Here is a 54,505-nt window from a genome sequence, read left to right as displayed (position 1 = left end):
ACAAAACACATTAATTGCACCTAATTTATTTTTACCTAACATTGCCTAATTTTCCATACCTAACTTTGACATTGATTTTCAACATCTTTGACATTGATTTTCAACAGAGTCAAATTAAATTGAAGGGTTTTGAGTTGTTTCCCAGAAACATGTGGTACCGAAGAGGAAGAGGACTATTCTTTTTATAAAATTAAAAATGAAATAAAATAAAGTACAAGAAGATCTACAATAACTTCTAAATATATATATTTTTACCAAAAAAAACTTCTACATGTATATATATATATATATATATATACACACACACATACAGGCTCTTTAAGTGAAGAGATCCTCATTTGTTTTTAAAAAAAATAGAGACATCCTCTTGACCGTTAGATTTGGCTTTAATGAAATTCGGTGGTTGACATTAAATCATATGCCATAGAATCTCAATCATAGAATTTCATTAAAGCCAAATCTAACGGTCTAGAAGGTGTCCCTATTATTTTTTCGAAAAAAGAAGATGCCTTCCGGTTTCCTTTATATATAGCATTGATTAAGAACAACTGCACTAATTCAAGATTAATCATGAAAATGGCCAATTTTAACGAATGTACATATTATCCATGTTGTACGTGTTAGCTTTCTGATTATGTCTGTAATTACAATATTATTAAGAATTTGTTGAAGACAATGTCAAATGTCTTAAGTACCAAAACTATTCTCAGGGAATCCGAATATTTTTTTTTTTAGGAAGTTTTAACGAAAAGCTCGCGGTACTGTTCACTTTAACGAAAAACCACATTTTTACACTAAAAAGTCAATCTCAATACTATTCACTTTACTCTTTATTTTTGTCCTTATAATTAAAACTCAAAGTTTTCAAGCTCTTTTTATTAATTTTTTTTTTTTATGGCCCGATAAGGAATTTTAACAATCTCCTTCAATATTAAGTATTAACATTAGGAAAGATGCGTGAGTAACGCGGCTAACGCCTGTCGAAGAGTCATATACATAGCTTCAGCCTGCAATACAAGAATGAACAATTGAAAAGGAACCAACTATAAAATCAGATGATGAATATACTTTGGCTTTAGGTAGGGTAATTAACCCTTTTGATGCCAAGGGGAAAAGTACTTAACTATAATTTTTTTTTCAATAGTATTTTAAAAATATGTGAAAAATATTTACAGTTAATGATCTATGCATTTTTATTGGTTTAAAACTGTGCATGCATTTTCTCTCATTAATTCAATTATAAATAAATACAGAATTTGCTGGATTTGGAAGAAAAAAAAGGTACTAGGTTATTCAAGTTAATTTTGAATTGAAAAAAAATAACTATGTCAATGTGGTGGGTGGGTGGTGGGTGAAAGTTCACCTCTGCATATTAAATTAAGTCAGTGGAATTCAATCAACAAGGAGAAAGATGGATTAAGTCCTAATTAAAGTTTTGATTTTAATTAAAGGCCAATTTAGCAAGGAAACCAGGGACAGAGTGCCATATGCAAATCTCACACACACACACAGATATATATATATATATATATATATATATATATATATGGGGGTAAACAGTGTGAATGCATGGAATATTGTCTCTTAATTTTTCTTCGATTTGGTAATTTGGTTTAGTCTTTCTTTTGGTCGCACGTAGTGTGCGTGCATGGGTATGTCCACCCAAACAAATGAACAATCGATCGATCGAATAGTTCATAGAGTTAGAGGAGCATCTTTAATGGAAGTCCTTATTTGAGAACTCTCATCACTATTTTTAGGAACTTATTTAGGGACTTAAAGGTACTTCTTGTCCCTAAAAGAATATCGTCTCCAATGGGAGAGTCTTTATAGTAGAATAATCATTAAATTTGAAGTTTTTAAGATTTTATGTGATAATTCAATTAGGTGCAAATTTTTTTTTGTTAACTTTTTTTTAGGTAATTTTATTTAACATTAGGTTGTCATAACATATTTTTGTGAATATTTTGACAAAAAAAAAAAAAAAACTCAAATTCTAACACCAAAAAATACATTGCTACATAATTAAAATAAGGGTCATTTATTTCTGGTCCTTAGTCAACCTAGTTGTTAGAATAAAACCTTATTTGTTTAAAGAGTTTGATCAAAGTCCCTAGCATCATTTAAGAGATTTAACTCATGCAGTTATGCATTCAATGTCCCACAAATTATGAAATTTTAACAAATCTAAATAATATTTTTACAAATATAACAATTACTTAAAAATAAATAATAGAGTAATTTGTTCTTCACATAGTTGTAGCCAAACAAAAAAAGTACCCACATGATTATTAATATAGTGCAAGAAATAACTATTGATATATTTTAAAACATAAAATAAACATATATAATTAGCATGGGTACATTAATAAAAAAAAAATTGTTACAAATTAAATTAAAAATATGGGCACATATGAAAATCCAAAACTATGGGTACAAATTAAATTGAATATATGGGTACATATTAAAATTCAAAATTATGGGTACATATTAGAAATAAAAAGAGTATTAGTATAAATTAAAAAAAGGATACAAATTATAAATAGAAATATATGAAAAAGAAATACTAAAAACATTATATTTGAAAATGATTAATAATTTCATTTTTAAATTGACATATAATGACTTGTAAATAATTGAGAATTTATCGTTTATAGCCAAAATTTAGATCTTCAATTCATAAATGTTAATTTTTATAAAAACTTTCAAGTCTACCCAAAACCTTACATTAATATACCAAAATACCCTCCTATTAAAAAACCACATACCAAAGAGATGTGTAACATCCCACATTGCCCAGGAGAGTGATCCTTAAATGTATATTCTCATCCCTACCTAGCACAAGGCCTTTTGGGAGCTCACTGGCTTCGGGTTCCGTAGGAACTCCGAAGTTAAGCGAGAAGGGGGCTAGAGCAATCCCATGATGAGTGACCCACTGGGAAGTTGCTCATGAGTTCCCAAAAACAAATCCGAGAGGGAATGGTAAGCCCAAAGCGGACAATATCGTGCTACGGTGGTGGAGCAGGCCCGAGAAGTGATTCGTCCCGGGCTGGGATGTGACAATTTGGTATCAGAGCCTAACCCTGGCTGTGTGTGTGCCGACGAGGACGTCGAGCCCCTAAGGGGAGTGGATTGTAACATCCCACATCGCCCAAGGGAGTGATCCTTAAATGTATATTCTCATCCCTACCTAGCACGAGGCCTTTTGGGAGCTCACTGGCTTCGGGTTCCGTAGGAACTTCGAAGTTAAGCGAGAAGGGGGCTAGAGCAATCCCATGATGAGTGACCCATTGGGAAGTTGCTCATGAGTTCCCAAAAATAAATCCGTAAGGGAATGGTAAGCCCAAAACGGACAATATCGTGCTACGGTGGTGGAGCGGGCCTGGGAAGTGATCCGTCCCGGGCCGAGATGTGACAGATGTGTATTTTCTGTTTGTTCTTTTTTATTCCTTTTCAATTTAGGGTTCCATATTGTAATTCGAAAATATAGAAAGAAATATGGCATCTGCTATGATGGAATCGAGCCCATTGTATTTTCAAATTCAATTCATAATTGACAAACTTACAACCAAGACCATGAAGAAAATTACACAAAAATACAATTTATGCATGTTTTTGTGTAAGATTCAATTGGTATTTTGCATAAATTTTCATGGAAATTGCCATTACACGTTCTCATGGCATTCTGCATATTTGTTGGATCCCCCGAATCATATTAGCTATTTAATTAAGAGATGGATATTGAGCATGAAAGGCATGCCCAGTCCAGCAATTATAACACGTTTGGATTCTTTTGATTTAATGGTCGTTTCCATGGCTCCCATCTGTTCTAATAATATAATTTATTCTTTAAACTTTATATTTGTGGTAGAGTTCTTCAAATTTTATACTTAGGGTAGACAAGTAGAATGCATTTTCATCTTCGCAATGGTGCAACTGACATACATTTATGGTGTCTTTCTTGTTCAACCATGGTTGTAACTAATATACATCCGTGTCCAGTTTACCACTCCCAAAATCTCATCAACCATGACACAAGATTTGAAAGCGTTTTTGATGTAATTAGGTGTAAATTTTAAGGGCAATTGGGTCTATTCAAGTGGAGTTTTGGCTATAAGTGAAATATTTTATAAAAACTGATATTTTTTTAATTTGTATGTTAAATTTTAGCTATATACGATAAATTCTCTAAATAATTTAATATTCAAATAATGACGTGAAAAAAAGTCAAAGGACCTTGATCAAAACTGAAAAATGAATAAGGTTTTAATTAATAAGAACTGAAAATGAAGGATGAGAACCTAATTATCATTTCTTTAAAGTAGTAAGAAAATGTACAAAATGGACTAATCTTGGTTTAATCAGTTGCATGCAAATGTTGGTTTTACGAAATCTAGACAACATCAAGCTAATAGGAAGAATGATTTTTCAAACCCTTGCCTTGATCTTGGACTTGCCTTTGGAGTTTGGATGGCAATAAGTGAAAACCCAACCACCTCCGCATCTCTTTCTTTAAGGAATATAAAATCAAATTAAATATCCAGAAGTCTTAAATGGAACCCTGGCATTTTCATTTCGAAGGCCGGACATGGATTTGAACGCCTTTAGAACCTTACGTCATCTCAGGAGAAAATATTTGGTGAATTAACTTTCAATATATTCAGTAACAAGGCTGCCTTCTTATATACAAGTTATACAGCTTTTTTTTTAGTACATCAATATTTTACACCAAGGGAAATGAGAGTTCGGTTAAGTCACATAATGGGTAGCCTAATTTGGTATCGAATTTGCCATCTACTATATTCAAACCTAAGACCTCTCACTTCCAAGCGAATAGAAATATCACCAGACTGTAGTACTGAATGACACAAGTTATACAACTTAAATCCCAAACTAAAGCCTATAGTCAAGCTCTGATGTAAACCAGAAAATAACTAGGCTAATATACAATATTTACTATCCTATTTTGTATTGTTGACTTTAACACTCACTCTCAAGTTGGAGTATATGTTAAGGACACCCAACTTGCCAAGTAGAGCTTCAAATTGTGATGAACTCAATGCCTTAGTGAATAAATCTGCAGGCTAGCTATTGGTCTGTATGTGTGCTGTTTTAATCAGGCATCCTTGAATCTTTTCATGAAACAAGTGACAATCAATCTCGATATGCTTCGTTCGTTCATGATAGACAGGGTTTGAGGCAATGTGGAGAGCACCCTGGTTATCACAAAACAATATGACCAATTGTGAATGTTTGATTTTCAAGTCTTTCAATACAATCTTCAACCAAGTGATTTCACTACATGTAGTAACCATAGAACGATATTCTGCCTCAGCAGTTGATCGAGCCACCGTTGTCTGCTTCTTTGTTTTCCAGGAAATACGTGATTGTCCAAGAAAAACACAATATCTTGTCACTAATCTTCTTGTGTCCTTGCAGCGAGCCTAATTCGCATCACAAAATGCCTTTAATTGAAATGTGCTTATAGAAGATAAAAGAATACCTTGCCCTGGCGTTTGCTTCAAGTATGTGAGAACTATATATGCTGCCTCAAGATGTGGTACACGTGGTTTGCCCATAAACTAACTTAGAACATGGACATAATAGACCAAATCAGGCCTAGTAATAGTCAAATAGATTAATCTTCCCACAAGACGTTTGTATGATGAAGAACCATGTGGGAGTTCTCAATCAGATTGTGTAAGAGCCAAATTTTGTTCCATTGGAAACCTTGTTGGTTTAGCTCCCAAAAGTCCAGCGTCTTCCAGTATTTCCAGTGCATACTTTCTTTGGGAGAGAGATATACCCTTCGAGGACCTTGCCACTTCTATGCCCAAGAAGTATTTGAGTTGTCCAAGGTCCTTAAGCTTGAAACGGGTAGATAAAAACTGTTTTGCAACTTCAATATGTTGAAGATTATTGCCTATTAAAATCACATCATCAACATAAACAAGAATTGTCGTGAAGCTACCTTAGTGGGATCGGACAAATAGTGAATAATCCGCCTTTGATTGGCGAAAACCAGTGGTTTTGAAGGTTGGATAACTTCAAAAATCACTGCCTGGAAGCTTGTTTCAAACCACATAATGATTTGTTAAGTTTGCACACTCGAGTCTCCCCCTTTCGTCTGAATCCAAGTGATAGAGACGTGTAAACATTCACATCAAGGTGATTGTGAAACCCTAGTGCTTTTCTAAATTGGCATTCCCTTCAAAGTGGCATGTGTAGATTATAAGTAATTGGTAAGAATTCATAGGATTGCTAGGTGATGGTAAAACCCTAGTGCTTTTCTAAATTGGTGTTTAAAACTCTTTTCTTTCATCATATTATTTTTAATTAAAATTCGTTTTTAATGTTATCCAATTCCAAAATCTCTTTTCTCAATTTTTAATTTTAAGTAGTTAATTAGGAATTGTTTTTACATAAATTATTAAAATAGTCTTTGAGGAGAACGACCTTGCATGAGCATGTATATTACAACATCATTGTATTCTTGCAAGCATTTCAAGTGATTTTGACCCTATTTGCATAGACGGTAAAATCGATATCGCGTACCACTTGAATCGGCGAACAACCGAAACCTTGGGACCTTCAACCCCAGGATATGATGAGTCAACATCGAGGTGTCAAATATTAAGACTTACAAAATGAACGGTTCAGATTAGTAGAAAATTCATGTCATTTTTCTTGATCACATCTGATATGTTAATAAAAATATAAAACCCCCTTAGGCCTGTTTTTGAATAAATTCCACAATAAGTCAGGATTTAGTCTAAAATCGACTTAGAGTAACATTAAGTAAATTAATTAAATTTACGCCAAGACATAACACCACGACTTGACTTTTGCCAAACAGAGTTCACAAGATTGCAGAACGACAACAACTCCACAACTCATTGCACGCGCACGCGTTATAACTATTTTTTAAAGCTCAAATATATTATACATGTATTGATGTAATTTTTTTCGTTTAATATACATAATTACCGCATATTTTTCCATAGGGTATACATTTATAGACGTAGATTTTTAACATTTTATTAGAGACATACAAATGAAATAAATGTTAGGACTGAATTTCAACATACCATTTCAAGAAATTCGTTGAATATACAGGCATATATTTAGTGTATTATACATCCCATATTTTTCTATGCTAGCCAATAGCCATGCCTGGAAAAATAAATACTGATTAGCTGCGCTCCTGCAGCGGTGTTGGATTTATTGGAAAGATCCATTTCCTTTAATTCACCAAATCAGAGAATTTGTATTGTTAAAATTTGATCAAATAATTATAAATAGAGATTCATTTTAAAAGTTATAATAACAATTAAATCAAATTTCGACGACACAAATTATATAATTTAGTGGATTATAAGAAAGGAATCCGTCCGAATTTATTATACTAGTTCATCCTTTTATAATTTCTCAGAGTTTCTTGGCCCGATTCCCATGGCAATCTTCTTTCATCAATTGACGCCATCCTCTAACTTTTTTCCGCTGTATCGTATAAACGTTCACTCGAACCACATTTCCAATGGAGACAGAGAGATAGGAAATCAAAAGTTAACCTGTGCCTAGACGGAACTGTTTAAATAAGAAAAAACAAGAAACAAAATAAAAGAAAAGAAAAGGAATCCTACTCTATACTTTCTGGAGAATGATTTTCTCCTTTCTTTTTCTCCTTTTTCTTTTTTGTACTTCTATTTGAACGATCACAGTTAAATCAAGTCAACATCTTATATTAATTTTTTATAAAAAAAAAAAAGACAAAATAAAGAGTGTAAGAAGAGAAGATGGAAGAAGATGGAAGAAGGAGGGGAGATAGTCATAATTTATACTTTCTATCCTTTCCCACCACCTCTATGTACATTAAATAATTAGTAAAAATTAATTAAAATAAAGATGAAATGCCAAAGGCCTATGATTGGAAACTGGAAATTGACGTGATGCAGTCTAAAGGCAATCTAGTATACAATTTCAAAAGATGATGAAGAAAGCAGTGCAAGACTATATCATCTCGGTTTTGAAGAGTGTTTTGGCCACCTACTACAAAATACTCACCGGATTGTGGGAGAGGGGCTACTACGAAGAAATATAGGGCAAGTAGTGCACACCTAGTGTTTTGGAATTAACAACCCGGAGGATGGTCAGCTGGGGAATCATATTGCAACTAAACTTGAAGGAGTGACATTGGTGACCGATTTCACCGACAAAATGCTCAAGTTGTTATTGGACAATGACACCCAGATTGGCCCCGAACATCTCATGGAATGATCAAGATTGTCTTCCCTCCCACTTTCCATTCCCTTCCATCCCCTCCTATTTTATCAACCATTCATTCCATTCCAAGTTAATTTAGAATTCTCTCCCCTTCTCTTTCCATTCCCTTCCATCATCTCTTCTCACATTCTCTATTTTATATTTCTCTTTTTATAAAAAAAATTAATATAAAATGTTGACGTGGCTTAACCGTGACCGTTCAAATATGAGAGGAAGGAAGAAAAGAAATAAAAAGAGGGAAGATAATCTTACTCCATCAAACTATTGCTGTAGTCGACTGACAGACTCGCTCACTCAAGCCACACTAATTAATTATCTAGATTAGCTATAATCCATCCATCCATCTGTTATTGTGTTCTGTTCTACCATGTGTTTTATATTAATTTAATGACGATGTTGATGGATTCCTAGTCATGAGCCATTGCCAGTGTCTGGTGTTGAAGTTCAAATTAAGGCCTCTGCGACTATCGATATTTTCTTTAAAAACGATATTTAAACCCTTGGTTTAATGTAAGATTAGTGGTCGACGACATTTCCGTATGAAAAATAAATCCCCTTGAGGGTGGAGCTCATGTTCCGGGTACACCAAGAAGTTCCCCGATGCTTGTATATAGACATGTAGCCAGTGACGGAACCACTTGAGGACTAGAAGTAAAACGGGCCAGTCTTGAAATTTTCTCAAAATCTGTTCACATATATGCAACTAGATTGATGTGTGAATCATGCTTCCAGTTACTTGGTGGAATACATTCTTGCATTAAGGCTTTGCCTTTTCGTTTTAACGAACTTTATGTTTATGAAAAAAATATTAAGCTGAACAGTATATACATGGCGAGTTGTCTCCCTTCGTTACTGATATTGCTGTGTTTATGGTTGAAGAATGGGACTGGGATGAGAGGGAAGAAAGGATAGATTCAACACAACAACAATGGGAGGATGATTGGGATGATGATAATGTCAATGATCATTTCTCTCTGCAGCTGAAGACGGAGCCCGAGAGCAACGCTGAGAAGAGCTACGTTCATAAAACTAGTATACATGCCTGCGATTCAGTGGATAACCAAGCCCTTTCGTTTAGAAACTACAAAACTGTGGTATTTACTGTTCTTGCTTAAAAGAAACTGTGGTATTTCTTATTTGTAACATTAAAATGACTGATTTGGTCTGGTATCTGGATTCATGACAACGAGTATCACTTAAATATAATACTCTCATTTCTCGAGTCTCAATTATATCATGATTCATGACGATAAATAACATTTAACTATACTCTCTCGAGTCTCGATTATCATGGATGTGGCTTGTTACATCATATTTTTAAGTGAAAGTTTATACATTTCAAACGAATGTTCTATGACGAAATTCTTCCTTTTTTTTTTTTTTTCCATTTATAGAGCAACAGGATCCTCAAAAACTTGGAACTTGGGCAAAGGGGCCAACCCTTGGGCACACAGTGCCATATTCGTAGCCCATTTCAGTAGCACACAATTGTTATTGTAAGCAGTATGATTCTCTTTCTAGTCAAACCCTCCTTTCTTTTATTTGTCATCTTTCCATTAAAGAAATCAATGCAAAAATCAAAATCGTTGAAATTCAATGGAGGCAAATTTTGGTTTTTGACTAAAAGTTTCATTCTTGGTTTTGATATGTGGCCAAGCCTTTTACTCTGAAAGACCATGGCTTTACCACTGGATTTAAGGGTACTGAGGCTACGTGCTGTAGAGCGTCATGTCTTTGACATTCTTCACATCCTCTAGCATAAGCTTTACTTCAAGTAGGAAACCTTCTTTGACTAGGATTCTTCTTTTGATTAGGAATCCTTCTTTGATTAGGAATCCTAACATCTTTAGGTCATCAATTTTGTCCATTCCAAGTCTAATTTTGCTCCACGTCATCATGTAAAGGTTCAATACCTTTTTACCACTGTGGTAAAAGGCCACTTGCGACTTTGAGATGTTTTGATTTTGGTTTAGTTAACAACTATCGGAACCCCCGCTCCTAGATGGCAGATTTGGCTCCTCTCCTCACAAGGCTGTGGCACATCTCTATTTCTCTCTTTTTTTTCTTTCTTTTTTCCCCACTGAAAGTTGCGGTAATAAGGTTATGAAATTAATATTATCCACACCCAGAATCTCAGATGGAATTCACTCAACATTGTAGATCTTCAACTAGCTAGCTCAATAGCAAATTGTTAGGTTTATGGTGTTTTGACTTTTCTTTTTAAAATAAATCATATTAGGAAAAGAGTGCTAGGGGAGATGGATAAATAATTGTCCTCCGAAGTTGAATTAATCCCCTACTTAAGGTAAGCTTAAATAGGCTTTGGAGGCGATTTATTTCCCTTTCCTAGAAGAATCTGATTCTAAGTCGCAAATTAATCGTGAACAGCATTAATTAACTCACAGATTTTTCTAAGTTCATTGAATTGGACTCAGTAACGGAACCAAATTATTCTTCTCAAGTTCCCTATTCTTAGTTTTTCTCTCATTCCCTTTCTTCTTCTCTGAATCGGTTAAACTACGTCAATGTTTGGTGTTAATTTTTTAATAGTCAGAAAAATAAAAATAAAAATTTGTAAGAGAAGGAGAAATAGATGAGAATAGGAGGAAAAAAATCCTACTCTTGTTTGTAATCTATAAGGCACGTCGTCCTCTTTAAATTGGACCACTATATATTGTGTGATGGATTCAGATTTGTGGATTCAGATTTGTGATCCACTATATATTGGACCACTATAAATTTTGTAATTATATTGGGTGAGGATTTTTTGGTTGCAACCAATATATCAATGTCGTTACCTCCCTCATAATTATTTTTTACATGGGGAGAGAATAATAGTATATTAGTATTAGTATATGTAATATTTTAGAGTCTTTACCATCATAAGTGTGGTGTGGGATTTATGTATGACATTGCATCAGTAAGTGTTAACGAGTGAGTCTCTATCAGCATGAAAAATGAGAGTAAGAAAAACTGATATGCAGCATTTACGTGAATGAGATTTGTTTCCCACTCAAAATCATCTTGAACCCCACTATTTGAGTCCTTATATGGATTAGCTAGTTCGATCGGCGGACCTGAAAATTTCACTCTTACTATAGGGACTTCACCTCAGCCCTGTAGGAAGCCTTCTGGACTCTATATACACAATTGGACATTTGGAGATGCTTGTAGTCCCTGTAGAAGCATGCCTTAAAAGGTTGGTCAGAAAATGTCTAGTATGACGTCGACGTAAGGGATTGCGCCGGTGTCAAATCTGTAGTAAATTGACAACACTACGCTATATGTCCCTCTATTTCTCCGTTGGGTGAATCAGATGATGGAAGGTCCCCTAATTTTTGTGGTCGCTCTTTCTCTACAAATTTGAAAATATCTTTACCACGTCTGTGCAAGAGATAAGAGTAGGGGTGAAGTTTTTATCTATTGTTTCGATAGAGGCAAAGAAATAGGGAGGGTGAGGATTAAGCTACAATGAATAATACTATAATTTATAACTTATAATCATGTATTAAACTTGTGATTTAAGAAAGCTTAAAATGAAAACTCGAGATAAATGAAAAAAATATCATTAAATTATAGCACCGTCAACCATGGTTATTGAGAAGCGTGGTGGTGTTGTACTAGGTTGGAATTTGGAAAGGATGGGTGGTGTTTTTATTGTTTAGTTTGTCTTCAATATACCAATTAGCTCTTACTCGAATAGTATCTCTCTTACAAGTTTCATAGTTTAGCTCTTCTGGGTGCATTTGATAACTTAATTATGTTCAAATGGTAATCCAAGTTAGCAAAAAACTGTTAAGAAAAAAACCATTAGAATACAGAGTGAAATCACATGCAATTATATAATTGGATGAAAGGGCTTTTTTTTTTTTTTTTTTTTTTCAAGTATCCATATAATGACATGTGATGTTCCACCCTGTATTCTAAGCATAATGAAAAGGATCTTCGGTTATACCAAATGATAATTATTGAAAAAACCATACATAAGAGAATTTTTTTGTGTGTACACTAAATGTCATAATCCACAACTACTTGTATTATGACATTTGATATACGAACCGTTCCCAACACTAAAAAATCTCTCCATACAAACCTTAGCTATTTACCACTTCTCATTAGAATGAAAACGCTCGAAGCCTCCCGACTGATTGTTTAAATTCTTGTCGGCCAGCGTTGCCTCATCAATAAGCAACTGCAGCGTTGACCACGACGACCCACCTTCCTTCACAGCCTTATCTGCCATGTCAGCAAACTCCTTCACTCTCGACCTCACCTCCTCCCCCTTGTCTCCCACCATCAACTCTTTGACCGTCTTCTCCAAACCCTCTGCCTTCACAAACCCTTTCACTGAACCGTCACACGTCTCCACCCTCAGCCACACCTTGATCTCCTCCACCACGAACCTGGCATTGAGTGGCTGCTCCGCCATTATCGGCCACGCCAGAATGGGCACTCCGCTGCATATGCTCTCCAACACCGAGTTCCATCCGCAGTGGCTCACAAAACCATGCACGCTCCCATGCATTAAAATCCTCCTCTGGTCAACCCACTCATTAACCACCATTCCCCTCCCCTTCACTCTCTTTTCAAACCCCTTGATATCCCACGTGGCAGTCTCGTGATTTTTCATCAAAAGTGAACAGTATCGAGTATCGGGAGTGTTTCGTTAAAACTTCCTAAAAAAATTGAAAATGATATGAATAGGTATATTTAAGATTAAAAAATTAAGAATCTTTTTACAAAAAACTAATGAGTACAACCTTATTCTAATTTATTTATTTATTTATTTATTTTTGAAAATGTTTGAATTGAAAATTAATTAGGAGTTTAATAGAGGTGTGAGCCTAAATCAATTACAAAGTTATATTTTAAAAATATATGTAATAAATATGTAAATTTATTATCATATTAATGTTAGGGACTTCCAATCAAAATTTAAAAATTAATAAAGTCTTAGTTAATAAAGATTAGTAATTAGGGACCGCAAACTAATTTTTCTCTATTATATCTATGGACATAACCCTGCCTCTATAACTACTCAAAACTGGTTTTGTTTATTATCTCCAACAACAAAACAAACCAGAAAGAGTCGAACTACTTTCCGCGAAAACTATTAGAGAGAGAGTTATGGGTTCCAATTCGGAGCAGGAACACGATGACGGCCACGTAGTTTTATTTCCTTTCATGTCTAAAGGCCACACCATCCCACTCCTCCACCTTGCCCACCTCTTCCTCGCCCGCCGCCTCTGCGTCACCGTCTTCACCACCCCCGCCAACCGCTCGTTCATAGACCAATATCTCGCCGACACCTCAGCCACCGTGATCTCCCTCCCTTTCCCTCAAAACATCCCCGAAATTCCCGCTGGCATCGAAAGCACCGATAAGCTGCCTTCCATCGACCTCTTTTACCCTTTCGCCCTCGCCACAATCCACATGCAGTTCGACTTCGAGCGTGCCCTCACTACCCTTCCACGTGTCACCTTCATGGTCTCCGACGGGTTCTTCTGGTGGACACTCGACTCCGCCGCCAAGTTTGGGTTCCCCAGATTCGTCTTCTACGGCTTCGGAAACTACGCCTTGTCGGTGTCCAGCTTCGTCAGCCAGAACAGGCTCCTGCATGGACCCGAGTCCGACGACGAGTTGATCACCGTGACTCGGTTTCCTTGGATCAAAATTACAAAAAAGTACTTCGATGATGCCTTTAGAGGCGCCGATCATAACCGACAAGCGTCTCAAGCCTCCGAGTTCCACGTCATGTCTGTCGTGGCTGCGGCTCGCAGCCACGGCATGATAGTCAACAGTTTCTACGAACTTGAGCCTGCGTTCACTGACTATTGGAACACTGAGTGTGGGCCCAAGGCCTGGTGTGTGGGCCCTCTTTTCCACCTTGCGCAAGATGAACCGCACGATGTTCTAGGTGATAAGCCCACGTGGGTTGATTGGCTGGACAAAAAGCTGGAGGAAGGAAGTAAGGTCTTGTACGTTGCTTTTGGGTCACAAGCTGAGCTGTCAGCTGAACAGATCCAAGAGATAGCACTAGGGCTGGAAAACTCAATGGTCAACTTTTTGTGGGTTATGAGAAGTAAACAGTACTCATCAGACACTGCCACCATGGACATTAAAGGGTTTGAGGAGAGAGTGAAGAGGAGGGGAATGGTGGTCAAAGAGTGGGTTGACCAGAAATGGATTTTAATGCATGAGAGTGTGCAAGGTTTTGTAAGCCACTGCGGATGGAACTCGGTGATGGAGAGCATATGCGCCGGAGTGCCGATTCTGGCGTGGCCGATGATGGCGGATCAGCCGATCAATGCAAAGTTCGTGGTGGAGGAGGTCAATGTGGGGCTGAGGGTGGAGACATGCGATGGTTCGCCGAAGGGGTTTGTGAAGTCGGAGGGGTTGGAGAAGATGGTCAAAGAGTTGATGGAGGGAGAGAAGGGGGAGATGGCGAGGAGGGAGGCGAAGAAACTTGCTGAGGTGGCGAGGAAAGCTGTGAGTGAAGGCGGGTCGTCATGGTCAACGCTGCAGTTGCTTATAGATGAGACAACATGCAACAAGAACACTAGGTTCCAGACGATTAGTCGGGAGGGTTAAAGAAGTTGATAAACTGTGTAAGGCTCTTTAATTTAACGTTGAAAACAAACTTATAAAACCAAAATATGTAAGCGTTTATCTAACGTTAAATAAGGTCGTTGTCGTATTCATGTTTTGTGTGCTGAGACTTTGACGACAATTCATGCACAAAATCTAATTAACGTCGCTTGAACGACGGTCAGAACACGTCGGTGTGACGGCCGGCCACAACAAGACTGGTCAAAACGGGTCGTCGTGGTCAACGCTGCGGTTGCTTATAGATGAGTCGGGAGGGTTAAAGTAGTTGATAAAATGTGTAAGGCTCTTTAATTTAACGTTGAAAATAAGGTCGTTGTCGTATTCATGTATTATGTGCTGAGACTTGACGACAATTCATGCACAAAACCTAATTAGTTGCATGTAGGATGTGAGAAACAACCACCCTTGCTCCTTTTCTAAACTGAACCTTCCCGTCGCTTTAGGATTCCGTTGGACGGTCTTACTGCGGTGGGCTGAAGCATGCTAACGAGATCATTGGCAGCACCACAGAGGTGCTTGTCCTCAAGGCAAAACAAGGTGGTAATGCTCGATGTTGTCTTGAAAAGCTGGGCCTACTTCTATCCGATGTCTATACAAGAACGTTACTTGAAAGTGTGTGTAGTTTTGGTAGGTGATAATTCCGCTCTCGAACAGCCCTAGAAGGCTAGAAGGCTTCATCATCGTCACCTTCGATGGAAGGTTCAAGGCTATTATTTTTGGATTTTTTTTTCCCTTTTCTTCACGTACCGTTCGTTTAATTGTTAATATCTCTAATCGTTGGTGAGGTTTTTATTGTCAATTAAATACGTATTTAGAAGTCTGCATGTAACTCACTAGGGTAGACAATGTTGTAATCTCCAAGTGGCAGTTGGAATTCGGTTTCTGTAAATTTTCTTGTTACTCTTGTATCCTAAAATTGTAGTTGTCTTTCGCTTTGTTCGAGGATGAAATATTAGGTCTGACACATCCAGGCCGGAATGATAGATCTATGTTGCTGGTTTGTTAGCTCGTTGTACAAGTATCTTTGTTAGTATCACATTGGTTTTTTTTTTTTTTTTTTTTTAGCAAACTCAAAAATATGTTCATAACTATAACACCTGAAAAGTTGATAGAGGAGGATACTTCGGGCTTTTTAGCAGTTTGATATGTTCTTTTTGTTTTTTTTTTTTTTTTTATCATCAAAAATCTAACCGTGAAAAAGTATAAAGTGTCAAGATTGTCAAAATTGTCAAGATTTTCAACACAAAAAAAATCAAAAAATTTGAATGATTGAGAAAATTCGCCGTCTGCCCTTTGAATGCAACTCAACAACCATTAAGCCGGGAATTTATGCCATTCTTAATTTCTCCACTGCACATTCAATGAATTTTTTACTTCAAATTCAATAAATCAAATAAAAATTAAGAAATACGAATAACAAAAAGTACGCGAAATAGAGGAAAAAAAAAGTGCCGATATCATGTAGGGCTCACAGCACATGAGTCAGACCAAACCAAAGAAGAAACATGTAAGTTTCCAAAAAAAAACAAGAAGAAGAAGAAACATGTACCCATCAGGGTTAATTTTATATTGATGATTGTAGTATTATTACCTCTAAGACTAATTAGGGTACATGTAGAATTATCAGAGAGACGGAACAAAAACTCACTTCCAACAACATCGATATTGTCCCTAACTTGATAATTACCACCTACAAAATCTATCGTTTTATCACAAAAGGCCTCGGTATTAGTTGGAGCGGGGTTATGATATTTAAACTCTTCTTTCTTTCTTTCTATAGCCGGTGTGGGATTTCAACGTGCCCCCCCCCCACGTGAGATCCAATTAGTGAGTGTATGTACGGGCCCGCTCCCTGACTCTGATACAATAAGAGTGAACGATATAATTTATTAATGTATTTATTGAAAATAAATAAATATACATGTTATAATTTGAATGAAATAAAAACATTACAACTATGTGTTACAAGTGCACTAAAAATTACTTGTTTAGTCTAAAAGAAAAAAAAGGGTAACCGTCCAATTACCACATTTTTCGTATAACATTTATACCACCTCTCTAATAAATGTATAGGGCCCACTAAAACACCATCTCGATTAGAAATGTGGTCCAAATATGATATGAAAATTGTGATAAGAGTAAAATTTTTGTTTTCCATATAGACAAGTAGCATGTACATTAGTTTTCTGACGATAAGTAGCATGCGTTTACATGTACTTAATGGTAATTATCTCCACTTCATGACATGTATTTACATGTATCTAATGTAAATACAATTGAAAGGAAGAATTTGATGATTTTTCCCTTACTTGAATATTAACAATTTAACCTTCGGAATTGCATGACTAACAAGGTCAGCTGAAATTGATGCCTTTGCGACATGTTAAAAGTATAACCTAAACTTAATTTTTTTTCATTTTAATGGGAATTTGTTCGGGCTTGTGCTGGTATTCCGTGGCTTCAATGCGCGCAGGTCAAAGGTGATAATTGCTTATAGATTGCTTTTCTACTTTCATTTACCAGTTTCCTAATAATTGCAAGAATTATGATATGCATTCTTGACTAGTAGTGCTGAAGTCTTACTTGCGGACGGTTTATTAGGATCTGGATAGGTGGTGTAAGGAACTAATTAAAGAAGAGTTTCACTCCAATTGTATATTTAAGCAGTTATGATCAGTCTCGGTTGAAATAGAACTCTATTCTTCGGATCCTCCTTCTTCTTCATTTTTCTCTGCAGTTTTTCTTCTGCTTCCTCATCTCCTTCAATTCTTTCTTCTTCAATAATCCTTTCTTCTTCAATTCTGAATCTTCTTCTTCACTCTTTTTGTTTGTTTATAGGAAACCTTAGAACAGCGAATCGTCAGCACCTAGCTCCCGGGAGGCCACAAAGCCGACTCCAGGCCGACGCCGACTCTGGGGAAGCCATGACTTCGACTCGGCCCTTAAAGAAGATGGATCCGGTGGGATTGGGTCCGGAGATGATCCTTTCCCCAGACGAAATGATTATGTAAGTCCCCGAAAAGGAACAGTACGATGGTTGAGGCTTTTCATGACCCTTATTTGATTGCATTAGGAACTGTGAAAAGTTAGGCAATGATGAGGGATTGAAATCGAGTTTGTTTTCTCTAGTTGCATGTAGGATGTGAGAAACAGCCACCCTTGCTCCTGGAAGACCATTTTTTTTTTTTTTCTTTTCTGTTTCTAAATTGAACCTTCCCATGAATTTAGGATTCCTTTGGACAGTTTTACTGCGTTGGGCTGAAGCGTGCTAATGAGATCATTGGCAACAGCGTGCTAATGAGATCATTGGCAACACCACAAAGGGAGCTTGTCAACAAGGTGGTAACGCATGATGTTGTCTTCAAAAGTTGAGCCTGCTTCTATCCTATGTCTATACAGGAAAGTTACCTGAAAGTGTTTGTACCTTTGGCAGGTGATAATTCCGCTCTCGAAATGCCCTAGAAGGCTAGGTCATCGTCACCTTCGACTCAAGGTTCAAGATTATTTTCTAATCGTTGGTGACGTTTTTTATTGTCAATTACATACGTATTGTCTGCTTGTAACTCATTAGGGTAGACGATGTTGTAAATTTTGTTATTTCTCTTGTATCCAAAAATTGTAGTTGTCTTTCGCTTTGTTCGAGGATGAAGTATTAGGTCTTACTCACATTCATGCGAAAATGATGATGTTTTGTGATGAATTCGATTGTTAGTTGCAGGGTCGTCTCTGAGATTTCGGGGACCTTGTGTAAAATTTATAAAAGGCCCCTTCCTAAGATAGTTTTAGAAAAGTCGGACAATGTATTGATGTCAAAAAACAATCACTTAAATCAAAACAAACTTTAGTAGTCACTTATTGCAAGTTTACAAATGTCATTAATTATAAGTAAAAAGAGGTACAAATATAATATTCACTAAATGATCAAAAGCATTTCAATATTCAACAACCAAACATGAAAAAAAACTTCAAACCTCTAACTTTAAAGTTTCACTTGCATATATAACATTATTATATAATAAAATTGAAAAATATCCCTTTTTAGGAGGTTACTATTGATACCTAAAATATCTCATTGCACTACAAATTTTTACATTTAGAATAGAAAAAAAAAACACTTTTTTAAGCAATGCATATTGAGATTTTAAAGTACTAACAAAAATAATTTTTAAATATAAAACATTATTACATAATATTAGATGACAAAAATTTAGAAGCCCTTAAAATTTGAGGCCTTGTGCTACTTCACATTTTGCTCCACCTCAAAGCCCAGGTTAGCTGTGACTAGTTCGTTTTTGTTAATACAGCTTTGTTGCAGGTCTGTTAGCTTGTTGTCATAGACAGAGCCACCTTGGGCTCAGGGGGACCCCACTCAATTTTTTTTGTTAGAAAAGAATGTACATGCTTGTGACATTAGCAAAGGTGTTTCACTAATTTACGTTCTTGTGACATTTGCATTATCTTTCGCAATTGCCAACGTTAAAATGAGCATTTTAGGTCATAAAATTTCTGAACAATCAATTAAGAAATTGGACTGGAAATTAATAAATGATAACATGATTATTTTTTTATAGAAAGAGGTATTTGATTGTATTGATAATGAAGTTGTCTTGCAAAGTTTTTAAAACATGAAAATGCGTGGAGAGATGTTGTAATATGTTCTATGAAAAATCTTATGGATTAATATATAAATAATTTGTTTAGTACATTATCTTTTTAATATATGACTTTGATGTTTGAGAATGCCCCCATTTAGAGCATCTCCAAATGAGATGTCAAAATAATTTTAGGGAGTTACGGATCTCTTATTCCCAGTGCTTCGTGGGGAGGACGTTCGCAGGGGTTGCTATCAAATTTGGCAGCAGCTTCAAATATTTTTTAATTAGGGTAAATATCAGTTTACTACTCTCAAGTTTCGTGGTTTTCAACATTCAGTATATGAAGTTTTTTTTCATTCCAGAGTCATACCTAAAGTGTTAATTTTGGGACAGTTTCATACATCCGTTAGTTTGACTGTTAAATTTCCCGTTAACTGATGACATGACACCCATGTAAACAATAACTGAACGACACGTGTCATTAAAGGTCCACGTGAAAATTAAAAATTTAAAAAAAAAAAAAAAATTGGTTCCCCGACCTTCCCTTCCTCCCTTATCCCTCCATTCTCTCCTTTGAACCAACCCACCAAACCCTCTTCTCCTCTCCTCTTCAACTCATTCTTTCTGTCCTTTTGTTTTGCTTCACTCCCTACCGGTACACATCTCCTCGCTGGCCATCTGCAATCTCAAGTAGCTTATCTCATATATTTCTTCCCCATTTGATTTTCTTCTATATTTTTGGGATTTTAATCCCCAAATAAATGGTGCCGTAGCTTATCTTCCACAACCAGTAATCCCAATTTTTCCGCCCAAGAAACAAAATCTACTGATTACACGGGATTCAATTTCCTTCCTACTTCTCTCCGATCCCCGAATCAGATTCCGCAGCTGTGAAACCGCAGCTGAATCTTTCTCTGCGTTGGTCCGTCAGATTTGGTCAAAAATGCAGGTCGGTATCGGGACCCATTAAAGCTCTGATCCTTTCGCCGCCTATTTGTATCTCGTTGGTCTGTGCCCTTGTTAAAATCTCCACCTGGGTTCTTGATCTTGGTACTGAATCTACTGTTTTCTTTCTCATTTTTTTGTTCTGAATTTTGATAGTGTGATAATCTGGCTGCTTAAATTTGGCCGTTTGGAGAAGAAATGGGAGAAAAAGATCCTTGGGTTGCTTTTAATTTCGATTTATTTCCTTCATGTTAAATGGGTTTATGACGAAGAATCTAGGTTTTAATTTCTTTTGAGCTGAAAAGATTCGAAAGCCAAACCCTTTGAGTCTCTGAGGGAGCTTCTTTTGCAAGGATTCCAAAGCGAAAAGCAAAATCTGAAGAATTGCAACGGTTGAAACCTTCAAAGTCGCTTTATAGAAAACACATTCTCTTCTCTGAGCCCAAATCATTCTTTCCCTTTATCAAGTATCCTTTGCTTCTATTAATTGGAGCTATAATGGATTTACGAGCCAAAAGCCAGAGGTTTTGAAGCTTGAATTTGCAGAAATTATTGCACATTTTCAGTTACCATTCTTTGGATCCGAAGTGTTATAAATAGCAAGTCTTCTGGGTGCATATTGTCATCTGGGAATTGGGTTTCTACCATGTTGGTTTTGAGTGGCATTGTGCTGAGTTTCAAGATTTCAAAGCATCGATGGGGCTTCTTCTTCGAAGTTTCGCGGCTGCCTGATGTTTCTGAACAATCCTCAGGAGGCTCAGCATGCAGGCTTGATGCGCTTCTTCAGGATGGGTGGAGTCGAAGATGGAGGGGAAGGGTGGATGTACGAGGAGTCCAAGAGTAGAGGAGAGGAGAGGAGGGTTTGGTGGGTTGGTGTAGATGAGAGAATGAAAGGATAAGACTATCTCCAATAATGGCTTATAACCTAAAATTTCCCTTTTTTCCCCCTAAAACCCACTCCAACCATGTGCTAAATAAAACCTAAAACCCAAAACTTAAAAGAAGGCCAAATACCGGCCCGTTTTTAGGCCAAAAGTCATTATGGGCCCTACCTGTTGTGAGTGAAACACGGGCTGTGAAGCCCAGTTCCCTTTCCGCCACGCGCCGCACGCGCCAGGTATTTCAGCCCAGCCGACAGCCCCACGTGGGGGTGTTCCCTCATCAATCATTCCAAAAAGCAGCCCAATGGCTACTTTTATATCCAACGGTGACATTTAACTGGGCCGTTGGTTAATCCAACGGTCCAGGTTCAAATTTTTTTTTTTTAGTTTTATATTTATGTATTTATTGAATCCAACGACTTAGATTAAATATAATTAAATATAACGGTAAAAAAAAAGATCTAACGGTCTAAATTTAAATCCAACGGCTAGAATAATTTTAAAAAATTATTTAACTTAAAATTCAATCAAAAACTCTATAAATACCTATGTATGTGTTCAAACATCCACACAAAACTCACTTTTCTCCTACAATTCTTCCAATTTTTCTTTATACCATTTATTCTCATTTCCAGAATTTTCAAGTTGGCAAAAGAGCATGTTAGAGGTCGTAATTGGATCTTTGACGAAGATATTGCTTTATGTTTGACATGGATTTCGATTAGCGAAGATGGTGCCGTCGGCACCAATCAAAATAGAAAGGTTTTATGGGGTAAAATCGTTGATAAGTTCCATGAAAACTCCAACGTCGGTCGAAGGGAAGTTGGTGGTGTTTATGATCGGTGGAAGATTATCAACAAAGCGTGCACTTTGTGGAAAGGAAGCTTGGAGAGAGTCATGGTTGACATGCCTAGTGGAAGGGGCGCCTCAGAAATTGTGAGTTTATTTGTTGATATTTTAGTTGTCATGTACATAATAGTATTTTGCAACTAATTGTTTTTATGAATTTGTTGCATAGGGTGACAAAACAATGGCAATTTACAAGACAAGAACTGCACCAAAAAATCAAGCTTCTTGATTTTTAAGTTGCATCATGCTTAGAACATCCTCAAGGATTGTCCGAGGTGGAGAACCGATGCAAACCAACAATGTGGAAGATTATTTCATAATGAAGCCCCACCCCCAAATGATGCCAATGAAGGTGTGAATTTTGCCGACAATGAAGGTGTCGAACAAATGACCCCAACTTCTTCTTTTGCAAGGCCCCCGGGTAGAGATAAGCAAAAGGAAGCAAAGAGAAAAGGGAAGTCCCAATATCCGACACGTGCACAATTTGCTAGCGAAATGGCAATAATGAACGAAATCCAATGTCGTCGGCAAGAAGAATCGGTCCAAATGCTTTTGGCCATGAAGGAAGAAGGGGATAGGGAGCAAGAAAGGTACGAAACTAATTTGATAATGGAGGACCTCGACAAATACATTCCAGAGAGGAAGAGATACTTACGTGGTAAGCAAAAGGAAATTTTACGAAGGAATTTCAAGATGATGATTCATCTCAAGATTATCACCCAAGTCCATCACCAAGTCAAGATGATGAATATCATTATTAAGTTTATGTAGTCTATGAGTTTTCGATTGTATTAAGTTTATGTAGTTTATTAATTATTTTTTTTATTTTTTAAGTTTATGTGGTTTATTAATTGTCTTTTTTTATTTTTTAAGTTTATGTGGTTTATTAAATGTCATTGGTATTAAGTTTATGTGGTTTATCTTGATTTTCATGTATTGATTTAGTGATTTTTTAAAATTTATCAGAATTTAAATATTTTTAGGTTAAAATATTCATAAAATTAATTTAGGATATTCTACATAAATTTTTTTTTTAAAAAGTTAATTTAAAAAAAATAGCCTTAATTCATTCTTTGATAATCTGGGGCTAAAATTTTAAGCCAGAAGGATTGTAGTAGAAAAGCTGTTTCTGGGCTAAAACCTAAATTTTCTGGGGCTAAATATTTTTAGGTTTTAGATCACCATTGGAGATGGTCTAAGGGAGGAAGAAAAGGTCGGGGAAGGTAAAAGACGATAAAAAAATTTTTTGAATTTTGAATTTTCACATGTATGCTTTAACGACACGTGGCGTCAAATCATTATCTATATAAGTGTCACGTCATCGGTTAATAGAAGAATTAACAGTCAGACTAACAGATGTATGAGACAGTCTCAAAATTAACACTTTAGGTATGACACTGGATGAAAAAAAATTTCATGTACCAAATATTGAAAACTACGAAATTTAAGGGTAGTAAATTGAAATTTACCATTTTAATTAATTAGTAATTGTCTTTTATTAAATTTTTATTAGTTTAATTAATTATTATAATTAATGTTGATTGTTGAGCGGTGCAATTTGTTTATATCCTACACTTTTTTTTTAACCAACGAGGGTCTCTCCTTATCCTCGCCTTCCGTCCTTGTCCAGCTACTGGGTTTTTCTTTAGTTTGATTATATTTTCTTGGTTTCTTTATGCTGTTTTGGGATTTGGCGTCTTTTGTTGTGCTTTGGCCGGTTAGTGCGAAACCGAGTTCAAATTATCTCATCAAAATACAAATTCACATTTGAATAGAATAAGGGATGTGATATCCATACATCATTTTTTATTTCTCACACACCCTTTTAATTTTCGGTCGTCGAATCGGATGAATTGAAAAAGATCAACGGATAGAAATTAACAAAGGGTGTGTGAGAAACAAAATGGGATGTATGGATAGCACACCCCTAGAATAAAATACAAGAAATCAAGACACCAAGAGAATTATGAGGTTCGGAAAAATACTGTCTACGTCTCTGAAGAGATATTGTTATTCCTTATGAGAATAACTAGTACAGATACACTTAAGTTAAATCGACATAACCCAAACTCAAATCCATTGTATGTTCACTCACAGAATTTTCTCAATAACCTAACTCTACCCCAAGAGTTTCTCACTCTCACCTTCTATTTTCTCTCCTCTTTGTTCTCCTCCGGATACATGCACGATGCATGACCATTGCCTTCACTTATAGGCATGCACCAACAATTATGCCAAGAACTAAGATCAAGAAAATCTTAAGTTCACATGGCATATTCAACACCCTTCTTCTATACCTAGCCTATAGAGTAAAACATTTTCTCCATTTGCCTTTTAATGCATATATAGAAAATAAAACATGCATAATTGCATGCAAGCAAACACAAAGTCAAGACTTACTTGCTTCCAACTTTGCTTGTGGAACTCACCATGTCTTCCCTTGAAAGAAGGCTTCCATGCCACAACCGAAAGCAAAACACAAGTCACAAATGGCTGCTGCCATTTCCTTGAAACATTCACAAAGTTACACATGCAAAATTGTTGCCAACTCATAAGTATATGAGCGAAACACAACACCTTTCTCCCTTTATTTCTTTCTGGAGTTTCCCCTCCTGTTTAATGAAATTCTTCTTGGTTCAAACAAAAAAAATCAACGAAGGTGAACGGTGCCATTTAATAGTTATTTAAATGTCTTTTTTATTAATTTTTTATTTGTTTAATCAATTATTATATAATGTAATAAAATAATAATTTAATTTGACATATCGAGTGGAGATCAAAATATTATAAGATGTCAAAATACCACATAGGCTATCAAATTTAAATTTTATGTTCAAAATTTAATATCTCCTTTAGAGATGATCTCATATAGATCTCTGACTTCGTCCCTGATTGTTGTACAAATATCTTTTTTGGTATCATGCATATTGTTTGTCCAACACAAAAATATGTCCATAATTATTGTGATACACAAAAAGTTTATAGAGAACTGTTGTTGACACGTAAAGAAAATCAGAAAACAGTATCAATCTTGCACCTCTTTTCACAACTTTTGGACATCCGCTCTCCACTTTGAATGAAATTTCTGGAGTCTCCAGGAGTACAAGATATTTAAATATTTTCACCGTTAGATTTGAATGTTTTTGTTTTTCACCAAAAATTCAAATTTAATCGTTAATTTTTTTTGAAATATCTCATATCTGAAACACTAATTAAAATCCCACCATTTTGATTTTTTTTATTGTGGTAAGTAGTGAGAGTTGAATGCCAGTCAAATATCAAAATCCTTCTAGAACTAGATTGTTCAAGCAAGACAGCCATAGATTTGTCAACATAAACAAAACATAAAAATACAAAAGATTTGAATGATTGAGGCAATCTGCCCATCTTAAGCTACTCAGCCGACAGCTCCATGTACTAATTATTTTACTCAGCTCCATGTACGAAATAAATAAAAAAAGATGTGATATTTATACATTTCATTTTACATTTCACATATTTTTTTTATTTTTCAGTTATCAGATCGAATGAATTTAAAAAGATCAACAAACATAAATTAATAAGGAGTACATGAGAAGTAAAATAGGATGTGAGGGATTTGCAAACGTCAATGCCTAATTTTGTCTTTGTGGTACTCACCGCACACGAGTCAGACATAACAAAAGAGGAAACATGTACCCATCGGCCCGTCACCATAATTTTCCAATTGGTTTGATGGGATGAGAAATGCATAGGGACTCTCTTAACGTTGGACTTTCTATAAAAATTCTATTATCTTATAGTTTAATGTTAATTTTGCATCAATATTATAATCATTGTACAAAAAATATGAAATGTCAGGAGTTCCGCTTTTGAGAGGGTTTTCTTTGCACTTCCCTTAGTAGGAATTTGGATCCTCTAGACTTTACTATCGATACCCTGAGAACCTAGAAATCTGGGCTCTTTGTATGAAAGAGAGGTCGAAGCTCTTGGTTTGTATGAAGTGCACCAGCGGAATAAGTTAATGAGGACCATCCGGATTTAATTTTATAGGGCTAGATTGCCTGTTTCTTGAGTTTCGAACAAAAAAATCCGGAGAGAATCTTTGCCCTCTAGTGGAACATGTGAATTGACTAATCAGCTTTCTTATGATATTATTTTCTTGAGATTTTCTTTCACATCTTGGATATTAATTAGTTTAATTTTTTATTTTCCATATATTAATATTGATAATTGTCGTATTATTTCCTCCATGACGAATTAGAGTACATGTATTTATTTCGATGGTATTCATAATTCGATGGTATACATGCATTTAATTATTTCTTCTTTTTTGTACCACATTTTTACCACCTTAGGTGTATTTGATGTGAACATCCACATCATTTGAATGAATCAATTTTTAAATTTAATTCATTATTTAATAAATTAATAATAAAGAAAAACTAGTTAATTAAATAATAATTGTGGTATACGGACATAACCCTGCCTCTATATCTACTCAACACTAGTTTTGTTTATTATCTCCAACAACAAAACAAACCAGAAAGAGTCCAACTAAACTATACTTTCAGCGAAAACTATTAGAGAGAGAGTTATGGGTTACAGTTCGGAGCAGGAACACAATGACGGCCACGTAGTTTTATTTCCTTTCATGTCTAAAGGCCACACCATCCCACTCCTCCACCTTGCCCACCTCTTCCTGGCCCGCCGCCTCTGCGTCACCGTCTTCACCACCCCCGCCAACCGCTCGTTCATAGACCAATATCTCGCCGACACCTCAGCCACCGTGATCTCCCTCCCTTTCCCTCAAAACATCCCCGAAATTCCCGCTGGCATCGAAAGCACCGACAAGCTCCCTTCCATCGACCTCTTCTACCCTTTCGCCCTCGCCACAATCCACATGCAGTTCGACTTCGAGCGTTCCCTCACTACCCTTCCACGTGTCACCTTCATGGTCTCCGACGGGTTCTTCTGGTGGACACTCGACTCCGCCGCCAAGTTTGGTTTCCCCAGATTTGTCTTCTACGGCTTCGGAAACTACGCCTTGTCGGTGTCCAGCTTCGTCAGCCAGAACAGGCTCCTGCATGGAGCCGAGTCTGACGACGAGTTGATCACCGTGACTCGGTTTCCTTGGATCAAAATTACAAAAAAGTACTTCGATGATGCCTTTAGAGGCGCCGATCATAACCGACAAGCGTCTCAAGCCTCCGAGTTCCATGTCATGTCTGTGGTGGCTGCGGCTCGCAGCCACGGCATGATCGTCAACAGTTTCTACGAACTTGAGCCTATGTTCACTGACTATTGGAACACTGAGTGTGGGCCCAGGGCCTGGTGTGTGGGCCCTCTTTTCCACCTTGCGCAAGATGAACCGCACGATGATCTCGGTGATAAGCCCACGTGGGTTGATTGGCTGGACAAAAAACTGGAGGAAGGAAGTAAGGTCTTGTACGTTGCTTTTGGGTCACAAGCTGCGCTGTCAGCTGAACAGATCCAAGAGATAGCACTAGGGCTGGAAAACTCAATGGTCAACTTTTTGTGGGTCATAAGAAGTAAACAGTACTCATCAGACACTGCCACCTTGGACATTAAAGGGTTTGAGGAGAGAGTGAAGAGGAGGGGAATGGTGGTGAAAGAGTGGGTTGACCAAAAGTGGATTTTAATGCATGAGAGTGTGCAAGGTTTTGTAAGCCACTGCGGATGGAACTCGGTGATGGAGAGCATTTGCGCCGGAGTGCCGATTCTGGCGTGGCCGATGATGGCGGATCAGCCGATCAATGCAAAGTTTGTGGTGGAGGAGGTCAAGGTGGGGCTGAGGGTGGAGACATGCGATGGTTCGCCGAAAGGGTTTGTGAAGTCGGAGGGGTTGGAGAAGATGGTCAAAGAGTTGATGGAGGGAGAGAAGGGGGAGAAGGCGAGGAGGGAGGCGAAGAAGCTTGCTGAGGTGGCGAGGAAAGCTGTGAGCGAAGGCGGGTCGTCGTGGTCAACGCTGCAGTTGCTTATAGATGAGACAACATGCAACAAGAACACTAGGTTCCAGACGATTAGTCGGGAGGGTTAAAGTAGTTGATAAACTGTGTAAGGCTCTTTAATTTAACGTTGAAAACAAACTTATAAAACCAAGATATGTAAGCGTTTATCTAACGTTAAATAAGGTCGTTGTCGTATTCATGTTGTGTGTGCTGAGACTTTGACGACAATTCATGCACAAAATCTAATTAACGCCGCATGAATGACGGTCAAACCACGTCGATGTGACGGCCGGCCACAACAAAAATTCTCTATTAATTCTTGAATATCCTAAACTTTTCATTCTGATCTATACATTTCCTAGGATATTTCTAACACTTGTGCTAAAAGTTACTTCACTTGTTAACCATTTTTTCGCGGGTTCAAGAGATGTCGAAAACAGTTCAAATACACAATATAAAAAAAAATTATGTACATTTGACGTCTCTATTAAATCTGAAATTTTAAACTATACTCTTTATTTCAGACTATACTTAATACGAAAGGTTAACAGCGATTAAAATCATTTTAATCGTATTAAACATGGATAAAATAACTAGAAATATGCTTTGGGTTTGAGTCGACTTCCTTGTCTCCATCTTATGGTAATTGTTTCCACTTCGTGACATTTAAGACCCCGAAAAGGAATAGTAGGACGGTTAATTAAGGCTAATTTCGTGGCCGTTATTTGATTACATTAGCAATTGTAAAAAGTTAGGCAATGATGAGGGATTGAAACCATGGATTTTGTTCTCTTTAGTTGCATGTAGGATGTGAGAAACAGCCAGCCTTGCTCCTGGAAGGCCATTTCTTTTCTTTTTCTAACTTGAACCTGCCCATGAATTTAGTATTCCGTTGGACGGTTTTACAGCGTTGGGCTGAAGCGTGTTAAGAGATCATTGGCACCACCGCAGAGGAGTTTGTCCTCAAGGCAAAGTTATCTGAAAGTGTTAGTGGCTTTGGCAGGATATAATTCCGCTCTCGAACAGCCCTAGGAGGCTAGATCATCGACACTTTCGACGGAAGGTTCAAGACTATTCTTCTTGGATTTTTTTTTTCGTCCTTTTTTTTTTTGTCACGTACAGTTTGTTTAATTGTTAATATCTCTAATCGTTGGTGAGGTTTTTATTGTCATTTACATACTTATTTAGAAGTCTGCTTGTAACATTTGTGTAGTCGACGTTGTATCCAAGAGTTGTAGTTGTCTTTCCCTTTGCTCGAGAATGAAGTACTAGGTTTGACACATTTATGCGAGAATGATAGATATTTGTGATGATTTCGATAGCTAGTTGTGACTACTTCGTATTTTTTCTAATATAGCTTTGCTGAGGATCTGCTACCTCTTTGTAAGTATCTTCGTAGACTTTGTTAGTATCGTACCCTTTTTTGGCAAGCACAAAAGCATGCCTCTAATTGTTAGTGAGACCTGGAAAGTTAATAGAGAATTGTTGTTGACACTTTTAAAAAAAAAAAAAAAAAACAATAGCATTTTCACATCTCTTCTTACAACTTAGATCTTTTGCTTTCCACTTCGAATAAAATTTCTGAGGTCCGTCGGAATATGAATATTTCAGGTTTTTTAACAATTAGATTTTATTTTTTAAATTTTTTACCAAAGATCTAACCGTTAGAAAGTTTAAAACATCTGATATTCCGGAACACTTTGAATCGACTGCCTGTCAAATGTCAAAATCCTTCTAGAACTAGATTGTTAAGGAAAGGACGACAGCCAAGATTGTCAACATAAAAAAACTTGAAAAAACAGAAGATTTGAATGATTGAGGCCATTTGCCATTCGTAAGCTGATGAGGATTCTCATTGTGAAGATTTTGGGATCCTTCAATCATGTTTGTTTATCGTATATCATACGGTCAGTTTTCGTACAATAATTTTTAACCGCACGATGTACGATGAATTAATGTGATTAAAAGATCTCCAGAATCCTCACAAAGAGGATCCAGTGGATCCTCATTCTTCGTAAGCGACTAAGCTCCTAATTTTGTCTTCCTAATGGTCACTGCAAGCGAGTCAGACCAAACAAAAGAAGAAACATGTACCTATTCTCCAATTTTAAAGCGCGATATATATATATATATGCTTCCAGAGATATGCTTCCATTGGTTTGGTGGGAAGAGAAATGCTAAACGAATTCTTTGTAGGACTCCTCATGAACTCTCTGTCACTTTATAGTTTAAAGTCAATTTCTGTGCCGCCGTTATAAAGCATTGTGCAAAAACATGAGGTGTCAGAGAGTTCATTGATAGTCTCACTTTTGAGAAAGTCTCCTTAGCATTTCTCTTGGTGGGAATTTGAATCCTCTCTGGACCTTAGGAGTCTAAGGACCAGGAAATCGAGTATTGGTTTTTGTGAAAGGGAGATCAAAACTCTTGATTTGTGCAAGGTGGGTCAGCGGAATGAGCTAATGTAAGCTGCTTGATTCTTGGGTTCTAAACAATAAGATACAAAGAGGATCTCTATTCGTCTAGTAGAACGCATGATTGACTAATCAGTATTCTTATGATGTTATTTTCTTGAAATTTTCTTTCACACATCAGAACTTAATTAGTTTAATTTTATATTCCCTAAATTAATATTGACAATTGTAGTGTTATTTCCTCCAAGATGAATTAGGTTACATGTATTTACTTTCGATGGCATTTATTTCATTCTCTCCAGAAGGTTTAAGAAAATAGTTCATCTACTATTAGCGATTTTGTAGTTTCTTTTACTTTTTCTCTTACGTACGTTGGTAAACCAAACAGAAGATAATATATGGAAAACAAGTGCATAATCAGCTATTAGATAATCGGTTTTTGACAGCACCATATTTAAACTTCATGGACTGACCCTTGGACGCCACCGCGAGCTCTCTGTGTTACTATATGTTTTAATTTTTTTACATGACTTTGTATTATTAGCTACCTTTAGAAGCAGATGCTCTTCTTTTAAGAAATAGATTTAGATCCATGCTATTTTTTATGAAAACGCCAATACATCTTCCATGAAGTCTCCTGTGGTTTATATGACTGGATTGTATTGAATAATCGACTATATTCAAAGTTTATGACAAATAAAAGTGAGTACTTTTTTATTTTGAGATACTAAATAAAAATAGACATTAAAGAAACCTATGTCTTCTTGAAAGTTCTAGGATGGTATTAGTTTAATCTAAATAAAAATCGTCATTACAAGGCACATTTTCATAATTGATTTCTAATTAAAGCACGAACAAAACAACATGAAAAATATTATTTTCTCTTAAAAATACTTAGCTGTCAAAAACCAAAGCAGTACCGAAACCAATTTCTTCTGTCAAAATACGAAATCAACAAATTCAATAAGGATGCATGCTGACGGCTAAAGACTAATCAAAGATTACTTAAAGAACTAACATGTAAGATTTTTCAATCTGACAAAAAGCCAATACATCTTCCATGAAGTCTCCTGTGGTTTATATGACTGGATTGTATTGAATAATCGACTATATTCAAAGTTTATGACAAATAAAAGTGAATAATTTTTTATTTTGAGAAACTAAATAAAAATAGACATTAAAAAAACCTATGTCTTCTTGAAAGTTCTAGGATGGTACTAGTTAACCTAGAGAGAGAGTGAATATTTTTCAATTTAAAAATCCAATTCAATTTTCAATTCTCAAATTAAATCCACATCCACATCACATATCAAACTATCAAACTCATATGCAATTAAAACGATAAATAAAATGTGCACATAGGATGTAGAATTTACGAGGCAAAACTCACCACAGGAAAAATCTTTGGGCTCCCAAGTTAGGACAAGCACTAAGAGAAATGAATACAAAAAGACTTACAAAACTCATCAACTAGAAACTCAACTAGAAGGCAGTTTTGTCTTCGCGCTTTGCTACTCGACCTCTCTTCAACCTTCAAGTGAAAGTGGCATGACACTAACGCGGCAGTAAATCACCTTCTCGAACTTTGCATGATAAATGAAATAAAATGATTTTGAAAATCAATCGATTATGAAAATTACAAGGTATATTTTCATAATTGATTTCTAATTAAAGCACGAACAAAACAACATAAAAAGTATTATTTTCTCTTAAAAATACATGTTGTCAAGTAGAAGTGGCACGACACTAATGTAGCAGTAAATCACCTTCTCGAACTTTGTAGAATGAATGAAATAAAATGATTTTGAAAATCAATCGATTAAGAAAATTACAAGGTGTATTTTCATAATTGATTTCTATTTAAAGCACGAACAAAACAACATAAAAAGTATTATTTTCTCTTAAAAATACTTGCTGTCAAAAACCAAAGCAGTAGTACCGAAACCAATTTCTTCTGCCAAAATACGAAATCAACAAATTCAATATGGATACATGCTGACACCTAAAGACGAATCAAAGATTACTTAAAGAACTAAAATGCAAGATTTTTCAATCTGACAAAAAGCATGGCAGCAATTGATTTCAAAATGTGAAAAGCCTTTCTCTTATTAATTTTATTTTATTATTTTATTATTTTATTATTTTTTTAAAACCAAAACGCTGCAACCTTTTTCTTGTTTTTTCGAAAAACATGAAAGCGGCCAACCCCTTTATGATTTCTTAAAACGAAAAATGGCAGCCGCAAGGTAATCAATCTATATAAAGCATCCAGCTGAAGTAGGCTATCGTATATGACTTAAACAATGGTAGTGTGGCAGCAACTAAAACTCAAGAAAAACTAATCTGATATATGCAGCAGCCTAAAACTCAACTCATGCATATGCGGTGCCACTTTGAAACCTAACCTGATGGATCTATAAATATGTGTCTGTTAGATTAAGGATATCAATCAGGTGGCCAAAGAAACGGAAAGATCAGACCTGTCAACCTAATTGATTAAAACAACTAATCAAATAGAGTTTGAAGAGATAAAAACTAAAACCATTTGAATTTATCCTCATTTTAAATGCATACTATCTGACTCCAAATAAATCTTATATTAATATTGGGGCCTTTAATTAAGCTAAATGAACTCGTAGCAAAAGACAAGGATTGTCTACCCTACCATTTTCGGTGCCCTTTGTGTGGTCACGGTTAAGCCACGTCAACATTTTATATTATTATTTTTATAAAGATAATAGGACAAAAATAAATAGTAATATAAAATGTTTACGTGGTTTAACCGTGACCACACAAACAGAATGGCATGGGAGGGCATCGGAAGTGGGAGAGCAGACAATCATTGTCCAATTAATTAACATGTAAAGCCCATTTCTCAATTGTTAAAACTTAAAAGCTAAACGGCTCATTGAACATAAACCTATATCATGTGATGCCAAACTTACTTGAGTAGATGTCTTTGAAACGATTGTCAGTTTAGTGATCAAGAGTACGAGAGACAAACTTAAACTAAAATAATTACAACGGAAAATGTGTATTAATCCAAGACATTATAGACTCAAACGTTTTGTTTAGGAATAGCCAATTTTACCCTAACACTTCTAATCAATATCATTATGGGAGAAATGGAATTTGTTTCTTTTTTAAGAGTAACCATTCCTCCACTTTTAAATCGAACAATAAAATTTCAATTATTTCGTCAACATACCTCTGATATGATATGCTACATATTTTCATCTAGTCATGTATAATTTTTTTTTATTTTATTTTTTTCTTTTGTGATGCTAGAGCGACCCAAATTTTATAGGCAACATCATATGACCCTAATGGTTGAATTTCTTATTTAAATCATTAAAGAAAGATATAATTTAAAAAGTCATGTGTCCATGACCATGTGTGTGCCTTTCGTTCATGCATGGAGTACATGTGTATCGTTCATGCATGGAGTAAATCTGTAGTACAAGCATCAATGTGTATATATATGTGGACATAACCCTGCCTCTATAACTACTCACAACTAGTTTTGTTTATGGGTAATGGTCGGAAGATTAAATTTGAAGATAAAATTTTGAAAATTAAAGAACATGTAAGTTGATGATTGATTTATTACTTAATCATTGTAAACGTACTCACTCTTATTGATACCACATCATTAATTAGTTTTCAAATTTAATCTCATAACATTACCATCCAACAACAAAACAAACCAGAAGGACGCCGACTACTTTCAGGGAAAAATATTAGAGAGTTATGGGTTCAATTTCGGAGCAGGAACACTATGACGGCCACGTAATTTTATTTCCCTTTATGTCTAAAGGCAACACCATCCCACTCCTCCACCTTGCCCGCCGTCTCTGCGTTACCGTCTTCACAACCCCCGCCAACCGCTCGTTTATTGACCAATCCCTCGCCGACACCTCAGCCACCTTATCTCCCTCCCTTTCCCTCAAAACCTCCCCGAAATTCCCGCTGGCATCTAAAGCACTGACAAGCTTCCTTTCATCGACCTCTCTTGTACCCTTTCGCCATCGGCACAAGGGTGAAACTTCATTCTAATTCTTGGTAAAAATGACTTTTAGATTAAAATTATGAGTATATCAAAATCTAATTTTAAATCCTTATACATTAATAACCTTATTTATTAATTATTTTTTTTCTTCGTAATTTTAATGCATTACTTTATTTCATTATAATTTTCATTTTCATTTCATTTATCGTAATATATTTTGTTATAAATATTTAGATAAATTAATTTTTATTATACAATATATTTCGATATAATTTGTCTTCTTCATTTAGGTATATTAAATTTATTATAATACATTTCGGTGCATACATTTAGTTACACACATTTCGGTACATATATTTTGATACAAATATTTAGGTACATTAATTCAATATAATACATTTTGATGCATACATTTCTATACATACATTTACGTACATTAATTTAATATAATACATTTGGTGCCTATATTTCAGTACATATATTTCGATATTAACATTTAAATACATTAGTTCAATATAATACATTTCGTTACACATATTTCGGTACTAACATTTAGTTACATTAATTGAGTCTTTCAAGTTTGAATAATGTTAAATAAAATTAATAAATTAAAAAAAAAACTCTTTTTTGGTCAAAAATAAATTAAATTTTGTATATTAATAATTTAAATATTTAATGAGAGAGATTAAATAAAATGCATATTAATTTTTTCAAATAAGAACACATCAAGGGATTATAATTAATATGTAATCTAACACCAAATTTATTTTAAATTTCAATCTTTTCAAATAATTAAAGTTAAAAAATCCCCTCCACTTCAACATGCAGTTCGAGTTCAAGCGTGCCTTCACCACCCTTCCACATGTCACCTTCATGGTCTCCGACGGGTTCCTCTGGTGCACCGTCGATTTCGCTGCCAAGTTCGAGTTCCCTATATTCGTCTCCTACGGCTTCGGAAACCACGCCTTGTCGGTGTCCAGTTTCGTCGGCCAGAACCAGTCCTGCATGGAACCGAGTCTAATGACAAGTTGATCACCGTGACTCGGTTTCGTTGGATCAAAATTACCAAAAAAAAAAAAAAAAAAAAAAAAAAAAAGACTTCGATGATGCCTTTAGAGGCGCCGATCATAACCGACAAGCGTCTCAAGCGTTCGAGTTCCACGTCATGTCTGTCGTGGCTGAAGCTCGCAACTACGGCATGATAGTCAATGGTTTCTACGAACACGAGCCTGTGTTTGTTGACTATTGGAACTGAGCGCGGGCCGAAGGTTTGGTGTGTGGGCCCCCTTTTTCTCCTGCGCGCAAAATGAACCACACAATGATCACGGTGATAAACCCACATGGTTGAGTGGCTGGACAAAACACGGGAGGATGGAAGTCGGGTTTCGTACATTGCATTTGGGTCACAAGCTGAGCTGTCAGCCGAACAGATGCAAGAGATAGCACTAGGGTTGGAAAATTCAATGGTCAACTTTCTGTGGGTCATAAGAAGTAAAGAGTACTCATCAGAGACTGCCACGTGGGACATTAAAGGATTTGAGAAGGAGAGTAAATGGGAGGGGAATGATGGTCAAAGAGTGGTTGACCAGAAGTACGTGGATTTTAATGCTTGAGAGCGTGCAAGGTTTTGTAAGCCACTGCGGATGGAACTCGGTGATGGAAAGCATATGAGCCGGAGTGCCGATTCTGGCATGGCCGATGATGGCGGATCAGTCGCTGAGTGCAAAGTTCGTGGTGGTGGAGGTCAAGGTGGTGCTGAGGGTGGAGACATGCGATGGTTCAACGAAGAGGTTTGTGACGTCGGAGGGGATGGAGAAGATGGTCAAAGAGTTGATGGAGGGAGAGATGGGGAAGGAGGCGAGGAGGGAGGCGGGTCGTCGTGGTCGACGCTGCAGCTGCTTATAGATGAGACAACATGCGACAAGAATAGTAGCTAGGTTCCAGACGATTAATGGGGGAGTGTTCGAGTAGATGAAAAGGTTTGGAAGGCACTTTAGTAAATTAGTTCAATGTTGCAAACTTATACAACTAAGATAAATTTATCATTTATCTAACGTTAAATAAGGTCATTGTCATATTCATGTTTCATGCATTGAGATCATTGACGACAATTATGCACAAAACCTAATTAATGTCATATAAGTGTCAATCAAAACACGTATATGTGACGGCCGGCCAGAACAAAAAATCACTCAATTTTGTTTAATAAGATTACAGGAGCATTTTATCCAATGTGATAACTTGTTCGTGTAGTTCGTCTCCTTCGCTTTGTAAGAAACATTGCCATTTGGCTTGAACATCGTATAACCAAGTTTGGGGTACGAATTGATTAGAAACTCGTGTTTGGTTTGGCTGTGGAATTCGAGTATCCGAGTGACAACAACTTGGTCGTGACGGGTCCGAAATCGCCGTTGGCTCCGTGGGTGTGTGATGGGGGCGAATATACTCATAAAGTGAGGTATTGAGATTTGAATGGTGGAAATATTAGCTACTTGAGCGCCAAGAAGATATGTTCTCCCTGCTCCCCATAAGAAACAGAGGAGGGTGGGATTTAGTGGTAGTAAAAAAGTACAGGCAAATATTTTTCAATTTTAACGGAACGGAATTTTCATAGCCAATTTTCTATTTATTTTTTATTTTTTATTATGAACTCATAAAGTGCCTTTGATAAAACTCTTATTTCACACGTAGTGTGTGTGTGTGTGCTTTTTTTTTTTTTTTTTTTTTTACATTTATAATATTTTTTCACTATCCAAACCTTTTTTTTTATGATTTTAAATTTTTTAGTAGATCAAAGGCCTGTCATGTCATTGTTTAACTGAAATTTCAATGGATAGACTAAAAGAAATATGATTTTGGAAGTCAATCATAACTTTAAATATGAAAGTGAGACGAAAAAACTAAAGGTAACAAAGTACAAATTTGACGATACCTTTTAGGTAGTAAAAGTGAAAATTACCTGGAAAAGAAAGAGTGCAGTTTTCACCTTTAAACAATACCTCAATTCTGAGTAACTTTATACCAAAAAGCAATTAGGCAAAAGCACTGGTCTAATAGTTGTGAAATGTTCCCACGAGGAGCCTTTGTTTCGTGACAATTGGAAACAGCACTGTGTCTGAACAAACGCTGGTGTGTGTGTGTATATCTATCATTAGATTAAGAACTAATTAGTTATATTTGAACGAAATTAAAATAAGAAGCTAGACCAATAACAAACATTAAACACACCAGCTAATAGGATTTTTAGGTACATGCGCAAAGACGTTAAAATCACACAAAATACTTGTAAGAGAACATGGTAGTTGTAGTATAAACGGCTCAAGTAAGGTCGTTTTCCTTTGGGATTATTTAAAACAATTTATGAAAAACCAAAATTTTGGTTAATTATCTGAAAGTAAAGATTGGAAAAGGTTGATTTTGAATTTAAAAGTATTAAAAACGAATTTTAATAAAAGTAATTTAGGGAAAGCAACTAATAACCAATTAAAAAGGAAACAAATCAAAGAGAAAAGGTTTTGAGAAACAAATGTGGAAAAACACTAGGGTTCCGCCATTACCCTAACAATCCTACGCAGGTCTTCTAATTCCTTATGAATTACACATGCATATTTTGAAGGTTAGGTTTTTCTAAAGTATGCCCTACTTGGAACCCCAAACATAGAACGTATATCTAACATGTAACCCGTCTGTGGCATCCAGATCGAATGTGAACATGCAATACTTATTAAGTTTTGTGAAAACCTTTTGAAAAACCATATAACTCCTAAGACATGTTGTTCATCCTAGGTAGTTACACATGTTAACCACAAGAAGCCTTAGTCAATTTTAGGGACAGTCCTCCGCCAAAATTGCATCAAATTACTTTTCTAAATATCCTACTGGTTGTGAATCACTAAGACAAATAGATAGTTTAAAGCACAGTGATTAACAATCCAAAACTTACATGCATAAATTCATAAGAAAATTAAAAAGAGACTACATATTTTTGCCAAGGATCATGGCTCACCCTAGCAAAGAGAATTAGCTACGCATATTCATAATTAAAATCAACATAATTGTATTAAACTAGAAAAATAATGAAAAAACTTGAAAGTATAAGTTTTGAAATCCCTACGCTTTAGCCAAAACCCTCTTCTCAAATCTTGTGTACCTCAAAGAGAAACCCTAGGTTTGCCAAAAGGCCTATTTATACTACTCTGAATAAAATCCTCCTAGTAAAAGGTCTTAGAATAAGACTAGGAAACTAAATAAATTGAAATAAAATAGGAAGCATAATCCTAATTTGACTTCGTAAATTCGCTTAGAAATCTGTACAGCCACGTTATGGACCCAAATCAGCTCTAAAACTGGCCCAAAATAGCTGGATTTAAAGCTTGAACTATTATGAACACTTCTCTAGAAGGCCGCGAACCCATATGATGTCATATTGGGCTCCAAAAAAGCAATTTAAGCCTAGAAACATCACTTTTCAATAACGCGCACTGCTCCTTTATTCAATTGCCAGAGAATAACCGCTTGGTAGAAAAATCCCAAATTTTTACACGAACAAGCCAAGAGACACACGAACGTCCTCTAATTTGAATCACTTCAAAATTCGTCCGTTTGGTCACGTTTTACTCCAGAGGAAGTCGAATGTCCTATATTGAAATTATAAAATAAAGTATCAAAATTATACCAAAATAATTACCAAATTATACTAAATATAAGATAAAATATATTATATAATATTAACTCATCACCAGCCATCCACCTCGACCTAGCAAAACGCCAACTGTCAACCGTCCGTCCCTTATCTCTCTCTCCACAAAAATTACGTACGGTATATTGGTGATATTTCTCTCTTTTTGTAATGATATTCCTTTGGTTGTGACTTTAGCCTGGATCCTGGCTCACCAATTTCGTCGTTTCAGAATAGGAAAACCTTCACCACTACCCTTGCACATATATAGTGGCTAGATATTTTCAACTTTGCAAAGAGAGAGAGAGAGAGAGAAAAAGAAAGAAGTACCAGTCATATGCATGTGATTCGCAGACACAAGGGGTTAGAGAGAGAGAGAGAGAGAGAGATGGGGGAGGGGTGTGTGTGGAATAGCGGTAGTGTCCGTCAATTACTTACAGACTTGGGCGCCGCTGCATTCCACGTACGTCCATGTCAAACTATAAATATCTTCTGCCAGTCCTTGCATGCTTCCACAGTGACTCGCACACATCGACATGTTATGATCATAACACGCCTCTAAGGCCTACCCAATTTGCTTGCCTGCCGCTGGAGATAAACATTTTTTATAACCATGACCTAATTGTGGTATTATTCTCACTTAGATGTTTGCTACATAGTCAAAAAATAAACACTGTTTAATAATTATTTGCCACATGGCATCCTTAGTTACAAGAAAATTTCTCTCCTGCCACTGCCTGTAGTTTCGCTAGTGGTCCATTAAAGCGTGTAACGTTTGTTCATCCAATTACTTGGTTTGGCACTATGTAAATTGTTTTATCGCTTCTTTTGAAATGTTACGGTTCTTGGATCACTTTCAGTTGTCCATATGGAGGAAATTATATTCGATAAAGTTCACCACACTTTTTAATTACACTTAACAACATTGTAGAAAACCTGTATATACATTATGCAACCCTGAATACATAACTACTCAAGAGTGTGTAAATTCGATCGTCATAAAAGATGGGTTCACAATCGCAGCATGAGCATGAGATAGAGAAGGGCCACGTAGTTTTGTTCCCCTTCATGGCGAGAGGCCACACCATCCCTCTCCTCAACCTGTCTCGCATCTTCCCTCGCTCAGGGACTCGCCGTTACCGTCTTCACCACCCCGCCAACCGCACCTTCATCCACCAATCCCTTCCCGCAGCCGCTAACGTGGTCCACATCTCTTTCCCTCAAAACATCGTTCCTGGAATCCCCGCAGGCGTCGAAAGCACCGACAGGCTCCCTTCAATGGACCTCTTCTTCTCCTTCGCCCTCTCAACCATCCACATGCAAACGAGCCCTCCAAACCCTTCCACGCGTCAGCTTCATGGTCTCCGACGGCTTCCTCTGGTGGACCGTCGACTCCGCTGCCAAGTTCGGTTTCCCCAGATTTTTTTTCTCTGGTTTCGGAAGCTACGCCTCATCCCTGTCTAAAGTCGTTGCTGTGAGCCGGCTCCTAGACGGGGCCGACTCCGACACGGAGTTAGTCACCGTAACTCGGTTTCCGTGGATCAAAGTTACCAAAAAGGACTTTAACCAGTCCACTATTACTGATGGTGTCCAACATGCATCCTCTGAGTTCATGATGAAAACATCGGAGTCAACCGCTCGTAGCTACGGTATGATAGTCAACAGTTTCTACGAGCTCGAAGCTGTGTTCGTTGAGTGCTGGAACACTGAGTATTTGCCCAAGGCCTGGTGTGTGGGTCCCTTTTTTAAGCTGGCACAAGATGAACCACACGATCGTGATGAAAAGGCGATCCGGATTGAGTGGCTGGACAAAAGGCTGGAGGGAGGTAGAGTTTTGTATGTTGCGTTTGGGTCGCAAGCTGAGCAGCTCCAAGAGATAGCTTTAGGGTTGGAAAACTCTATGGTCCACTTTATGTGGGTCATAAGAAGCAAATCCTACGTGTCATTTTTCTTTAAAACTAAATTTTTTTTTGGACTTTTTGTTAGTGTTTTTTTTTTAATCTTAAATGTACCCATTCTTAAATATACAAATTTGTTATATGTAAAATGCACATTTTTCTTAATATAAAATGTACAAATTTTTTATATAAAATTTACCCAATTTTTTAATATCAAATCCATTCAAAAAAATTTTAATCCATTTTAAAACTTATATGGGTACATTATTTTTCATTCTCATGGATCATCCTTACAAAATATTAACCAAATCGGAAATATTTAAGACATCTAATTGAGTTAAAAGAAATGAAAGAATACTTTGTTATATAAGAAACAATGAAATTTGATCTTGATAATTAAATAGACAAATGATTTCGGATTGAATTGAATTTTTGTAAAGATGATTTATGAATCTAGGCTAACAAAGCAGATGATTCGGATCGTTGAAATTCAATATAGAGTGGGCCCCATACTTAATCTCTATTTTTTTTTTTTCAAAAAATTGAGATCCCTTTGCATAAAAGACCTGTATATTAATTTAAGGAATATAAAATTAAATTAATTAATTTCCGATGCATGGTAAAGAAAATCTCAAGAAAAACATCATAAGAAAACTGATTAGACAATTCATGTGTTCCACCACACCATCTTTCACGCTTTAAATTGGAGATTTATGGTGACGGCCTGATGGGCACATGTTTCTTCTTTGGTTTGGTCTGACTCATGTGCAGTGAGCCCTACGTGGTATCCGCATATTTTTTTTATTTTTTATTTCGCATACTTTTTGTTATTCTATTTCCTAATTTTTATTTGATTTATTGAATTTGAAGTAAAAAAAATCATTGAATGTGCAGATGGAGAAATTAGGAATGGCATAAATTCCCGGCTTAATGGTTGCTGAGTCGCTTTCGAAGGGCAGAAGGCGAATTTTCTTAATCATTCAAATGTTTTGGTTTTTTTTATTGAAAATCTTGACAATCTTGACACTCTAAATTTTTTCACGGTTAGATCTTTGATGATAAAAAAAAAAAACAAAAAAAAAATGTCAAACTGTTAAAAAGGCTGAAGTATACTTCTCTATCAACTTTTCAGGTGTCAGTGACTCAGTATAGTTACGAACATGTTTTTGTGTTTGCAAAAAAAAAAAAAAAACGATGTGATACTAACAACGATACATGTACAACGAGCTAAGAGACCTGCAACAAAGATCTATCATTCTCGCATGGAAGGGTCAGACCTAATACTTCAGACTCGAACAAAGCGAAAGACAACTAAAATTTTAGGATACAAGAGTAACAAGAAAATTTACAGAAACCCAATTCCAACTGCCACTTGGAGATTGCAACATCGTCTACCCTAGTGAGTTACATGCAGACTTCTAAATACGTATTTAATTGACAATAAAAACCTCACCAACGATTAGAGATATTGACAATTAAACGAACTGTACGTGAAGAAAACGAAAAGAAAAATCCAAAAATAATAGTCTTGAACCTATCGAAGGTGACGATGATGTAGCCTTCTAGCCTTCTAGGGCTGTTCGAGAGCGGAATTATCACCTGCCAAAACCACACACACTTTCAAGTAACGTTCCTGTATAGATCATCGGATAGAAGCTGATGGCCCAGCTTTTCAAGACAACATCAAGCATTACCACCTTGTTTTGCCTTGAGGACAAGCTCCTCTGTGGTGCTGCCAATGATCTCGTTAGCATGCTTCAGCCCACCGCAGTAAAACCGTCCAACGGAATCCTAAAGCGACGGGAAGGTTCAGTTTAGAAAAGGAGCATGGGTGGTTGTTTCTCACATCCTACATGCAACTAAAGAAAACAAACTCGATGGTTTCAATCCCTCATCAGTCATCATTCCCTAACTTTTGGAAATTCCTAATGCAGTCAAATAACGGACATGAAAATTAACCCTCAACCGTCCTACTATTCCTTCTCGGGGGCTTACATAATCATTTTTCGTCAGAGCAATCGATGTTATATTTAAGCAGTGATAATCGATCTCCAACTTCTGAACTGCATCGTCGGCATCGGAATTACAATTGGAGTGAAACTCTTCTTTAATTAGTTCCTCACACCACCTAGTCCCCAAGTAAGACTTCAGCAATACTAGTAAAGAATGCATAGTATACTTCTTGCAATTATTTGGAAACTGGTTAGTGGAAGTAGAAAAGCAATCAAAGAAATATGTACTTGTAAAGTAGCTTTCCCTTGCTCCATTAATATATAGTAAGCAATTATCATCTCCGTGACCTGCACATTCAAGAGATGGAATACCAGTACAAGCCCTAATAAATCATCAAATTCTTCCTGTCAATTGTATTTACATTAGATACATGTAAATAGATTGTGGAACGTTCAAGCTAAACTCCATAAGGGTCAACATGTCCACTCTCTCCATGAAAAAGAAATCAGTTGTCTGATCAAGTCCAATGCCGTGCCGGAAGATAATGTACTCAAATATGAAAACAATGCAGATTATAGATCTCTAGAAACAAAAAGAGAGTGGAAGGAAGAAAGAAGATGCAGATAATCTAAATATGGCCAATCCTACATGATAGCAACTAGAAATCCTAAGGGTTTAAAATTCCAAATTGTTTGCAGTGTTGTATAATAAACTTGAACTACCTTATCAGCAAAATTAGGAAGGTTTGGTTGAAGATGCTCAGTGAAAAAAAAAAATTTCCTTTAAAAAGCTTCTAATCAAGCTACATTCAACAGAAACAATACTCGGGGATCGGCAAATGTGAATGACATGAACAGATATAGATGAACTAACGTTAACAGGTTTGTAATTAATGAACTGAAATAATATTGGAAACATACTTGCGAGTACTAACATTAGATTCGTCAACCGTGATGGATAGATTTAGAAGATACTGGCCTGAATGCGCAACTTCAATCTCCTCATTAGTTGTTATCTTGAAATTACTCTTATCCATCACCTGTATCATAGCTAGCCGTTTAGTCATCCTACATTCAGACTGGTTTCCCTTTGCATACATATAATCGCTCAATTCCAACAAGAGCTTTAATCAGTTTCTTTGGGAAAAGATTATGCTGCTCCAATTTCAAGCACATCAATTTTTTGGACCCTGTAAATGGGGCTAAGAAATTGGAGCAGCAGAATCTTTCCCCGAAAGAAACTGATGTGCTTGAACAGAATTTCTTAAAGTACTTATTTCAGGTTCTATGGCTGCTTCACCTTATATTTGTTTTCATTTCTTTCCCCGAAGACAACAAAACGTGATTAGACAATGTGGAGAGGAGGAGAAAAAAAAAGTATGTGTTTTCATTTCCCTTTTTTTTTATCACAACCATATATTTACAATAAGAAGTGAAGAATTTAGGCTAAGCCGCACAATGAACTAACCGTAATAATTTGGTATGAACTCGTCATTTACAAAATTCAAACCTAAAACGTTCTACGTACAAGTGGAGAATTTTAGTTTTTATTTTTATTTTTATTATAACCATATATTTATACTAATTAGTGGAAGATGCAGGCTAAATCATACAATAATGAGTCATTTACTGGGGTTGAACTTAAATCATTCCACTTACAGGTGGATGGTAATATATACGACATAATTAATATTTAAGTATGTAATTAAATAAATAAATATGTTACAGTATGAATGAATCGATAACATTGCATGATGGTGTAACTCAAAAAAAAAAAATTAGCAACTAAATTGCTGGAAGAGCTCTTGCAGTTTGAAACACTCTTTTTCCCTCTTCTTTGAAGGTTTTTAATGAGGCTTCCCTTGCTCCCCAAAACTCTTGTAATCTGTTTGTTTACAGTAATGGAAATCTCAGTTATGATAAAAAAATAAAAAAATAAAAAAATAAAGAGCTCTTGCAGTTTATATGGCAATACAAAAACACATTGTAGTTTATGTCAAAGCAATGAAGAGTATGTTTTATTTAGGAAGGTGGACGAAAGGACGATAAAAGTTTTTGTTAAAAGTTCCCTTGGGCTGCAAGGCCCTCGCAACTTCTTCTCCGACATTGAATAGGATCGCGAAGCCATTGATCGCAACCTTGCCTCGAACAGGACTGCGAAGTCATTGATCTCGACTACGATCCCGATGATGCCGTTGTCTCCTCAGACATTCGCGCCCCTCTCAATCCTCCCACCGTCAACGTCATCGCTGTGGATCTCGATGTAGAGGATCCCATGGCCGCTGCTGCCCTCATTTTGATGGCGTCAAGATTGTCTGAATGTTTTTTTGGCCGGGCACTTTTCTGTTGAACATGCATGATTAAAGGATCCAAAAGATCCGGATGGAAGGGATCCAAAGGATTCGGATGGAAGGGATTTGGAGAGAATGCTGAACATACATGATTAAAGGATCTAGAGAATCCGGATGGAAGGGATCCGGAGAGAATGTTGTTCCTTTGCCCACATAAAATAAAGGTACAAGCAAGCAACAACAAATTTGATAGGGAATTACATGATGTATAAAACGTTATAATTCAAACATACACAAGAAATCTTTGAAATTTCTAGATTACCAATATATGACATAAGAGACGGATATGCGCTTGAAAATTTTAGAGACTTTGGCAGATAAATTTGAGGTACTTAAAATGTACGCTAACTGTTAAACTTTCAAAACTATATATTGGTATGTTACATGTAAATTATCTTATACAGATTCTCAACCTAAACTCATTTGGTCTCAAATCGCCAAGTTTTGGTTATAATGCTATCCACACACTCATTTGTACTTTCACACACTCCTTCTTAATTTTTGGACTTCAAATCAAATGAATTGAAGAAAATTAATGACAAAAAATAAATAAAAATGTGTGAGAGGTATAAATAAGTGTGTGAATTACACTTTCCTTTCGCTTATTTCTCAAAACTCATTGCTTTACGATACCATCACTCAGGTGACGAGTGCCCACTTTCTATTGCCTGCCTCGCCCCCAAGTCAACTCTAGCATCACTCAAATGCCCGCTTCCACTTGTTTGACTCTCCGTTAATTCAACGCCGGCATCGGCAACCGGCACTCCCTTCCCGGCCAAACCAGCAGCAGTGCCAGTTCGGGCCCGGCATATCGGACAAATCGGTGTCCTCAAAAGCCACGCATCAACGCAATGGGCATGGAAGCTGTGCCCGCACAAGGGCAACAGCCTGCACTTCTCGCCCATCTTGAAGTTGTCCAAGCACACTGCACAATCCACAGGGCTACTTTTGTAATTAGCTTCGTAATCATAGCTTGGAAGCTTCTCCACTTCGTCTTTCGACATGCACGTTGTGGCGGCTCCACTGGTGGCAGTTCTGCCGGCGGCGATGGCAGCTGCCGTTAAGGCATTGCCGCCAAGTCCTCCTCTTCTGAAAGCCCTCCCAACGATCCACACATGGACTAAGATCAAGAATCCGATTCCCAAAAACAACAATATTACTGACATGAAGATCGCCATTGCCACAATCTGCGCTGCAACACCTCCAATTTTGTCACTCATCGGAGCATAATAATTTATTAACTTACTTCTCACCCAAGCAACCAGTACTGGTATGAATTCAGCTCAATGTGAGTCTGATTCGATGTCGAAAACGAATCAAATTCTTAGAAGAAGCTCTGGAAAGATGAAATTTGTTGGTGAGAAGAGGGATAGAATATACTAATTTGTGATTGGACAAAGGAATGGATGACATTATAAAGTGGGATTAGTACCTAAAACACTGAGAAATAAGAAGAGTTATAATATAAATATAAAGGAGATAGGGTTAATCAGTCTTTATCATGGAGTGGTTAGTAATGAACCAAATTATAAGAATTCAGACATAAAGATCTTGAGAAGATTCATAGTTTAAAAGCTTGTTTACACATGCTTTTAGAAGCACTTCAAGTTTTTTTGGAACCCACAAACATTTCTTTAAATGCACTCTCCGTCAATTTAAAAACACTTGCAAACAAGTCTTAAATCTTTATGTTTGTCTTCCTCCTCTCTGCTCACTTTGATTTTCATGTTTTTCTTTCATCATGAATTCTCTGGCCTAGCCTGTGACCTAATGTATTAAGTAACGAGACTAAATTTTAAAGAAAAACTAATGAAAAGGATTTGAAAACTTTAAGTTTTAACAATAAGACCAAAATAAAGTGTAAAATGAATAGTACCAAGTTTGACTTTTTAGTGTAAAAATGTGGTTTTTCATTAAAGTGAACAGTACCATAACATTTTCGTTAAAACTTCCTAATTTTAACCGCTTGAGCTAAATGGCCTTAAAAATAAGGTCAAGTTTGGGGCGCACAGATCAAGATTTTCGTTACTGAAATAGCTTTTGACGTTTGAAATGTCACACTAACAGACCCTCTTGCAACCAAGTGAGGTCCCTGCATTTGGACTGATGATAGCGTGGGGTTTTGTGAATCGGGGTTTTCCCGCTTGGAAGTTCAAAGGTTCAACAAATAACGTGATCAGACACCCCAACTCAAGTTTAGTAAAACGCAAAAGCGAAAGAGAGTAATAAACACATCACGATCACAAAACATCTAAAACCAAAGCTAATCGGTTGTAGTTGGCTAATCATGCATGGGCTGATTGGACTTTTCACCCAAAAATATGGGTGAGGAAGGAACATTGTCACTGTGTAAGCAGATAGACATCAAATGATTGAGTAAAAGAAACACCTCAACATTTCGACAGCAATGTTCGGAGGAACAAAACCCAGCTGTAATATCGCGATGTGTGAAGAATATTATCGTAAAACTATGGCTCAACTACATGCTCCAACTGTAAGACCAAACATCTCAACCTTTCGAAGGATTTACAAGCACGAAAAAATGAAAAGAGAAATTGACCAAGCAAATCAAATCAAGGGCAGATATAGGCCTTTTCCCTAAAGATCATATATGTTGGAAAATGGTGATAAAATGCTACTAAAGCTCATGCGTGTTTCAATATAAACCTGTGTCAAGATCCCATAACAAGACCTTCCCGAGCGACACTGGTTACCCGAAGAACAGCTTGTGCACTGAGAGGCGAGAGTTTTGACTGACAAAAGTTCTCCCATGAGCTCGTTTCTGGGAGCTCAGATGCTGCTGCTGAGCTCGTTTCTGGATGCTCACACACTGCGGCTGGAGGGGGATCATCAAATTTATCATAAACAGTCTGCAGCTCCAGAAGGAGGATCTTAGCAGCCTCCCTTGACTCAGGAAGTTGGTCACTAAGCTGAGATGCAGCGATCTGAATTAATTTGTCAAACCCATACGCTTTAATACCTTCAACACCCTGTTGGCAGACACGAGATGAGCATATAACAAGAAGAAATAAGATGCACCACGTCTAATTGAAGGTCTTGCAGAATGCGCTCTGCAATATACTTGTTCAATTTCTCGACGTACAAATATTTGATAATAGACAAGTTATTGAGCAAGGTACAATAGTATAACTAGGAACACTCAAGGAGAAGATCACAATTATAGAGGACAAAAGCACACGGTTACTGTTTTTGAGCATATATCACGTGTAAAGAAAAGTAAATACAAAATTAAGGAATTGATGAGCTATAGGAATCTGCATAGGATAAGCACAGAAACAACCACATTCAACGAAACTCCAACGGTTAAGCCATTTTTTGTAAATTCCAGTTTGACAACACACGTCCTAAACTATAAGCAAAAGCTAAACCAGTGCATTATGGGGGGTAGGATTTATGGGGGGGTTTGAAGGTAAAATAAGTCAATCAGATTTCTTCTCCTAAGAACTATTTAGCATCCTCTACATACCTCATATTTTCCAAGAACCAATCAAGATTCAAAACACTAAAACCAAATGTATGAAAGAAAGTAGATCTCACTTCTTCTGATAAGAACAGAAAAATGTAATAAACAAGGTGGTGCGGTGGGGATATAATCTCCTCTTACCAGTCGTGGAACACTTCGACAAAAACACGTTGATGCCTTCGCTCGAACTCTAGGATTTCTGTTCTTCAGATATGGTTGCAACTTTGGTAACAACAATGTAGGGGAAACCCAAGTGGTCATCGCTACTAAAGCTCTCTCAGCTGCCTCACACACAAATCGCTTGTCTTGTGATGACTTTAGAAGAAGTTGGGTAAGCTGCATGAGTCAGGATTGACCAAATCAGGGAAAAAGAACTATGGATTAATTGCATATAAAAGAAGAGTCCTTTACAAACAAAGTAAAGCGATGCAACAGAAAAGTTTCAAAGAATTCACGTTACCATAGGGTCCAAAGAATCAATCACGTCATCATTGTACGCATTGAAAATGTCTGCAGATGTCATTATTGCAGTTTTGCAAACAGCACTTCTTGGATTCTTCAGTGACTTTACAACAAGCGATATCACATCTCCCCTATTGAACAAAACGACGATGATAATTAAATTGGACAACACTTACAATCATCAATAGTACATGAAACTTCTTTCATTCATGAATATCATGCAAGAACATGAGACTTACAACATATCAAGCATGGCTTCCTTATGAAATATAGAAAACCGACGAACATTATTGAGCGCTTCACACACCAGAACCCAATCTTTAGACTCTAGTCCAGTTAGTAGTGTCTGAAACATCAAACGCATCATAAAGTTACCTCGCACAAGAAAAATGGTGAAAGGTAAAAAATGCCTAGGTTTACACAAAAACACAACAAATACCTTGAGGCTCGTATCAACATCTTCTAGATCATTCAGATTCTCAGATTCAATGTATTCTACTTCAGCAATTCCAACCTCGGGTATGGAATTTGCAACTTCCTCGCCATTTATAGAAAGTGAACCCACCGAAGCTGTGGTTTTCTTCAGGCATTCTTCATGATTTTCATTAGCATTCACAGCGACGGGCTTAGTTACGCCCCCTTTGCTAGAGCTTTCATTCTTCCTCTCAGATCCAGGTATGGTATTGAGATCTCTAAGAGCGTTCTCTGACATTGCTGCTGGCCTTCCAATTCTGAAAACAACGAATTTCCAACATCGATAAGTCTAAATGCAGTTAACAATCACATAGCAACAGCATAAAAATCGACTTAGGAATTAAATTCCAGTTGCTTGAAAGATCTGAATACGACACCACACTTCCTCCAATTCTCCAATGGATTATGAAAATCCTACTGAATAATGATAATAATTAAATCGGAAAACAAAAGATCGTAAACGTTGAATTCGATCGAATTTCGAATGTGAACACGAAAACTCAAATGTACCGAAACAAACATCTACAATTCTCTACGCAGTAAACAATCGCCTAGCATAAGCACAGAATCCAGATATCAATTCAATTCCAGTTCCTCGAAAGATCTAGAAAAATGAAAAATCAGTGAAAAAACAACTAAATAATGACAATAATCCACGAAAAAAAATCATGAAGAAAATGAATAAGCAAACATTATTCCGACAAAGCAAAACTGAACCAAGCAGAAGATCTAGGGCTCCAATCACTCCAGAAAATCAAAAACAGTAACAGCAACAGTAAATCAATCAGCCTGAACGCGGATCCTACGATTTCTTCCTAAAATTCACAAATTATCATCCAACTCTACAGTGTATATATACACATATACATACACTTATACCGATTCAATCGGAGCTTCGAAACGAAAACGAAAACTGTAGAGCAAGCATCGATTGTATGAAATGTGCGTGCGATTTCGAATCGGCGAATGCGCATACAATCCTAGAGAGAGAAAGAGAGAGAGCGAGGAGAGAGAGGGAGTACCGGAGAGCGGAGCGCGAGGAGGAGTGAGGGGAATGCGAGCGATCAGAACCAGCAGGCGTCAATGAGAGCTTTAGAGTGAGTCCACTCTCTGAGAAAATGGGCGGACATTAAATAATGGAGGTTCTTTTTTTTTTTTTTTTTTTTTGTTTGGTAACCGGCGAGGACTTTTCGCGGTGAGGCAGGCGGACGATACTCGGGACGACACCGTTTTGTGGTTGTGGGTAAAACCCGACCTGGGCCGGCAGAATCGGGGCCCTGCATGTGACCGCCTCCCAAATCACATTAATTTTGTTTGTTGCGGAGTTTGGCGTGGGATTTGGCCCATTGATTTGGGATCTAATTTCGACAACGCCATTGCCTCAATCGCATTTATTTCCATCTCTACGAGAGACACATTTAGCTTTCGATCCTTTACTTGTGTGGGAACCTTGATTTTGAACTGACGTTCCAACAGGAAAATGAAATTTTGGCGTACAAATTCAAAAAAGAATGCAAATGTTGGGTTGGTTTGGTCACGTAAGTCTGTTTTTTTAGGAATCGGAAAGACTCACAGATGTGTTTAATTTTTTTTATCCATCAATGTTTGATTAATTAGTACCAGAAATCGAATCTAAAACATAATGTGTGAAATACGGTCCTGAAATTCATCTTACTGGACCACCTCGTTGTGATTGTAAATGTTGGGTTTAATGCTCTATTTTATTCATGTGACCACGATTATAATAAGTTAGTGAGAAATGCGTTTTTAGGCTAGATCAGTTAATTTAGGATAATTTGTGTGCTTCTTTGATTGTGAGTAGTTTTCTTTAAGTTTGTCAATTCTCTTGTAAATCAACCAAATTGAACCGCTTGGTTTGGTACAAGTATCTATTTTCATTTTTAATTTTTGGTTGAAATACAGAACCAAACTCTTTAATTCGATTCATTCTTTTTCAAAATTTTGATTTGATTGAACCATATTCATCATTAGTTAGTACCGACAAAATTAAATCTTTTCCAAACGTCCATTTTTTCATGTATCGAGTAATTTAAAATATCACATAGTTCTTGAGTATTCTTTCGCAAACCATTTTGGTGGCATAGGATACGGGCAAGTTCAATTGACCATATTATTGAGGTCATGGCCCCTAGTTTTGCTGCCAACGGCGCCACATGCGCGCCAAACTGTCGGTGCCCCCGCCACTATTTCGTCATATTTATTTTCTGGCTATGGGAATGGGTTCTCTATTGCTTTTTATTTCTTTCTTGGCATTCATACATTTTTAGCTACGCACCACGTCTCTATTACTTGGGGCTTGCCCTTGAGTAGGAGAAATTTTTCATTGTGATCAAAACACGAGTGGTACATCATGTGTTTTTATATAAATTGTGATAAATTTTATTTTAAATTATTAACTTTTTAATACACATATCACATCATTTGTATAGTGACACATGATGTACCATCCTATATACCAGTCACACTGAAAAATCTCTCCCTGAGTAGTTTCCTTTTGTCTGAAATTTCGATTGGGGTTACAATTAGTGTTTAAAATATTTTGGAAATTGTCGATATTTTCGTCGAAATATTTGAAGAATTAAGAATTTAATGGAAATGGAAGGTTTCCATACTTCACTTTATATCGGCGAGATATAAGAAAATAAATGAATATCGATGATATTTACCGGTTCACTACAAAATTGTTGCCAAAACCAAATTGCAAATTTCAAACTGTTGATTTTTTTTTTCTTTTTGAGAAATTTTTCACTAATTCCAACTAAATCTGAATGAGTTAGTATACTCACTCTTTTGCAAATTTCTATAATTCCCATTGAAAGCAACCAATATTAAATCAATATATCTATTGATATTTTTATAAATTTGTGTATCGATATTTCTAATTATAAAGTATAAATACAAAGTGGTTTATTTCTATAGTGGGAAATAGAAAGTACTTTTTATATTGACTACCTAATTTACTTTAAATTTTGATTTAGGCATATATTTAGTCTTTTAGCAATCAATCACATCCAAATGAGTTGGTAGGTTTGACAAAAACAAAGTTAAAAAGTTGCTTAAAACGATTGACTCATGGTAACCACCAACATAGAGCCCGTACTTGGGTAAGTGCCAAAGCCAAAAATCCGTTTGGACCAAGGAATTTCAAAAAAAATTGTTTGGCCTCGTTCGGAAATTATTTTAAAATAATTAAAAATATTTTTAGATAAAATATTTTTGGATTCAAAAAACGCCTATATGCTTCTTACAATAAACATTTCAAGTGTTTTTTCAAGATTCACTTATATTTTTATTGAAGATTGGTTCCAAATTTTCACAAAAAACTCTTTCAGTTATTTAAAAAAACTGTCTAAATAAGCCCCTTGAATTTTCCATAAATGCTTTATTTGTGAAGAAATTTGGAATAAAAACATGTTTTTTATACAAATGATATATCTAAAGTACGCAAAGAAAAATTCGAACTTGAATTAAGAGGGTAGCACATATAGCACACATGTTCAAATCTCTTCCTCATAAATTAGAAGAATCCATAAAACCATAAAATAATATTGTAATAAGGAAACTTTCAATGTCATTTAAGTCCCTTGATTTGGAAACTTTTTTTTTTTTTTTTTAACCAAATGGGCTCTGAATGGAAATGAAATCTGGTCCGTCGAGAACTTGGGCCTTTTTCTATATGGGTCTTTAAAGATAATCCATCCCTAATCCAGTAATTAGCATAGTAATGGTAACTGATTTATCTATTAATGCAGATAAATCCATATGAAAAACAATCCAAGTACAACCTTCTATGGCCTCGATTGGTAAGTCGGACCATATTAATTATTTGAGTCAAATAAACTAGTTTGTGGATCATACAGTACTGATTAGACATTTGGTGAATATCGAACTAAAGATCAAATTTTATACTGTGTTGGGCATGTACCACATAAGAGTATTTAAGACTGTCATTATTCCCTATTATTTTTAAGAGAAGATGAGAGAGGAGCGACGATAGTACCTAAGGTTGAGACGATGGCTGAACGACGGCCACATAGAGGAGATTTGCGAATGACGCCTGAACAACAACCACGCAAAGGAGATTTGCGAACGATGCTAGATTCGCGAGAAAAGGACGGAGAGAGAGAGCAAGCGTGTTTTTGTTAGCATGTTTCCTATATCAACATTTTGAAGAGAATAAGTAAGCGAGTGTGAGCTGCATTAAATTGGCAAAGCCAAATTACATAAGGACACTAAACAACCAAATCCGTATTTTTGATCTATTAAATCATTTTTATGAGTTGCGAACGAGGCCTATATGGACTACCACATATAGCACACTTGCTCTTCCTATTTTAGACAACTACCATTTATAATTGTTTACAAAAAGACGAGAGATCCAAATTATCCAACTAAAAAGGAAGTTTGTGGAATGATAATTACGTCTTTGCCATTTCTTTGCCGTGAAAGTACATAATGGAGATGTCTACCATCTCCGGTGTACACGTATGTCTTTCTTGAGGATAAGTAACGTTTGCTTTGTTTGACATTTCACATTTGTCAAATTATACGAGTAACTACATTAACGTTTCTTTGTTGTAAACTCACTTAATGGAGTTGTTTATTTTTGTGATCAACTACTTGTATCTTTTATGAGAGATACAAACGCTTAC

At 36.4% G+C, this 54,505-nt stretch overlaps 4 protein-coding genes and 2 pseudogenes across 4 annotated transcripts; 4 read left to right on the top strand and 2 right to left on the bottom strand.

Annotated features, from left to right (window-relative positions):
* Window positions 1-13,131: 13,131 nt before the first annotated feature.
* LOC103963941 (UDP-glycosyltransferase 90A1) lies at window positions 13,132-14,980 on the top strand. The gene has a single exon (XM_018651571.2). It carries the CDS (start codon window positions 13,411-13,413, stop codon window positions 14,872-14,874), a length of 1,464 nt encoding a protein of 487 aa, XP_018507087.2. The 5' UTR covers window positions 13,132-13,410; the 3' UTR covers window positions 14,875-14,980.
* An 11,617-nt stretch (window positions 14,981-26,597) lies between these two features.
* On the top strand, window positions 26,598-28,308 carry LOC103964001 (UDP-glycosyltransferase 90A1-like). Its single transcript, XM_048578894.1, has one exon. It carries the CDS (start codon window positions 26,739-26,741, stop codon window positions 28,200-28,202), a length of 1,464 nt encoding a protein of 487 aa, XP_048434851.1. The 5' UTR covers window positions 26,598-26,738; the 3' UTR covers window positions 28,203-28,308.
* A 5,717-nt stretch (window positions 28,309-34,025) lies between these two features.
* On the top strand, window positions 34,026-36,785 carry LOC125474811 (annotated as a pseudogene).
* Window positions 36,786-39,888: 3,103 nt separating this feature from the next.
* On the top strand, window positions 39,889-41,264 carry LOC103963940 (annotated as a pseudogene).
* Window positions 41,265-45,718: 4,454 nt separating this feature from the next.
* On the bottom strand, window positions 45,719-47,637 carry LOC103964003 (RING-H2 finger protein ATL39-like). The gene has a single exon (XM_048578893.1). The coding sequence runs from the start codon at window positions 46,630-46,632 to the stop codon at window positions 46,048-46,050; it is 585 nt and encodes a 194-aa protein (XP_048434850.1). The 5' UTR covers window positions 46,633-47,637; the 3' UTR covers window positions 45,719-46,047.
* Window positions 47,638-47,784: 147 nt separating this feature from the next.
* On the bottom strand, window positions 47,785-51,041 carry LOC103963938. The gene is made up of 6 exons (XM_009376814.3): window positions 50,855-51,041; window positions 49,798-50,089; window positions 49,598-49,704; window positions 49,357-49,489; window positions 49,038-49,232; window positions 47,785-48,402 (listed from the first exon to the last, which is right to left on the bottom strand). The coding sequence occupies exons 2-6, from the start codon at window positions 50,068-50,070 to the stop codon at window positions 48,085-48,087; spliced, it is 1,026 nt and encodes a 341-aa protein (XP_009375089.2). The 5' UTR covers window positions 50,071-50,089; window positions 50,855-51,041; the 3' UTR covers window positions 47,785-48,084.
* Between the last annotated feature and the right edge of the window lie 3,464 nt (window positions 51,042-54,505).

The sequence above is a fragment of a genome, unplaced genomic scaffold (assembly GCF_019419815.1).
Source record: "Pyrus x bretschneideri cultivar Hongxiangsu unplaced genomic scaffold, Pyrus_bretschneideri_v1 Contig13, whole genome shotgun sequence".
Classification (NCBI taxonomy): domain Eukaryota; kingdom Viridiplantae; phylum Streptophyta; class Magnoliopsida; order Rosales; family Rosaceae; genus Pyrus; species Pyrus x bretschneideri.
This window is presented reverse-complemented; position numbering and strand designations above follow the sequence as displayed.

What these genes read in the sequence shown, in the direction of transcription:
- LOC103963941 (XM_018651571.2), top strand. Translation starts at nt 13,411, where the DNA reads ATGGGTTCCAATTCGGAGCAGGAACACGATGACGGCCACGTAGTTTTA.
- LOC103964001 (XM_048578894.1), top strand. Translation starts at nt 26,739, where the DNA reads ATGGGTTACAGTTCGGAGCAGGAACACAATGACGGCCACGTAGTTTTA.
- LOC103964003 (XM_048578893.1), bottom strand. Translation starts at nt 46,632, where the DNA reads ATGAGTGACAAAATTGGAGGTGTTGCAGCGCAGATTGTGGCAATGGCG.
- LOC103963938 (XM_009376814.3), bottom strand. Translation starts at nt 50,070, where the DNA reads ATGTCAGAGAACGCTCTTAGAGATCTCAATACCATACCTGGATCTGAG. An exon ending in ATGTTGATACGAGCCTCAAG is followed by an intron (nt 49,705 to 49,797) that starts GTATTTGTTGTG and finishes TTGATGTTTCAG; the next exon opens with ACACTACTAACTGGACTAGA. An exon ending in TTGATTCTTTGGACCCTATG is followed by an intron (nt 49,233 to 49,356) that starts GTAACGTGAATT and finishes TGACTCATGCAG; the next exon opens with CTTACCCAACTTCTTCTAAA.